Consider the following 61,499-nt stretch of genomic DNA (forward strand, 5'->3'; position numbering starts at 1 on the left):
AGCCATTGAGCACCCAAATAATAAATGGTTGATGCTCTCAGATAACGGAACATACACTTTATGTTCCCTTTTCATTTCCTTCTAATAAGATTGTCTTCGGTAAGGATGACATTTTGATATACCAACCACATGAAGATTTTAATTTTCAAGGGGATTTTTGCTTTCTAGATTATGTTATGATGCAAAACAACTTGGGTTCTGCATAAGTGGTTATACATTGACTTCACTGAAAACTTTCCAGCATTTCCCTAATTCCAAATAGCCTTATCCTCCTCAGGGGACAAAGCACGAGTCATAAGAACATCCTTCATCCTTCTCATCTAGCTCTAAAACCCTTCATTAAGCCATCTTCTATATAACAAATTCCAATGTTTGCTTGCAGCAGCGGCAACAGACAAATTTTGTTCATTACAGATCTCAAAAAGCCCTCTAAATTTATCAATGAAAGGGACCTCACCATACCATGCATCTCTCCATAAATTATTTCTTTCACCATTCCTATTTTTCATTTTTCTGCCAGTCAAGTAGAAGTTCTTCACCTTTAGTAAGTCGTTTCACACAGAAGAACACTTATGATTTGGTTTAATTTGGGAGATGCTTTTATCTGTGATGTACTTATTTTTCATAATTCGTTGCCACATACCATTATCGTTCTCAAGTTTCCACCACCATTTGCATAGCAGACTGATATTAAGCTTTCTTAGATCTTGTATTTCGAGTCTCCTTTTTATTTTTGAGCTACACACTTTATTCTATTTCACCAGATGATATCTTTTTTTTAGCTCTATCTCCTTGCCAAAAGAACTTTTTTCTAGTTTTATTCATTTTCTCATGAATAGTTTTAAGAAGGAGGTACATGGATATGTGATAAATGGACACACTGCTTAAGCTAGAGTTAACCAGGGTGGTTCTGCCACCAAGCGACAGTGAACTGCCCTGCCAACCATCAAGTCTTTTAACTAATTTTTCATCCAATGGAAGTTAGTGTGATACAAGGAGTCTGCTACTAAGTAACTAGGACTCCCAGATATTTTATAGGTCATTCACCAGTGGCATAATTGAACATCTCAGCATAAAACTACTTTTTTCCTCCTCTAGATCTATCATGAACACTTCACTTTTTTAAAAGTTAATTTTAAGGCCAGATATAGCTTTATAATTGTAAAGGAGCAACTTCAAGTTGATTGCCATTTCTTCGTTATCTTTCAGGAGTATTATAGTGTCATCTGCATATTGTAGGATAGCAACCTCATCCTCAATGTAATCAGGAATCAAACCATGAATAAGTTGATTTTGTTTGGCCATAGCAATCATTTTAGTAAGGGTATCAGCAGCTATATTGAAAAGAAATGGGGATAAAGGATCTCCTTGCCTGAAACCTTTTTTGCTCTGAAAATAAGATCCCAAATTCCCATTAACTTTCACACTAAGGGTACCACGAGTTACAACCGCGCTCATCCATTTGCACCATTTCTCACAGAACCCCCTTTGCTCAAGACAACCGAAGAGGAACTCCCAATTGACCTTATCATATGCTTTTTCAAAGTCAAATTTCAGCACCAAGCCTTTTTTTTTGTTCTAGTGTCATGCAAAATCTCATGAAGACACATGATCCCCTCCATTATATCTCTATCTTTGATGAATGCATTCTGGCATCTATCAATCAGTTTGTGCATGTATTTCTCGAGCCTCAAAGTCAGCACCTTAGTGAAAATCTTGTAACTGACATTTAGGAGGCAAATGAGCCTATATTATTGAATTTTGTTAGCCTCTTTCAATTTTGGAAGAAGAGTAATGGTCTCATAATTTAACCTGCAAATGTCTGGTTCATGTTCATAAAAGGCATGGAATATATTCATGATATCAAGCTCAATGATGCCCTAGAATTGTTGGTAGAACTTAATAGGTAAGTGGTCGGGCCCTGAAGCTATGTTTTTCTCTATAGAGAAGACATCAGATTTAACTTCCTGCACTGTGAATGAATGGTTAAGGTGACATTGTCCTCAACAGATATCTTCTCATCATCACCCCAACAATTTGCATCAAACTAGAAGAGAGGTTTGTCTCTAGGGCCAAAGAGTTGTTTGTTATAGCTCGTGGCGTGAAGGAGCAAATTGTCATCGCCTTCTATGATACTATCTTCCTTTTTTTGCCATTAGCTATTCTATGAAAAAATTATGTGTTATTGTCCCCCTTCAGCAGCCACTTCGAGTTGGATTTTTTATTCCAATATATCTCTTCTTCTTCCAACATGTGCATCAATTCTAATTGGATATCACTTTTTCTTCTAAGCTGGGCCTCATTAAGCATATCATCTTCCTCAAGATTTTCAAGGATAAGTAGTTCATCATTGAGATTTTTCTTCTTTTTTCTGATCTGACCTTTAATATTGTCTCCCCACCCTTTAAAAAAATGACCCTCTTTTCTTTGATTAACCACACATCTAGGCTAGACTTAGCTATCACCGGTTTACCCCAAATTTCTACTACTTTTAGCCTTAAATCAGGGTGAGAGAGAGCCAAGGCAATTCAAAACAAAAAGATTTTGGTTGTCTGTTATGATCATCACTAGTGTTCAACATAAGGGGATTGTGGTCAGAATTATATCTGAGGATCTTTTTAAGAGTAGAAAGGGGAAACATCTGTTCCCATTTTGTATTCATCAGGACTCTGTCCAATTTTTCCATTGTTGGATTCACCCTATTATTGCTCTAAGTGTATCTGCCACAAGACATAAACATTTCTCTGAGCTCATATGAGTTTATAATGGCATTGAACATATCAGAGACTCTGTTATCTTGTAACTTATGTCTGCTAGCTCAACAGTAGAGTGAAGTTTCACTTCTGAAAGTTCATTCAGATCTGGTCAAAAATAGCTAGGATCTCTCGATGCTGGATTCATGATTGCAATAGATATTTGAACAAATTTGCAAGTAGCACATTCTAGGATAATACAACAGAAGTTAGAATGTGTTAAATGGGGATCATACAAATTGCAAACTTGTGTTTAAAGTTAGAATGTGTGAACAGATTTCAGACTCTAGCAACTTGAATGTTGGATGAATGTCTACTTTACTTTCGCTTGATTTGTAAGTACCATTATTGAGTGCTCCTATTTTTCTTTTTGTCATTTGGCTTCAGGTAAAGGGGAGAAAGGTTCTGAGCACTCTGCCACTGTTGCTTTGCAACCACCATTTGCAATATACAACTGTCGTTTTGAGCTGGGCCATGGTCAATAAATGGTATGACTATCCATCTTCTTTGTTTATGTGTATTAATGAAGATAACCTCTTTGTGATTAAAATTGTAGTGCATTTTTTCAACTTTACAATTCAAAATGCATCTTCACTCTGATGCTTGTTGATGACTGACTTCTGGCGTGTCAGGTTTCCTCTAATAATCCTTATGCTGACCAGCACTACGGCCTCCTTTCTCCCTATGCAATGGGAGCAACGGTATGTTCTATTTGTTTTCAACCAGTCATCTATAGGGTTTCTCTGACTTGTTTCTTAGTTGTGGCAACATATCATAAACCTGGTTAAGATGATCGTCTATTATGACTCACATTGTGATGGTAAATTATTAGGATGCACAAAATGAAGATGACCCAGGAAACAAAATCAGCAGAAAGACCTCTGGTCACACCAAAAAGCCTAAACAAATATAAGGTACTATAACTCCATAACATTTTTTTTTAGTTAGATCATAATTATACAATGCAATATGCATACAAAACCATGTTTCTCTATGTTACTAAAATGACGAGTGAAATCACATTTTGCACCTATCTTTTCGGATCTTTTAATAAGAAAAATTAGGTGAATATCATTGTAAAAATATCTATATTGAAAAATACCATCAGGTGTAAGGATGACATACGAACTCTAAAATCACATGCACCGATGGTACTTTTCAACTTATACTATCTTTGCGATGATATTTTTTAAATCCACCCTAATTAATAATAACATGTAGGCCACTGTCAACTCACCAACGACTTTACTTCATGTAGTTTTCTTTAGTTTGTCATCAACCTTGATGACATCACATGATGTGTCTTGATGTGTGTATACGAAATCAAGGTTTGTTTACTTTTAGTTCGTTGCACAAAATAACTTTGCTTATTCACATTGTTCTCTCTGCCTTTTAGATTACACTGAAGCTAACCCTTCTTCCATTACATTCTCAAGAACTTCATAACGCACGTTTGGTACCAGCGGCAGTTACTATCTCCATGACAGAATCCTAATTTTGCTACTTGGTGAGATGAATGAAGCAAAGACTAGAAGAACCCTGTTAAATTAATATGTACAAACCACTACTATATAATTACTCCCCTCAATCCAAAATAAATATCATTTTAATCACATACAATCAATATTTTAAACTTTAGCTACAAATTACTTTTTTATATATTGAGTTTGGATACTTGAAAATGATACTGATAGATTTGTCTCGAAAAGTATTTTCATAATAATATACTTTTGCTATGTTTTACCAATATATTATAACAAAAAGTAATAGTCAAAGTTATAGTTTAGGACAATGTTGATATGACGATTTCCAAAATGATATTTATTTTGGATTAGATATGTTTTGTGTTAAGTACCGTTTATCCATCTGTCTTTTAAAACAATGCTATATAACATAAGTTTTCTCTATACCTTTTGTAATAATTGATCAAGAATGCTGGTAAAATGATATATACAGATGACTGCTATGTAATTATATACTTTCTATAAATTATCGTTTGTTAGTACATATTTTCTAGACTAGGTTATCATGAAACAATTAGTTGCTGAGATTCAAATCTAATATGTATTGCACATAGAGGAAGTAGAATACACATCAGGAGGACGATCACATGAGCAAAATTTATGTTACAGCTACAATCAAATGTGAATGAGTCTTTAGATTGGTGGTGCCGTCTTTAGCTGCGATCAGTACCAGTGGGGTTTCGAGCCCCTGCTCACGTACGACCGAGCACGTGCTCGGTGGTGGGGCGATTGTGGCGTTGCTCCACCCGCTCACATTCAAGTTTTAGTTGAATGCGGGTGTGCTCGGGGTTTAAGGTTAGCGTATGCGTGGGTGTGTTGGTATTAAAAAAACTACAATCAAATTAAGTTTATTTAACAAGGCGTGTTATTTTTTATATTATGGATAGTTGCGTTTTTGGAGCAACCACAACCTACGTAGCCGTACACCAATTCCGAGCTACCACAGCACGCAGAGGGGCAAATCGCAGCTGGATCCGCCGAAAACCAGCGGCAGCAGCAGAACGGCAGCGACAGGCAGCCGAGAATACCACGGCCAGCCGATGTTGCAAGAGACGGGCCAGGCGAACACCAGGGGTTCAGGTCTTTTGCATATGCATCCCCTTAGAACTACACAATTGCATATATCTGAATTCATAGTGTGCACTCTTTTGCACTTTAAACCTATGATTTCACGTTTTTTAGTTTTGTCCCAGCAGAACAATTGCACACATGCACCTTCCCTCCATTGCCAAAAAAAAAAAAAAAAACAAGTTTAAAGCAGCGGATGAAACTTTTCTGAACAAAATTGAACCTTGTAGATACTTTATGATGACAGTAAATAAGTGCCAAAGGGAGGTTCGGCAAGTTGAAATCATGGCAATACAACTTGATCATCCATTAATGAATTCTTTGTAACATGTGTGAATGGATCTGCACTAAAGAATGCCAGTTTGTTGGACATTGGTTTCTCAAGTACTACACTCTTGTGATTTGGTTCATGTCTCGAACTTGAGCATCTCATGTCAGCTGCAATTTCATCAATGGACTATTTTTGCCTCGTCTTTCTTGGTTGTAGCTTGAACACTTTGTTACGTCAACCAACAGTACAATAACCAATGTTGATTTAGGCCACCCTACCTGATTGGTCTTAGAAAGGGAATTTTTCCATGTCAGTAGTTTGCTTGAAATGGCTCAGAAGTCAGAACTCAATGCCATGTTATCCAAATCTATCTATCGCATACAAATTATAAACCAGTTCTCCATACAAAATCCGTAGGCATGAAAGGAGTACCAATTACACAACTTTTCAGGGGGCTCACCGTGAAACCACCAAAACAATTTCCAGTCTCCAGTCCCCACGTCCGCCGCCGCGGACCAGACCGGGAGCACGGGACAAACCCAGGGGCCCGCCCGCAAAACGAGCCGCCCGCCCGCCCACCTGATCGCCCTGACGCATCGCCCATAAAAGCCCCACGACGGCGACACCCGACTGAGGTCAGGTCACAGCATATTCCCCCAAACCAAACCCCCTTCTCCCCTCCCCTCTCGCGAATCTAGCAGCACCGGCCGGGACATGGCGGCAGCGGCGGTGACGTCCAACGGCGGCGCGGCGGCCGCGAACGGGCCGGCGCCCGGGCGGCTGGCGTCCGTGTACAGCGAGGTGCAGACGAGCCGGCTCCTGCACGCGCTGCCCCTCCCCTCCGTCCTCCGCTCCCACTTCTCGCTCGCCGACGGGCCCGCCAGCTCCTCCGCGGGCAACCCCGGTAAGTAAACAACGCGTCATCATTGGGTACTCGTCTGGATCTCGGCTACTGCATGTGGTCCGCGGTGGGTTTGAGCTTAGATTTGGGTGTTTCGATCTGCTGCAGATGAGATCGCGAAGCTGTTCCCCTACCTGTTCGGCCAGCCGTCGGCGTCTCTGGTGCCGTCGGCCGAGCCCTCTGCGACCAGGCCGCTCAAGGTCGGGGTCGTGCTCTCCGGTGGACAGGCGCCAGGCGGGCACAATGTGATCAGCGGCATCTTTGGTGAGCACCGAGTGTTCCTGAGCTGTTCTGTTAACAAGTCCCAGTTTTAGCGCCAATGGAAGGGTCCCAACTAAATTTGTTAGATCTGAAGATGACTATGGGTTTTGTGTGTCTGTTAGTATCTTCAGGCGAGCTTCGACAGTGAACTGCACACTTGTAGATCTTGGTATATTTCACCAGTTAGATGATGCTAAATTGACATAATTCACTTGTTTTGGTGTGTAACTTTTGATAAAACCGCATTAAATTGAATATATAATGAGGGTGTACGCAGTTCATTTTGAGGGGATTCGTGAAGCGCTCTTGTGATTGACTTGGCTTGGTTGGGTTGGAAATCAGATTATTTGCAGGAGCGTGCTAAAGGCAGCACCTTGTATGGATTCAAGGGAGGTCCAGCTGGGATCATGAAGTGCAAGTATGTCGAGCTCACTTCCGATTTCGTGTATCCCTACAGAAACCAGGTACAGCAACATAGCCTTTGTTAGGGAAGCATGCCAACTAAGTCACGTTTTAAGAGTGTTCAATTTTTGTAAACCATTTTGGTATTGCTTGTAGTATTGGATAGAATATATACGGATACATCATAATAAGTTCTTGTTTGGTGCAATCTTATAGAGGTTTCTGTTTTGTTTCCTATCTGATTAGGATTTATCATTTATGGTGATGTTAGGTATCAACTACTTTTGATGGTTAGCTCCATTCACGGCATATTTGCTGTTATTTTAATGGTGTATTTTACGTTTCTCTTTTTGACAGGGTGGATTTGATATGATCTGCAGTGGAAGGGACAAGATTGAAACACCAGAGCAGGTATGTCTCTGGGCATGTTTACGTGCAAACACTTACTTTTCTCTCCTGTTGTCAAGAACTTTGATACTGTGTTGTCTTAACACTACTCCACCTTCGTTTTCTATGTTTTAACTCTATTTATTGTTTATTGGTTGTACAGTTCAAGCAAGCTGAAGACACAGCCAACAAACTTGATTTGGATGGGCTTGTTGTCATTGGTGGTGATGATTCAAACACCAATGCATGCCTGCTTGCGGAATACTTCAGGTTGGCTGCTAAGAGTGCTACGCTTTCCCCCTTGTTCTCAACAGTTCTTACTTGCTTTTGAGGCCTCAATCATTGCACTGTTAGTTGTTTTGGTTATCAGAAGATATTGTGTTTGTCATGGAGTATTTTATTACATCTTTCAATATCATTGCCAGACTTGTGAATGTAGATAGAGAATATAGTCGATTGTTTTCTTGGCCATATAGCTATTTTTTCTGCTTCTTCACAAGCAAAATGAAGATTATGGTTTCTAAATAATGATCTTTGTTTTGTAGGGAAAGGAACTTGAAGACTCGTGTTATTGGCTGCCCAAAGACTATCGATGGAGATCTGAAATCCAAAGAGGTCCCAATAAGCTTTGGATTTGACACTGCTTGCAAGGTATCAGGTTCTTGATCTTTGTGCATAATGTCAAAATATTCTCAGATCTTGGCCTAGATTTTAGCTTTCACTTCTTTGGCAATGCCATGCTTGCTCAGCTATATACAAGCATTCTTTCAGTTTAAGGTGAATTTAGGGCATTCCGCACATACATGTGAAAGCCTCACATCATGATATGTATCATGACAATGATGCACCTTCTTTTCCAGATATACTCCGAAATGATTGGCAATGTCATGACTGATGCAAGATCCACAGGAAAATACTACCACTGTATGTCTATCTGTACTTTTGGCATGCTGAACCTAGATTTGTTTCTAGACTTGACATATTGATTCAGTGCTAATAAAATAGGTGAAGTTTGTAGAGCTCACGGCTATCAAGTGTCAGCAGTGAAATTCTATTACTACTGTTGATTGAAGCAGATAACTGTTGTATCAGATGTTTATCCAGTTCATCAATAATTAAGTACAGCATAATGGGTGGTCGTAAAATTTTAGTTTTTGGTAATTAAATATTGAGAAGACTAAAGACAGTCATTAAATACTCATCAGACTAATAACTTGATTGCTCCATTTTTTCTAGACTAAATCTGTAATGCCTACAGACATCTTCATAATGTTGTACAGTACTGCTAACACATAAAATCAATGAATGCTAAAGTATGGAACAGCATAACGAATGACCCATTTTTACATTTTTTTAGCATTATCTTTTTTATAAGATCTCTAATAAGTACATGCTATGTTTGCAGTTGTGAGGCTTATGGGACGTGCTGCTTCTCACATTACATTGGAGTGCGCTTTGCAAACACATCCTAATGTTGCACTCATTGGAGAAGAGGTCCTTATTTCTTACATACAAAGTTCTTTCTATATTGAATTAGCGTCATCTGAAGTTCCTACCTTTATCTAGCTAGATTACATAAACATACCGGTACACAAGGAAGATGAAATCATCGGTGCATCTGTATCCATATTTCATTTGGTTTCCATTTCCTCTTTCCCTACCTAATTCTTGTACATAATCTCACATTATAAAAAAAAAAACTCGACCAACCTAGGAGGAACTAGGTGGCATTGTAAATAAGAAATAGACATCCAGGTTCGTGTCGAAGAGGACTTGAACCTAGGTGGTCTAGGCATACATCCACACCCTCAACCAACTGAGCTAGACTCAGTTCCTATAATCTCACATTACATTAGGGAATCTAAAGAACAAGTGAGCGGGACTACAATTGCCATCCGGATTTGATGGGTTACAATTACACACTATTTTGCTGAATGCCTGCACTTTTTTGTTCCTTAGCCTTTCTATGCATTATTATTTGACAAATAAGACCCTTTTTTGTATCTCAAAAATAGAACATCTTTTTTGTTTTGTTGTAGGTTGCTGCAAAGAAGCTAACCCTTAAGAATGTCACGGACTACATTACTGATATCATCTGCAAGCGTGCAGAACTTGGTTACAACTATGGTGTTATCCTTATACCAGAGGGCCTGATTGATTTCATCCCTGAGGTTTGACTCTTGTTATGCCTTTCTGTGACTTCATATTGCCTTGGACTACATTGCGATATCGTTCTCTTTCTTTTTCGCAGGTTCAAAAACTCATTGCAGAATTGAATGAAATTTTGGCACGTGATGTTGTTGATGAGGCAGGGGCTTGGAAAAGCAAGCTTCAACCAGAATGCAGACTGCTGTTTGACTTTTTGCCCAAAACCATTCAAGAGCAACTTTTGCTTGAAAGAGACCCTCATGGCAATGTTCAGGTAAAGACAGGAAAAATTATTGAACCATCCTAACTTTCTTAGTCTGCTGAGTGCTGACATGACTCTTTCTACCAAGAAGGATATCGACTAGTTATCCATTCTGACTGGTGTCCAAATTGTTATTTTTCAGGTTGCAAAAATTGAAACTGAGAAAATGCTTATTGCCATGGTTGAAACTGAATTGGAGAAGAGAAAAGCTGAGGGAAAATACCCCACACATTTCAGAGGCCAATCTCACTTCTTTGGGTAAGTATGAATTACTGCATTTTCAATAAATCTACCCCCACTCTCCCTCATGCTGATGTTCTTTGTTATTTTGCAGATATGAAGGAAGATGTGGCCTTCCTACTAATTTTGATTCTAGCTACTGCTATGCATTAGGCTACGGCTCTGGTGCTCTTCTCCAAAGTGGGAAGACAGGACTTATTACATCGGTATGTCGGCTTATCATCTTGTGTAACATACTCACATGAGGTATATTTACATTGTGCATTGTAAATTCTGTGAAGATCACCCTGCCACAGAAAAGAGAGGCATCTATTTTCAATTATGTAAACACATACTAATATTTCATAGTTGCGTAGCAAATTTTGATTTTTGCTTTGACCTTGCAATGTAAGTTTCAAAGTGGATGCAAAGTCATGGCTTGTAGCGAAGCATGGGAAATTCATGAACCAAATGGAGACATAATATTATGATTATCTGGGAGCTATTATATGCACTTACATGATTTGATTGCTGTCTTTTTTTTTTCTTGACTCAGGTTGGCAACCTCGCTGCACCTGTAGAAGAATGGACTGTTGGTGGAACTGCATTGACAGCATTGATGGATGTCGAGAGGAGGCACGGTAATTTTCTTGTTTCTCCTTGTTTCAAATTGAGGGTTACCTTTTCTTTTCGCCGTTTATTCAAGGAACAACTCATATGTCAAAGTCTTTTGTTGATTTTTGGGTCGGTTAGCATCATATTTTTTCTCACTTAATATGTGCTGCATCATTTGTCATTCCTTGGTTAAAGTGTAAATCATTTAGCATTGTTCTCTGCAATCAGGCAAGTTCAAGCCAGTGATCAAGAAGGCTATGGTGGAACTTGATGGTATGGATAACTCAAGCACATTTACTTTCTTTACTAACAATTATGGGGTTTATGTCCTTTGCTCCTTTACCAAATTCTGATTTCCTATATCGTCAATTTTCAGGCGCACCTTTCAAGAAGTTTGCATCATTACGAGATGAGTGGGCCCTCAAGAACCGATACATCAGCCCTGGTACGAAGGAATGAAATTACCAAAAAATATCATACTAGCTGTTCAAATAAATTAACTCATTCTTTCTCATGACACAGGCCCCATCCAGTTCAGTGGCCCTGGGAGCGATGATTCGAACCACACTTTGATGTTGGAACTCGGCGCTCAGGTGTAGAGATGCGTTTGATATGGTTTGCGCCTTTTGTTCTTTGCACTTTTGGAAGTGGAGACGGGCTCTTAGAGCACCCTGCAGTCTCCTTGTTGTGAAATGTTTAATAAGAGACTATTGGAGTTTCTCTCGAGCAAACTGGATGGCTTAGCAATAAGAACATGTTTTAGTTTTCGTCTGATTCGGTTGCTCGACCTACACAAACTGACTCGTCTTATTGTAGCTCTGATTTTGTTCCCCTGGTTGCAATCTTGTAAACATAAATCATCTAAGTGGAGCCTTGAGACGTAATTTTTGTTAAAGCAAACTATTATACATCCAGGTTGCTTATGAAGCTACATTGTTTGTTCCTACCATCCAGATTTGATGCCTACTGTCTCTGTAATGCATTCTTGGCTTCACGGTAATGTCTACGCTCTTTATCGTGTCCCGTTTGGCATATGCATTATCATATTTGGGCGTATCAGCAGCATAGTCTTGGGCAAAAAGTTGTAGTTGTGCGTTTAGCTGCTGCGAAGAACCGGCCGGGGTGTTGAATTCTTTCTTTGGTCTGCTTAGTTACTGTTTTCTCTGGTTCCTGCCTTTAAAATTGAGTTTTTTTTTGTTTTTTCTACTCTACTATGGGCTCTCGAACGGAGAGAGATTCTCTTACCTATAATGACATTGTTACCGACATATAAGCTCACTGAGAGTGTCAACAGCGATGTCAGTGTAGTTACGTCGGATAAACCACATCCTTCCTGGACTTGATGTTCTCAACATTGGTTTTGTCAAATTACCACTTTCTTCGTTGCCAACTTGATTAATTGACATTCTTGCCTCTTTTATTCATTTTCGTTTTCTTTTCCCATTTACCAGTACGTGAAAAGACCGGACTGCCCCTCCGGGTCGCACACATAACGCCGGGTTTGACTAAACCTGGTTGGGTCCAAACCGGGTTCGAGCCAGCTCTCAAGTCTGGTGGAGGGAGGCGGCGCCGAGGTGGTCCATAAGGGCGGTGAAGACGGTGGGTCGAAGCGGGACGCGGCCGTCAACGCCGCAAACTGCGGGCTCTCCGTCTCCAGTGAAACCCATGTCGATTTCTGCCAGAAAGTTAGAGAATCTGGTATGCAACAGAGCTCAGCGACGAACGAAAGAGCCCAGACATGAGCAAACTTGTTGAAGCTACGACTGAGTGGCAGCCCGGTCAATTCATGTGCCTGTTAATGGGAAAAGAAAAGGAAAAGGAATAAAATAGGCAAGAATTTCAATTAAAACCATCTCCAACAGTTTTTCGTTAAGATCCAGAATCCCTTCACAAAAGGATTTTCGCTCCCTTCAGCGCTTTAACGGTTTCCCTTCACGGTTCCTGTCACGAAGAGATTCTCAAAATCATTCTTTTCAGGATGAGATTCTCCCTCTTTTCTATTCACGAATCTCTTCGAAGTGAAGTTATTGGAGATGAGAGAAAATAAAAAGAATAAGAACGAGGAGGAGAATCAGGAAGAGACCGAAATGAAGAGAATATGGTTGGAGATGGTCTAATCAAGGTGGCAAGAAAGAAAATGGTAATTTGATGAAATGAGTGTTAAATGTCAAGTTGGCGAATCCTATTGATAGAACGGCAAAAAAACAAAAAATATGAACCCGTGCATTATCTCCTCCCATGAACCACTCCCACCATCGCCTTCCACTGATCCCTTGGTCCCTCCTTCAAGGGTTACCAACTCTTATGTTGGAAGATGAAAGATGAAAGCCTGAAACTATGAACTCTCTTCACCAGTCTTATGTTGAAACTGTTGGTTACACTCATCAAGCTATCCGTTATTTTCAACCATTTTACGATTTAGTTTAAATTTAACCAAAGTCCGAAGAATTCGGATCCAGATCGACCTATATGAAGACATCGGTGTTGGTGTGACAAGCCTAACCAGTCTATAAGTCTATTGTTGGGTTGCAGGGGAAAGTCTACAAAAATATATTCAGTAGGTTCACCATAAGCTTATTTCCACTTTTTACATTTGGCCACTTGGAACAAGAGCTTCTCTTTAGGACAGACAGAAGCCTGATGGGTCACCAGACTGCAACCCTTCTACTCTAGAATCTAAGTCACCTGTGGGATCTAGCTCAATCAACTTGAAATTTTGGTTGAGTGATTTTTTTTGCAATATAAGGTCACCCACCTACACATCACTATGCACCTCACACCCACGGATGCACACCTATCTTTTATAAATAAAACTGCTTTAAAGCATTTATGTGTGTAAATTATAAACACCGAGATTTAAATCTTGATAGGTGTAGTCGTACTCTCGTACCTCCACCATCACACTAACAGGTGGTTACCCAATTTTAGTTAAGTGTTAGTCGTGTTAGTCAAGTAAGGTCAAAAAATTGCACATGCCTAATTCAACAAATGACAACAAATTATTCAAAAATTTACTCAAAACTATAAAAAAACACTCATTCAATGGCTCCATGCTCTTGCTTTATATCTTACCACACTTGGAGGAACATGGTCGTATGTGGCGTCATATTTGATGAGAAATGGAGTAACTATTTGCAGCTGCAATGCGTGGAAATTGGAGATGTAAACGTTTTCATATATTGTTTTTGCTTCCGGTAGGCAAAGGATGTATGGATGGAGCATGTGCTGGCGTCTCATAGGCTGTTTGGTGTCGCTTTTTCTTGGATCATGGGTCTCGATTCCACACACATGAATGCAACATGACAACATATCTTTTCCCTGCTCCCTTTATTTCCCAACTTATATGGTTTTGAGTTGTGACCTAAAGATGGCCAAATAGGTCGTGCCTATTGGGCCGGCTCGAGGCACGGAACTGTAGGCACGGCCCAGGCACGGCCCGGCCCGAGCCGAGATGGGCCGGGCCGGCACGGCACGAGGCCACGGGCCGTGCTTGGGCCGAGCGCGCGGCACGGCCCGGCCGAGTCGGGCCGGCACGGCACGGCCCGGCCCACGGGCGGCACGGGCACGGCCCGGCTCAGGCACGGCTGGCCCAGGAGGCACGGCCGGGCCGGGCCGGCACGGCACGCGACGGCCCATCACGGCACGGCCGGCCCATCACGGCACGGCCCACCGTGCCGGCTCGGCACGCGGCGGCCCACGGCACGGTCGGGCCGGCACGGCACGGCACGGCCCACCGCGGGGGGCACGGCCCGGCCGGCACGTGGGGCACGATGGGCCGGCGGGGGCACGCGGGTTAACGGGTTAAACGGGCCAGGAACGGCCCGTTTAACCCGTTAACCCGATATTTTTGAATTTTATAGCCGTTTTGTGACCGTTTGAGCTCCAAAAAATTCGAAAAAAATTGCAAAAATTACCATTTTTCACCTATAAATAGAGGAGCACCTTGCCCTTCCATTCCACACCAGCAACACCATTTTCTCTCTTGTTTTCTCCTCTCATTCTTGTCTCAAAGTTCGTGAGAATTAGCGATAATTTGGCAAAATTAGTTTGAATTATTGCAAAAAAATCCGAGCAATTCCAAAATCGTCATCCTGCTGATTTGCTATCTTGAAGTTGAGGAAATCTTGGTGATTTTTTTGCATCGTTGTTGAGTCTTATTTTATTATTAGTTTTATTATTTGATTATTTCTAACTCTGAATATTTGCAATTTTTGTAGTGTCATTCGACATTGATCATGGATGCCGGTGATCATGATACATCCATAGATCATAATTTTTTTCTCCAAGGACTCACAGGGGACTATGGCCCCTTTGATACTAATGCTGCAGGTGATGATGGACCCGACGGTGAACCTCCGGTTGGTTCACATCCAGATCCAGGTGATGCAGCAGGAGTGCCATCGTCAGGCTCTACAAGTGCGCACACATTAGCAAGCAGCGGGTCTAAAAGATCAAGAGCCGGTACTTCCGAAGTTTGGCAAGACTTTGAAAGGATCTACAAAGAGGAAGATGGGGTAAGTGTCAGGTATGCTAAGTGTTATATTTGTAAAAATGAATTATCTGCAAAGCCCTCGGGTGGAACGGGGCACTTGAAGAGGCACGCTAATGTTCGTTCTAAGTTATTCGAAGTTTATAGTAAATATGAAACAAAGTATGGCGGAGTTCGCCTGCAACGACCTCCACTAGCACCCACAACAAGTAAGAAGACGACAACGTGGGGAAAAATATTTGGTGCAGGTTCTTCATCAAGAAGTTCAGACTCTTCGTCACGATCGTCTACGGGCACCGGAATTCCAACATCCGGAGGGGAGCTAACTACCTTCATCGACAGTGACGTTATCAGCCACGAACAAGAAAACTTCAACATACTGCAATGGTGGCATGAGCACAAGACGAATTATCCAGTCCTTTCACTGTTAGCGCGAGATTTGTTAACGGTTCCTGTATCTACAGTTTCTTCTGAGGCTGCCTTCAGTCTTACAGGAAGGATAATCGAAGAGAGAAGAACAAATCTGTCAAGTGAGATGGTTGAAATACTCACCATAGTAAAGGATTGGGAACAAGCTGAAGCACGAATGCAACACACTGCAGAAAATACTGAGCTTGAAGAATCATTCCAAAATTTGTATCTAGATGCTGATGAGAACGTGTAATTTTAAATTTTCTGAGCTAGGTTGTACTCTTTTTTCCTTTGCTAGAAAGGTTTTTAATGAGGCAACCTATCAATAAAGCTCATTTTTAGAATTAATCATGTGCCCCTATTATTTCTAAGTTTTTTTATTCATGTTTTTTGTTTATTTTTTTAAAATACCCCCCGCGGCCCCACCCCCACCTACCTCTCCTCTCATCCCTATAAATACCATCTACTCCATCTCAAACTCCACCCTGCCCACCCATCTCTCTTTTCCTATTTGCTAGCCAAGTAGCCAGTATTCACTTCACATCAAGAAACTAATTCCATATTTCAATTCATGGATCAAGGCCCCGAGAACTCAGGTGTATGGTCCCAAGTGTGGCAACATTTTGAAAAGGTCTTCAAAGAAATTAACGGGGAACAGGTAAGATTTGCTAAGTGTAATATATGCAGTATAGAAATAGGTGCCAGATCTTCACATGGAACGGGACACTTGAGGAAGCATATGAAAAATTGCAAGCAAAATTCTGGGGTTTCTAATGAAACCATGTAATTTTCGGAGCATAATCATTGGTTGTACTCTTTTTTCCTTCTAGTAGAAAGGTTTTTAACGAGGCAACCAATCAATAAAGATGTTATGTATTTATTTTCCATATTTTTTATTGTTTTTTTGATTTTTTAGCTATTATTTTTGATTTTTTCCTATTTTTTTGAGTGCTGACGGGCCCAACGTGCCTCCACCGTGCCGGCCGGGCCCGTCGTGCCTTCCCGTGCCGGCCGGGCCCGTCGTGCCTTCCCGTGCCGACCTGACCCGTCGTGCCTCCACCGTGCCGATCGGGCCCGTCGTGCCGAACGGGCCTATCGTGCCTCCACCGTGCCGAACGGGCCCATCGTGCCGAACGGGCCCATCGTGCCGGCCGGGCCCATCGTGCCGACCGTGCCGTGGGCCGGCCCGGCACGGCACGGTGACAGTTGGGCCGTGCCGTGGGCCGACGGCTCGGCACGCGGGCCGGCACGGCACGGCCCGTAACAGTAAATGGGCCAATCGGGCCGTGCCGAGATGGGCCCGTGCCGGGCCGGCCCGATTGGCCCATTTGGCCATCTTTATTGTGACCTATGAGGAGTGATGATGTGTTATCTTCTCCAAATTTGACGTCAGCTTCCACCGATATCTCACCGGATTGTATTTGCTCCATCAAATCATAAATAAATATTATTTTAAAAGAAGTTTGATCAAACTTTTAAGACTTTAATTAACAATAACCTTTAAAGTATTTAGTTTAAATTTTTTAAAATTATATATGCTGATTTGTCTTTAAAAATACTTTAATAGTATTATAAATCAAATTTTTTTTATAAATATATTCTAATAGAAAATAGTTATCAAAATTATGTATTAGATATCGTGTATTATCTAAAATGATATGTTAATAAGTGGGGTAGCATTCTAGCTTAGGAGTTAGGCGGATTCATCAGCTACCTTAGGAGACAAGCAAGCATTTGCATTTGCATTTCACTGCACCGCACACTCTCCTTTCCTTTCCTTTGCATGCAGTCTTCTTTGATCAGTTATCAAATCACTATTTTTACCTTCAACCTTCATATATATGTCGGAGCTTCCGCTGCTGGTGCTGGAGTGGTTTGAGAAGGATACCGTTAACCGGTGTATTTCAACCATCAGTATAATGTTAGCTGAAGTGCCAAAATTAAGTATCACAACAGTTCAAGATGATTTTAAGGAATGATCTACGGAAAAGTTTAGATGCGCCTAATTTTATATGGACCGTGGATCGTTGATCAATGGTCGATGGCTCGGGTTAAAGATGGTTGCCTGGTCCTCTTTACAAGATTAATGTACTTCGTTCTTGATCATTTGAATGCTCTATATATAATGAATAGTGCTATTTATCTGGTGATAGATTTTCCATAGTAAAATCTGTCAATTTTTTTTACACTCCAATGCGCTTTGATTTTTGTGCTGTGTTTTCATTGATCTTTGATGGATTCTTTTCATTATCGGGTTTTACCCGTTCTCATGAAGTTTTGAAGAGGATGAAACCCGTTGCTCCCTACTGCCTCTCTTTGCTGCCTCTCCTTCACCCCGGCCGGCTCCTCTATCTATGTAGGAATAAGATTGTTGAATAAAGAAAAGTGAATAGATACATCAATAAATTTCTTACGAAATCGATGAACTTCGTATATTTGGATCACCTAACGTACCTTAAAACTCAAGTAGAAGAAAAAATCGAGAGAAATTTTAACAAAAGAAAATTGAGATAACACGACTTCACGAATAATATATGAACCATATGTTCTATTTAAGATCAATTAATATATCTTAGCACTAGAAAGATCACAACTAGCAAAAAATAACAAGAAAATATGAACACTGAACAACAAAACTCTCTAAATTGATTATCTAGATGCAAGAGAATTTAAAGTCCTATCACATAAACGTGTGTATGCAAATTTTATATCTCTAACAACAAGAAGAATGATCTTATAAGGTGCTGAAATTTTAGCCAAAAACAAACACGAAAATCAAAACTGGAAAGAAAAAATTTGAACACAAGGCAAGAAAAACAAGAGAAAAAACTAGAAAGAGGGGAATTCAAGCATATGAAACAAAATAAACTTTATTACTTAAAGAGATTAACCCTATTTTAGACGAATTATAAAAAATTTTCTTTCAAAACTCTCACATATTACATAGGCTAATTACTCATCCTTATCTCCACTAAAATCCTAACACAATGCTCTCATATGTGTTGCACAAGGGGCTCAAATGGCTGATTCTCCCTCTCCTGTAGCTAAATTTGACCCCTAAGTTTTCTAGTTTTTTTCCAAAATACCTCTATCTTGTAGAACACTTTTACCTACTATCGAGGACATTTTAGTCTATTTTTTCTCTATTCATCGGACGGCTCTAACGCTTTTACGACTTAGCTTCGCCTCGACGCAAGCTTCGCGATGGTGCCACGTACTCCTCTAGTCCTTTTACGGTTTTAAGGCCAAACCATAAAACCTTAGCACGCTTCTCAAAGCGTGACTAACCGTCACTTGCTTCCACCTGAAGCAAGCGATCCGATGATGACGCGTGTCTTCCGTTTTGTGATCTTGACCGCTGGCAAGTCTCTCCCGCTCCCGATCCCTCGGGTCACCTTGTCACTTGTACTGGCATCCTCTTCGCTTGACTTTGTCAACATACTATCTTCATCCTCCGTTTCATGATTTGTTTGACCTTCATGTGTATAGCTAGGATTACTCTTGACTCTGCCCGACCCTCCTTGATCGTTCGACACCAAGCACCCGCTTAGTCCTGATCACCCGCCATCGACTGTCAAGTTGCATCCGTCACCTGCACATCTTGAAACAAGCAAACACATTTCTCCATACTCCAAAATATCTCTAGATCAACACAAAATCAAAAACTTCAACTCAGAGCACATCCTACAGAAAACGTGAACACCGAATATTCCGGTGTGTTCTATTCCTGAACACCAGACCATCCGACGAGTATAACACTATTTGTTCTAGAAAAACTTTGCTCTTTATAAGAAAAGGTCCGATGAAAGCTTCTGGTGATCTCATGTCTATCAACGGACAATTCGGTGTGTGCTAATCCACCGAACCGCCCTTATGTAATCTCTCTGCAACAAAAAGCTCGGTGCATTCTCCGGTGTTCACAATCTCAGCACTGAACTATCCAATATATATAATCAAACTTGTCACAAAAAATTTTCTCTCTGCAGAAAATACTCCGGCGCTCTTAAAGTCTATCATCGGACCATCTAGTGTTTGTTTTTATTTCTACTTCAATACTGAAAATGCTCCGGTGATACCTTCCGGTGTAGCCACCATATTCACCGGACCTTCCCCAGTGCATTGATATCTAATTTTGTCCAAAAAATTGCTTCCTGTAAGAAATAGTCCGGCGAGTACACTCTGCCCACACCGAAACTTTCGGTGTACACTAGAACATCCGATGTTCATACCGGAACTTGCGGTGTGTGTAATTTTCCTGCGTACAGAGAAGAATTTGCAAATTCCAAATACCGCCAACTCAAGTTAGACATGAACAAGAACACACATCCACAAATACATGCTAATCAAGTTCAACACACATCAACTGCTATTAATAACTATCACATATAAACTAAGACACTTCTCCACTCTGACTCCTCTCTCTCACTCTGGCTCCTCTCTCTCTCACACACCCTCTCTCTCTCATAACTCCCTCCCTCTCTACCTCATTTCTCCTTTTTTTTTCCTTTCTGATCTCGTTCATTTTTCTTCGATTGAAGGTAAGATCTATCCTTTTTGTGTTGTTTTTTCCCCGAGCTACACATTTTGCATTGAGATTCATTTATTTAGCTAAATATTTTTTTATGTTTCTCTCAGTTTTAGGGCTGATTTCGAGTGGGGATTGAAGCCCAGAGTGGGATCTAGTTTGCTTGTGCATTCTAGTGAGTTAAAATGCTTGATGTTGTGATTTATTGTTGACTCTTGCAATGTTATTTATTCATTTCGTTAATGTGTTTTTTTTTTGTGTTTCAGGGTTTGGTTGTGTTGGAGCAGTGAGTCGGTAGAGGATTCGAGAGGATCTGTTTTGTGCCCTGTTCAGTGCGGAGCTTGACCAGGTATCAAGTACTAGGCTGGGGCGCTGGAGTTCAGGCGGAAGGAGCCTGCTCGCCGGCGAGTCGGCTGGCAAGTGCCGCACACTGAGACGCGACGGATTTGGCGCGGGGCGCTCGGGCGGAGGACACCTGCTCGCCAGCGAGCGCCACTGGCGACACGCACGCGAAAGGGCGCCGCGCCTAAACGGAGGACGCGAGCTGGGTGAGGCTCTTGATGACCTGACTCCTGCTGCTGACTCCTCGTGTCAGTTTGGTCGTGCATGCAGTCTCGCTGGCCCCGTTGCTCTGGAGATTGATGGGCCATCAAGCCTTGTCTTTGTAGCTTGCAATAAGACGTAGCCTTTGCTAGTGACTATGCGCTGATGATTCACGGTGTTCTGTGCCCCGATGCTCAATGTCTCTTTATCTCTTTCAATGTCTTTGTCTGTGTATTTTTCTCTCATTGACTCGCTTAACTCTGTTTATCTCTGATTTTTCTCTCTGTGTAAATGTCTTTCTTTTCTGTGTCAATATCTTTCTTTCAGTTTGTCTTTCTCTCTCTATGTTTTTTGTTTATGTATTTTTCTCTCAATGACTCTCTCTCTATTTTTCCGTGTCTCCCTCTCCACGTGTCCCTCTCTGTATATTTGTCTCTATTTTCCTATATGTCTCCCTCTATGTGTCAATCTCTCTCTATTTATGTCTCTATTTTTCTATCTCCCCCTTTATATCAATCTCTATCTACTTATGTCTATTTTTCTCTATGTGTCTCTCTCGCTGTGCCAATCTCTCTCTATATTTGTCTCTGTTTTACATTAGTTGTTGGTTTTCTTAACGGGTATTTGTTTTATTTTTCTACATACCCATTTATAAGAAAATCTATCGATAGATTTTGTATGACTTTTGTCGATGCAACGTAGCAGGTTATGGTTGATTGAAAATATGACAGAACAGACAACTAGACATACTTAGATATAATTCTCATATTATATCTGATGACTAATATCCTTGTGAAACCATGTCAAAACTGTCAAACCCCATGGGGTTGATGTAGTGACCATCGGGTTTAACTTATTCTTTTATTTCTTTCTCTCTATATCTTTGTTTATGTAATTTTTTCTCTCTCAATGACTCTCTCTCTATTTTTCGTGTCTCCCTCTCTGCGTGTGTCCCTCTCTATATATTTGCTCTATTTTTCTATATATCTCCATCTCTGTATCAATCTCTCTCTATTTATATCTCTATTTTTCTGTCTCCCTCTTTATGTCAATCTCTCTCTACTTATGTCTATTTTTCTCTCGGTGTCTCCCTCTGTGCCAATCTCTCTCTATATTTGTCTCTGTTTTACATTAGTTGTTGGTTTTCTTAACGGGTATTTGTTTTGTTTTTCTACATACCCATTTATAAAAAAAATCTATCGATAGATTTTGTATGACTTTTGTCGATGCAACGTAGCAGGTTATGGTTGATTGAAAATATGATAGAACAGACAACTTGACATACCTAGATATAATTCTCATATTATATCCGATGACTAATATCCTTGTGAAACCATGTCAAAACTGTCAAACCCCATGGGGTTGATGTAGTGACTGACCATCGGGTTTAGCTTATTCTTTTTATTTTAATATAATGAACAGCTCTCTTGCTTGTTCTTTTAAAAAATGATTGTCAATTCAGTAACCACATTATACGTCTGGACATAATCCGCGTTCGAAGGCATCATCACTTTGCAGCACTCATTCAACCACTAAACGGTGGCACAAATCCTTAAGCCGCAATTGATTCCGTCCTTCTCTCTGCCCTTCCCGAATGAATTCTGCGACCAAACACGTCCTGCTCCGGCACGGCTGCTCCAAATCTCCAACAGAAACGGCATGCAGTTTCCGCAAGCGGCCAGGCATTTTTTTTTCGGGCCCAAATCTAGCGTCGGCCGGCCATCACGACCTGCCGCGGGAACAGAACGGAAGCTCTCCGGCCCGATCGGCAGCAGGCAGCGACGAGTTATTGCTACCGGCATGTGCGTGCGTGAGTACGCCTCGCTGCCGCCGCAGGTCTAAATCCGGTGGCCGCCGTTTGGTGGAGGCACCACGAAAAGTAAATCTTCTAACTATACTATACTATACTATGATATGATTGCTGATATATAAATCAATTTTTAACAGACTTTATGTACATTTATGTTAGAGGAACTGTTTCCAGCGTCGTGCCTCGGCTCATCAACGCTCATCAACGACGCCTAAATTTGATAGCTACCTGTTGAGAAACTGTTGTTATCGGATGTAGTTCAGTGATATCTCTAGAACAATTAAAAAAAAGATATAAGCGTAAGAGAAAAACTATCTATTTTTTATTTATCTGTATTTACAATGAGAAGTGATACCTATATATATATAGTGTTAAAAATCTCTAAAAAATATAATTGAATCTTTCAAAAAATCAAGGGAACCTACATTTAATTATGGAACTACAGTTTTCTAACACTAACCTACTCTCGGATGTGGCGGAAAGCTGGATGAGGCTATTACGACCCCTCCGTGTGGTCACGGATGGAACGCACGCCGCTACACGACCGTACGGCTCTTTCACTGAAGCACCACCGGATTGAACAACGATGGTTTCAGTCCCAACTGGGACGACAGGGAACTGTATTTCCTAATTCTACGGGAACTGGATTGCTTGGTGTGAAGTTTTTCTTCTAAAGTTCTCGTGAAATTCCTACGGTCCAAATACGCCCTGAGATCATCGTATGAACAAAAACGCTACGGATGAAATCTTCATTCCTCGAATAGTATATATTCGATCAAGATCCAAGGCAGATCAGGATTTGATCAGAGCATGCCATGGATCACCACAAAAGAGCTTTGGATCCTCTCGGGAATAATGTGACACGGAAATGGTTTCCACCACCTGAAAATGATGGCGTCCTTCTGCAACATGCACCATCGGTTCCCCAATAATAATGGCCTTTTTATTTCCTTCTTGTCATGCAGGTGTTCTCCATGTGAAGGATATTGAATAGGGGGTAGTTGTTGCCCAGTGGCAGTGGGTGGAGGAGAGGAGTTCATCACACTTCTCTTCATGGGTATGACCATGAAAAGGCTAAGTGCCAAAGTGAGAGGAAGAAGAAAGAAGCAAGTGACAAAAGGATGCTGGCAAATGATTAGTTGGAATGCAGTAGCAAGAGTGCACTTGCCTTGCAGCTTCAATTCTCTAGCTGGTCATTAGTTGGTTGCTTACCTTTCTTGATTTGTTTGTGCAAAGCGAGTAAGCTTTGACATATAACAACTGGTCACATTCTTTATGTGCAAAGTGAGTACTATCTAGCCTTCTCAGTTTGTTGCTTCTAGTCTCAAACTGTGAGCCTGTTCTCTAACTTCTCACTAGGTGACCTAATTAATTAGTTATTCCTATTTTGATTGTAAGCAAACCATCTTTTCCTGAGTGAAGATTTGGGACATTTGCTGCATGTTCAAATAAAATGAATGTAAAAGCAGGCGGGAAATTGATGGCACAAGCATTTCAGGAGAAGCTTTGAAGTGCCCACTCACAAGCCTCTTGTGCGGTGGAGTATTGATTTCTGATCTAGAAACTGATAGAATTGAAATGGATGCAGAGAATATAACAGGGAATTGTTAGTAGTCAGAGGGACAACGTAAATCAGGAACAGTCTGGTTACAGATGGAATAAGCATGTTCCCTTCCCGGAACAGCACGTTCAAAGTCGGAAATTCATCTCCAATGCCTTCCTTTCAGGCTTCAACTCCATCAGCAATCTACATAGCATGAGCTGTTATTGTGGATTATGCCATTTCAGCACTTGTCCACCAAGCATTTGCCTTAAATTTCATCTTCACCTGATTGGCATATTTGAATGAGAATATTGAGAATTTCAAGAACCACTTCCAGGGAACTTTGAAGTTCCCCGGTCACAAGCCTCTTGTGTGGAGTATTGATTGGCGACCAAAAAGAAGACAGAACTGAAATGGCCGGATACAGAGAATATGCACGGAATTGTTACCAATCAGAGTGATAATGCACAACAGAAACAGAGGTTTCCAGAACAACTCATTCAAAATATTTCAAGCTCATCAATCCCCAATATACATGATATTTGGACGATGCAATTTCAGGACTTGGCTCTTTTGCATTCTGCCTTCACTTCAAATTCGACGAGAACATGCTCTTCACCTGATTGGCAAAATCGATAGAATAATTTGGGCATTTCAACCACTTCTGATGAAATCACAATTATAATTTCTGTGGACAACGATTTACTGTCTGCACATAGTCACACTTCATCGAGAATTCACATCACATACTAGGCATTCCACTTGACTCAAAACGCTCAATCAACAATTTTATACGAAATCAGGTCAAGAAGGCATGGCATACGAATGAAAGAATGATCAATAATAGAATAAAATTCCAAGTCTTTCCTAATTGTACACCTCCAATCGAGAGAATTGGGAACCCCGCGAATCACCGGCCGGCCCAAAAAGAATCAAACCCCCCAAATAACCAATCTGAATTCTACCCAAATAACTCTATCAACGTCACCCCTCTTCTCGTCGCTGTGCCGTGCGCCACCGTCCCTCCCTTCACCGCCCCGTACAGCCCACCATGGGGGGCAGCTAGCTCACCGCGGCGGGGGCAGCAGCAGCAGCAGCAATGCAATGGAGCACATTGCCATTGAAAAGAACCGCTCAACCAGCCAAAGAACTACTGTGCCTATGGAACTGCTACCAAGAAAACACGGATGCGGGCAATGCAGAGGACAATGCAGACCCGGATGCCGGCGAAGCAGCGGCGCCTTCATCCCCCGGGATGTAGAGGTCGTATGACTTCCACGTGTGGTCGAGCGGGCACGGCCTACCGGCATCGAGGCGGTCCCAGGGCTTGCCCTTGCCTGACCAGTGCATGAGGCTGACGGGCCCCTCGTGGAGCGGGCGACAGCTACCGTGCACGTTGTCGCCGCCGAGGCCGTGCTGGTTCCAGCGGTGGTCGACGGCCTCCACCTCGCCGGCGAAGACGAGCAAGAACGGGGGCAGGGAGCCCAGCTCGTAGATACGCTTCTCCTTCTGGATCTCCATCCAGCGCTCGATGCGTTGGCGGTAGTTGCCGGCGCGCCAGCGTCGGAGGTCGATGACCATAACTCCGGTGTTGAAGTAGCAGGGCGGGCGGCGGCGCCCGGAGAAGACGCGAGCGCCGAGCTCCGGGTCGGACCAGAAGGCCGGCGTGAAATATCGGGAGAAGTTGGCGTGGCAGTACTCGGGGGCGGCCACCACGGCGGCGGCGGGCAGGCGCGTCTCCCAGAGCCGCCGCACGTCGTCGGCGGCGAGCACGTCGGAGTCGAGGTATATCGCCCGCGGCACGCAGCGCGGGAGCAGGTCCGCCAGGTGGTTCCGCGCGTAGTTGAGCGGCGCCTCCAGCGCGGCGCGCACGGACGCCGAGATGAGCCCGGCCACGGCCTCGGCGCGGAACGGGTAGATCTCGAACCGCAGCGACGGGAACGACGCCGCCACCGCGCGCCGCAGCAGCTCCGGGTCCTCCCCCTCCGCCCCGCCGCCCGCCGCGGCCAAGAAATGGAAGAAGATTGACTCCGGGCAAGACGCGTGCTTGAGCAGCGAGTACACCGCTGCCATGGAGCCCCGCAGGTAGTGGGCGTCCAGCGTCATGGCGATGTGCACCAGCCCCGGGTCGCACACCCCCGCCGCAGCCGCGGGGCAACCCTCCCCGTTCCGGTACTCCGGTGCCTCCGCAAACCTCGGCAGCGCCCCCGCGCCCGAGACCGCGCCCAAGAAGAAGAAAAGCGCCACCACAACCCCGGCCCGCATCGCCTCGCCCGCGGCGCCGCCCATGGACGTCGTCCTCTTGGATTCTCGCGGGGCGGCAGCCTGTGCTGCGCTGTCTCGCAGTAGTGGGACTGGGGAGGTGGGAGAGGTCGGTAATAGGGGTATCCAAACAGGTGGCCTTAGCGATAAAAGGCGGAGGAGAGGAGGGCGTCCCGTGCGTGTTTGGGGAAGCGCGTTGATTTAGCGTGTCATGGATGGGTTCCAGTTGTGCTGTTTGTTTTCAGTTTCGGGTAATAGTTTCCTGGATAGCCGTTGCATGTATTCAACAACAATATTTGTATCGTTACAAATAAGACACATCTTTAATATATAATTTTAATTACTATTTTTATGAAATATATTTATAAAAATTATTATATTATAAAAATAGTTTTAGATAAATTTGTACATATTGTTTTAAAGTTTTAAAACTAAATATTTTTAAAGCTATTGTTAGTTAAGGTTTTAAAATTTTGATTGAACTTTTTTAAAATACGTATATTTATAATAGGAGGGAGTATTATCTTTTGTCACGATGTTTAGTCTATATTTAACCTGGATATTGGACCTCTACAATTGTTATATATAGTGCTACTCATTCGCAAAAAATAAAAATAAAAAATAGTGCAATCCTGAGCCTTGTCGTAACATCTAACTTTTTGGGTTAAAAAGAAGAGGATTGAATCCTTGGAATTGGAAATTTTGGTCGTATGTTCATGGTAAGTCGTAAACATTCGTTCAGTGATTTTATTTTCATGGTTAAAGCTATGCAATTGCAGTAATTATCAAAATATTATGTGATGCTCTTTTTTTTTTCACATACTACACGCTGAAGCTTAAGTTCTTTTACTTTCAATTCCAGTACAATCTAAGTTGTCAACATCTAGATGATTTTCCCCCTATGTACACCATCATTAATGTTGTTCGTGTGGTAAGATGTTATCTGAGTCTAGAAAATATTTATGTGGAAGTCAAAAAAAAGGAAGCATCGATTTGATGACTTGTTAGATTCGTGTAGCATGGGTCTAAATTTCTTTTTCGCCCTAAGACCACCCACAGTGGGAAGAAAACGATGCATCAACTGGAAAGAGAAGATCAAGCATCGATTTTCCCATCGCGGCACCGATTAAGTTGAAAAAAAGTGAGTTGCCAAGAGAGTAGTTGCACCCATGCCCAATCAATAAAAAATAATTTCACAACTGCCACCATGCCTAACATAGTAATAATTGTGTTCGCGCGCGGGGAGAAGAAAAATAGCCACATCTTTTTTTATTTACTTAGTGGGTCCCGCATCTGATTCTCACAAGTTGCAGCTTTCTTAGGCTATTTTCAATGGATACTTAAAATCTATCATCTACTTTTTAGATTGTAAATATAGGTCGTTTTAAATTTGTATATAATAATTAAGAAAGTAGATCAAATGATCTTGTTATCCTTTATTTATTTTGTATTAGAAAAAATAACTTATTTATTTATGAGAGTGATAGTATTTATTAAATAAGAGCAAAACGGGAATAAAAGAGAAACAAATGCATAGAAGTTCGAGAATAACTTATATTTAGAGAATAATTGAGGCGACTAAAACGACCTATATTTATAAACAGAGGGAGTATAATACTATTATAATATTTTCTAACACTATTATAATATCCTCTATTTTTTCATCTCTAACAGTTACCTATTTACTACTTCCTCTGATTACAAATGTAGGTCGTTTTAGCCTCCTCAACTATTCTCTAAATATAAATTATTCTCGAACTTCTATGCGTTTTCTTGTCTTTTGTTCCCTTTTTACTCTTGTTTAATAAATATTACCACTCTCACAAATAAATAAGTTATCCTTTTCAATACAGAATAAATAAAAGACAACAAGATCATTTGATCTATTTTTTTAATCTCTATACATAAATCTAAAACAACTTACATTTACAATCGGAGGGAGTAACTTCTAATATTTTATATCTGTCTTTAGACCTACAGTCATTCACTGGCTACAGTAATATACATCCATTTTCCGTCCGCAAATTTATCGTCGCTCCCACTCATTCGACTCCTGCCGCATCTGCTAGATGCCGGTTGCTGGCAGATATCGATTGGCAAATGACTGCAGCACCCGGAAAAAAAGGCACAACTGGAGATGCCCTTAGCTCGATGCCGATTTAGTAAGCATGAGTCTATTTTTCCTTTTCATCGATGTCCGCAATGTGGCTGCTCAACTTTAGCGTATAATCTTTTCATATGATGTTAAGAGAATCTTCAATCATATTCTCTTTTTTTTCTTTTTATTTTTTTTCTCATTTCTATTTTTTATTTTTTTCTTATCTTTAACAACTTTTCTTTAAATAGATTTGTAAAGGGAAAGAAAAGAGAATTTTGTTATACAGAGAATAGCATTGGAAATATCTTTGTGAAGAAAACCGTAGAGAGAAACTATAAAAATACTGAAAAGAACAAAAATCTCTTCATAAAAAAATTCTGGTTTGCAAAAGAATCCCTTAGGGATCTCTAAGCTGGACATCCATGAGGTGGTGTCTTAGCAAAAAATGTCTAACATTTGGTTTTCTGAGAATTATAAAGGTGGAACCTAGAAAAAATAAAATAGTCTTTCTATTAATTTTCTCACCTCACCTGTCACCTCTATCTCCTACCCCTAACTAACCGAGATAATCTAACTTTGCGATGGTTAAATCTCAGATGGATAAATAGAATTTGATGCTACAATATTTTTATGAACAATATATTTATTACAGTGTTTCTTGCACAGTACAATTGCAGCGTTAACCGACTGCATAATATTATGTCTTCTCTCACAAATTATTGTTCCCCTAAATCAGAGCATGTGGATTCAACCCTAACCTCCTCCTTCCCTTGAGCTAGCAACCAGGAAGTTTTTTTTTTTAATCTTGGAACCGGTTGCTCAACTTGGCTCCGAGAGCTAGCATTGCACTCTTGCCATCTCTCTCCTCCTAGCACCATCTAAAAACTAACACTGGAGCTGCCCTAAGACCCCCAAAATGCTAGGAACGGCCCTGGATTTGGTTTGCCTCTTGAATTCACGTGGATTTGATCGAACTGTTATGTGATTTTCAAACGTCAAGTTCGTGGGTAAATATTTTGTCTTCTCTAATATAGTGCATATGTTTGGCATCACCGTGTTGTCATAAACGGGCAGATCAATGATGTTTTTCCCCTCTCCTGGGAGCACCTCCTTATTGATCGACTGATTTCTTTTGAATCTTAGTCAACAACCTAATCCGTTGGATGCACATCAATCTAATACTCAATAGTGCTTCTTCTCCAAATAACTTTCCTCATCCAATATTACATCGCTCTCAAATCGTGACTACCGTGAGGGCAACGGTGCAGGCGAGCCCACCCACCCGACGACCTCCTCCCCACACCATCCACCGTGGATGCGACCTCAGCTGCTGTCGGTGTATCAGGAACCGGGGGTCCCCAAATTCCAAGGCCAGGCCAGCCGTCCGCCACATGGCGCCATCCCGCGGAGTCTCTCCCGCAAGGTGAGAAAAGGTCAAGCCCCGGGAGAGTGCGCTCGGGGCCGCAGTCGGTAGCCCCCGAGTACCCCAGTCCCCCGATGATCCACGAAATCTAAGTATCGGGAAGAAAGTGCTCGGGAAGATGTACAGTGGCCCCCGAGCACCCCAGTCCCCCGTCGACCAGGAGAGCTAAGTACCGGGAGAAACATGCCCGGGGCCGCCGGCGGTGGCCCCTGGGCACCGAAGTATCCCGAGGACTCATCGAAGGAAGTTCCGGGAGAGAGTGCTCGGGGCTGCGTGCAGCGGCCCCCAAGCACTCGGTTCCCCGAGGATCCGTACAAGCGTGCTCGGGGAGGTGAACAGTACCCCGAGGGCAAGAAAGGGCGTTCTCGGGGGAGAGTGCTCGGGGAGGTGAACAGTACCCCCGAGGACAAGAAAGGGCGTTCTCGGGAGAGAGTGCTCGGGGAGGTGAACAGTACCCCCGAGCACTCGGTACCCCGACGACCCAGAAAGCCCCCTGGTGGAGGCCCCCGAGAGGCCCACCGATGAGGTATCAGCCAGTCAAAGGCCCGAGGCCGCATTGAAAGAGCGTGCGTGGCCTGTCACCTCCAACTGCTCCCGCCGCGCTCAGCGTCAGTTCCTGCCACGTTCTGGCAGAGAGGCGTGTGGTTATTAATTGCACGGGTCCCATCCAGTGCCATCCGGCCCGTCTCAGGATAACATCGTAAGGACCAAGGCGTTCCGTCTGCCGCGCTGCTGTGGCAGGGGAACAAGACAGGGCGAGCACGCTGGGTCGCTCTGCGGTTGCCCGGTGGGCCCTCTCCACGGCGCCCGTTGCCAGGGCATTTATTGTGACGGATGACCGGGCATGCGACGTATTTTTCACCCCCGGTCACTTCACCCAGAGGAAATGATGACGCCCTTTCCATTTATGGTGTCTCGGAACTCGTGCCCCCCTCCCGTTCGAGGCATGTTGCGGCCGGCGGGTACTTAAAGCAGCCGGCGGCACAGAGAGGTGAGGCGGTATGCACCTAGAGAGAGAAGAGAGCGGAACACATAGCTGAATGCATCTGGAATAGATCCTTAAGCTCAGAAGAACATAGCGCAAGAGAGACACGGCTGAGAAGTGAGCAGCACGAGCCAGGCTGAAGAACAAAGAGCCTCAGGCTCTAAGATAGACAAATATTCTTGTAACCAGCAACATCCTTGAGGGACTTCCTCAGGACAGTTATAGTATCCATACAGAAGTAGGGTATTACGCCCCCGTGCGGTTCGAACCTGTCTAAATTCCGGTGCATTTACTTCTTCTTGCACTAGGTCACACCACCACTACCGGCCGTTGCATTCATTCCCATTTATTTCTCCGACGAACAGACTCAGGATCATCCCCCCGGCCGAATCTCTAAAAAAGGATCTCTCGGGATCCCTGCGACTGGAGTTAATCCTCCGACAGCTGCCATCTCTTCTTATGCCCGCCTCAAGCAATCTAGCACCAGTGCAATCCTTTCATCCTCTCTCACGCCCCTTGCCACCCTTCTACCTCGTCTCTCACTTGTTTGCAGCCGCCTCCTAAGGATGCTAGCTTTTGTCGCCCCCATCGCTGTCATCGCCCACCGCTTCCTCCCTGGGGCGAAGCCAAGAATCAAATATAGGAGCCAATGTTGACAACAATCAGAAAAGAAATATAAGATATATTTCTTTATACAGAGAGAGGCTCAATTGCAGAACTGTGGTTTGAACTAGCTGGCATATAAAAGTAAGCAATTGTCTTTTTTTCTCTTCATCTTGGTTGACCAATTAAAAAACGTTGAAGTTGGAAAAAATATGGGAAATTGAGTAATTAGATCATTCGCATGCCATCGTTATTTCTTCATCACATTAAAAAATGTCCTTTATATTCTAAAGCTCAGTTATATTTTATACTAATATACAACAATGAAGAATTAGAGATTTTAAGATTAGGGAGATCAGGGGAGACGTACATTTCTTCTAGTCAATTCGTGGCTTGATTAGCCACAACAGCGGCCAGCGCGAAGCAGCCAGCAAGGCGTGATCGGAGTTGGCGTGGTCGTGGCCTCGCATGGAGCGGCGGTGTACGCGACGCGAAGAAGTCGAAGACGAACATACTAGAAGGCGATCTGATTTTGATCGAGGCAACATCGTCACGCTGGCTGCCTCCTGTCGCCGATGGACACAAGCTTGGTTGGCTAATTTCCAATTGGGCGTCAGAAGTACTCGGTAGCAAATTCGATAGCGGGGCCAATCATCACTTAACACATGGTGATTAGCTGGCTCATTCCAAAGATCATGGGTAAATCCAAAGGCGGGTTTCTCCTCCGCTCATCATATAATACTTTTAGGTCACAATATACACAACGAGAAATAGCTACCAAGAAACACTTGCCAGAAGAAATAATATGTGTACCTACCACACCTTCATAACTTCAAATATTCGGGTTCATTATAATTCATCATGAAATACTCTAACCACCCTACAAATTAGTTATCCCTAAACGAGTCATAAAGGGGCCCTTCTCACCAACAAAATCGTTGAGGGGTGCCTCCTCTAGTCCCCTTGTCTTCATCGCTGCCTCCTCTGACCCATAGCCTGTGGCGCCACCGCCCCTCGTAATGTTGCTGGCACTTGCGAATCCCATTTTTTTTGCCACGTCGGCATGCACTGGACTTGTCTTTGGTGAGACACCGGGAACGCGATATGATGCCATGATCCTCATCCCGGGTTCGTCATCCCAAAATGTGAGATGGGGACGGTGTGGGTCGCCACCTGGGTTATGCCTGGGTCCTTACTAAGGAGCATGAGACAGGGAGATGGAGGAGGGTCAGGGCATGCAGCCATAGTCGAAGACGAGCTCAACCATGGTAGTGCATTCTACAGTCTTTGGCGAAATTTAAGGTATTGGAGAGGCAAGGGAGACACCAATGATCTTTTTTGCTAGCCAGGGATGTGAATGGATGGCCAGCGGCAAGGGATCTAATGGATGCGGACAACCTGAGTCGGGGAAGAATGGCAGCTGTGTGCGTGACTGAAGGTGGGGGGATAAGCTAACGGGTTGGATGGACTAGGGTTAACAAAAGCTAATGTAGGCTGGTTGGGGGGTTGGTGTTGCGGGCTGGTTTGGTGGACTGGACAGTATGACAGTCCACTTATTAATTATTTTTTCTTTCTATCTTATATTTTCTTTCATTTTCTCCTTTTTTTTATCTTGTGATGGATCTATATTAAGTCTGGGTATTTCAATATGTTTGTTGTTGTGGTTCTCATTAGCCACCTGCTTTGTGACAACAAATGTAAATTTCAATTTTAAAATTAAAAAATAATATATATTAGATGAATCATCGAATCTTTTTTTCTAAGTTTCTCAAATCAAACACCGACACTCATACTCATGTTCCGATAACACTACCCCTCGACATCCCGTAAGGGCGCCAGCTCCCAACCCTCCCTCCAAGACAAGGGGGGCAGCCATAAACCTATAACCTCAACCTACCAATTATAAACCTCGGTGGTGGCCGACAGTTGGCCGAGTTCTCCACAAACATAGGAGTATAACTGTTTTCAGTGGCCTAAGCAATAGCTACTTCGCTTTTCTTTGGCCAGGGATATTGGCGATGATACTAAATCATTGATCCCCCACCGCTCTCTCTCTCTGTTTCTTTTTTCTTTTTCTCTCCTTCGTGTATTGCGTTCCAAAACAGGGAAAGAGAAGTAGCGAGAGATTGGTTGGTATGTGTAGCATTTGGCTTTTACATGGGGATTCCATGCCGGTGAATGCATTGTAGGGCTTAAACAACACTTGTCATCGGTGATAGAGCACAGACGGTTGGGAACATCATTGGAATTTGGAAATCTTATAGTCCCTCGGATTCCTTAATCCCGGTGAATGCATTGTAGGGCTTAAACAACAGTTGTCATCGGTGATAGAGCACAGACAATCCCAGTAGGCCGTACGGGCTAACACGGACACGCCCCAATCCGATGCTGCCCGTGTAGCGTAGCACCTTTTGCAGGAGCCGCAGCGAAAAATAACTGTGGATGCTCGCGTTGCGGGTCCGGCGGAGCAGTGACTGACAGCGCTCGCCTGCGGGCCTTGGAGCAGGCAGGCAGCAGCAGGGTGGGGGTCCTGGGGACCTGAACGTGGCGTGTCCCTATTAGCCCGTACGGCCTACTGGGATTGGCAGGCTGGTTAATTAGTGGAGTTCTTTATGGTCGGGGCGGGAGTCGCAACGAGACAGCAGGGTAAGTGTGATAGATCTTCCTGATCATTATTTGGTAAAACTATCATTTGGTCGTTGTGAGTGATTCTTTATAGCAAATTTTATAAAAAAACTGATTTTATATAAGAAGTGAATTAGAAGAATCTTATTTTTTAGCTTTTAGTATCTAATTATTTTTGAAAAAAATCACTCTAACAGAATTATTCAACAACAAAAAAACTGTAAATTATCGTTTGATAGAGCTTCTACTAATTTTACTTTGAAAACGGACTTTGAGAGCCCTAGTTGTGGTGATGCTCCTAAAGATTTGTGTTGATTCCGCACTCCTATATTGTTTTCCCGTCAAGATGTCGAAATCAGTTTATGGTCGTAATTTCATAGCTACTGAATCGTGACTATCATCGCTAGCAACGCCCGAAGCGACAAAGAATACATCCCAACACTTAAGACAACTATAACACCGGTGTCGATGATATGGGATCCAAGGGTTCCTGAGTCCCGAGATCAGGACAACGCAGTACCACATGGCGCCTTCCCTCGGGGACCATCTCTCCGAGGGCCCGAGGGAAGAAAGATCCGAGAGTGAGTGCTCGGGGACAAGAACAGTTGGTCCCCGAGTACCCGGAGAGCCCCAAGGACTCGAGGGAAGCAAGGTCCGGGAGTGGGTGCTCGGGGCCAAGAACAGTTGGTCCCCGAGTACCCGGAGAGCCCCGAGGACCCGAGGGAAGCAAGGTCCGGGAGTGGGCGCTCGGAGCCAAGAACAGTTGGTCCCCGAGCACCCAGAGAGCCCTGAGCACCCAGCAAGCCCCATGCCGGTGGACCCCGCAGGGGCTCACGATGAGGTGTCGGTCGGTGGGAGGCCCGATGCCGTATTTAATGGAGAGCGTAGACGGTCACATCTAGCCACTTCCCCCAACGTCTGCCGTACTGAATACACCAGTCCCTGCCGCCGCCTGACAGGAAGGTGTAGACACAATTAATGCGGCGGGTCCCATCGCATTCCCCCTCACGGGGCCCATAAAGAAATGCGGTTTGAAGATATCTTTGATGGGCACGAGGCTTATCACCCTGTCACATATTACCGTGGCATACCTACTTTGCCCAAACGGGCATGAGAGGGTACTCAGAGGCTGGCTGGTGGGCACCCCTGCCCCTGTTAAAGCTGGAACGCGAAGACTAATGGGACCGTCCGAGGGATATTTTTTCAAACCTCTGTAACATCAACTGTAGACCGATGATGGTCACTTTCCATTTATTGTTTACGGGAACTTGTGCCCTCATTCTGGGTTCTTCTTGAAGGGCCTCCCCCCGGTAGATAAAAGGGGGGGGGGAGGGAGCACCTTGTAACAGAGACAAAAAGAAGATAGATAGGGAGATAGATCAGCTCGAGATAGAAAAAAGGAAGAGATCGAGAGAGATCTAGAGAAAGACAGACATTCAAAGAACATTGATAACATACTAGACATACAGGAGTAGGGTATTACGCCTCCGTACGGCCTCAACCTGTCTAAATCATTGGTGCATTTATTTCCACTAGCTGACAAAGATCCATCCGGCCTAAGTCCCACACGCATTAACCCTACGTACGAGGTAGTTTCAGGACCAGCCCCCCGGCCGAATCTCGAAGGGGATCCCTTAGGATCCCTGCTCGCGGTGTTCATCCACTGATAACTGGGTAGGGAAAAGGCTCCAGAATCTAGTAACTTGCCGACTTTGGTGTGTGTTTTTTCTTCTCAACTAGGTATAACTATAGTATCCGAACATGTGTACACTGCACACACCAACATGCATACACACTCACACTCATGCGTACAATTCAAATGTAAACATTATACAAAGTTTAGGGCCTATTTGGGATGGCTTCTGGCCAGTTTATGGTGAAAAAAAGCTACTAAAGGGTGTCAAACGGTGTGATTTTTGTCCCGCTTCCCTCATACGTGATTTCCTCTAACGCAAATGATAGCCTGGAACGTGGAAGTGACCACGGACTAGATTCTGACAAACGCGGAGGGAAACAATGAAAGAGCCCATGATGTTCAGGTGTAATTACCCGCAAATGCCACTGAGTTACTCCTTAGTGTCCGTCCCTTCCAAGACTCCCGTACAACCATTCGATGCCAGTGCGCTCGAGAGAAATCAGATGGGGGAGAGGGTGATTAGGGCTAGACCTCCGGCTGAACGCCTGCTCACCTGCGCCTTTGTTGACTCTTCTGGCGAGCCTGACCACTCTTCGCTCGGCCCCCCTCCTTCATCGCTGCTCGGCCCCTCCAGACGGCTCCTCGACGCACCTCCACTGCTAGATGCCGGCACAACTGCTACTTGATGCCAGACCTTGCCTGGACGCCATTGGCTACTCAGATGCCTCCTCAAACACCCTAGTACGATACACATCTTGCTAGACGTCGGGAAGCAGAGGTGACTCTCCATCCCCTTTTTCCCTTATCCGATTAAAAATGGATAGGCGTGGATTTGTGTGAGTGAATCGAAACTATATGTTGTGATTTGGATGGATCTAGTATAAGAGGATTGATTTGTGTGTTTGGAAAAACAAATCGAAACTAGATGTTATAAAAGCTTTGATTCAAGGACCAGAAAGCACCCGGTGCTCTATTTGTCTTGGAAGGACCAGTCTCATGTATATGTTCTCCAAAACCATGTATGCATTCATCATGACTGTAACTTTGTGATTCATCTTAAAGGGTCCTGCCGCAACTTGCTTTTATGTTGTTGTGGGTATTTCAGTTCTGTTTTACCTTACATTTTATTCTTGGGCGATGGTAGAAAACCATTGAGGAAAAAGAAATAGAGCTATTGTACGCAATTTGTTATTTGCAATTCCTTACCAGTTTGTATGTAAAAGGATCGAATGATCTAAGAGGGAAGATGAATTAAGCTTTAATTAAAAATATTTTTACCGAATAATAAAATAAGTAGTAACCTTATCCTAGATGAGATATAATGTAATTACGCGAACAAGTTAGAGCAAGACAACAAAACAATCAAATAAAGACACTAAGAAAATTACGAAATTAAAAGCTTGTAAGGATGTAAATGCTCAAAATAAATGCAGGAAAGTAGAAAGATAGACAAGATGACACCAATTTTTTTTTCTGAGATATTAAGGAGTTGGCACTCTCACTAGTCCTCATTGGAGCATCCATTAAGGATATCGCTCTCCCTTGAATCATAAAGACTCAAGTGTTCCCTCATGATTACCACTTCTCCATCTCCAGATTGGCGGGTATCAAACCAAATACATCGCACTTCTCGAGGCTCCCATAAGAACTCTAAGAGCTCACTGAGACAACTCGAATAACCTAATACCGGCTAGGTGTTGTCAACCAACAAGAGTAATAAATCAATAGCTTCACTTAACCAAGATCAAACCTAAACTACAGTTAGATGCACACTTGCTACTTTCTAAGCACTAATGATGTCCTTAACAGAGATGGCCAAATGGACCAGTCGGGCCGGCTCAGCACGAGCCCGGCTAGGCACGACCCGATAGGCCTGGCTAGTGTAACAGGCCGTGACATGCCGGCCCGCGTGCCATGTCGGGTCGGCCTAGGCATGATTACAGCCTAGTGGCACGGCAGGCCCAGTGGGCACGACGGGCACGGTGCCACGGGCAGCCTGAAAAAATAAAAATAAAAATAGCTACAAAATTTAAAATATATATAGAAAATAGATAAAAATAAATAAATAAAAATATAGAAAATACATAAAAAAATAGCTGCAAAATTAAAAATATATATAGAAAATACAAAATAGTCGGGTCCAAACGTGTTGGGCCGGGTCGTGCCCGTTCGTGCCGGCCCTCCATGCCACGCGCTCGGCCCCGGGCCAGCCCAGCCCAGCCCAGCTCGGCTCGGGTCATGCTGTGCCTGGGCCATGCCTACAGTGTCAGGCCTCGAGCCGGCCCAATAGGCATGGCCCATTTGGCCATCTCTGGTTCTTAATCTTCTAATTATGGACTTTGCAATTTACTTAAGTGCTCTCACTTGTTTCTTGATGACATACACAATGCATAGGCTCCTTTGGGTTATAAGAGAGCTAAGTGAGAACAAGTGAGGGGGTATTTATAGGTTAGATGTCATAATTTAGCCGTTGCCCAACCACCCACTATTTTCTGTGAACGTCGGAAGGTCCGGCGTGCATCGGCTCACATACGTTCGATCTGACCGTCAAGGCCTAAGACTCTCAGCACGCTCGCAGTCTGACCGTAACCCCAATGTCAGTCTGACTGTTAGTGGTTCACAGCTCTACCCACTTAGGTTACCTTATTTGAGGTTCAAACCTTTACCAACCCGAGTCTTTTGTCGATCTTTTACAAACTTTTTGAAACATGGCGTTGTATTGTTATCCAAGCATGCATCATTTGCACTTTTTTTTTCATCGTTCGTTTGTTTATGCAATGCATTCTTGATTCGTTTAGAGAGCATTGCGCTGACGGTCCAAACGAGTGAAGGCGACACGAATCTACCAGAGTTCTATAAGTGTTGTATCGGGAGTATCAGGCAACCGCCAGAGCAGTAAAGGAAGCATCTAAGCATACTCAACCTACTAGTTTGGATCTCGTATTGTATAACTTGATAAATTATGCTTTTATATATGTTTGTATGAGTAGTGAGTCCATTGTTAGGTTTAGATGGGTAAAACCAATATTGATAAATTGTATTACCTCCACCTTGAGTTGTTGATTATCTATATCTTTGTAGCCTTGATAATATTGTTAATGTCTAACTTATAAATTATTCAAAATATTTAGCAATGTATAGGTCCTCGGTAGAAGACGAGCAATAGTTCAACTATTGTTCGCGAGCTTAGAGCTTACTTATTGTTTACAAATGCAAATGACAATGATGAGAATAAGGCGAGATGTGGGCGGTGCTAGGGTTATCTTCTGTAACAGAGGAGTTCCTCAGTGTAATTCGGGAGAGGAGCTCGGACGCCATAGACCGCTTGCATCATTTTAAGCACCATTTGTTCGTGCAGTTGGCTTTAGCACTTTTTCGTGCTTACTGCATGTCGCATATGGGAATGATAAGATGAATACTTTTATAGTTGTGGCCTTTTGGCGTACGAGTTGATAATGTCGTAGACATAATAGGCTTATAGGGGTATTCAATTTGCTTCGAGAGTAGTTCTGGATGACCCCCGCACCTATCAACGTATGATCAAACGGTTGGAACTTATTGGAAAATGGCACGAGTACCCCTTATGTGGGCCTGTGTGGACACGTGAGCCATATGATCCTCGAGTCGTGTAGGTAAGGAGTACCCCTGCAGGGTGTAAAAATAATTCGAATTGCCACGCTCTCGATCATGAGCATACTTCTGTCTATTTGCATCAGTCGTAGAGTTTCCGAATTAGGGGATGTGTGAATGGAATGGGGTGTTTGGGATGGTTGAAAATGATTATTGATTATATGAGATGGTTCCAATTATATTATGTTCAAGTTGTTGGTTATAGGGTAGAAATATACTTTTTGTTAAGTATAGAAGCTCATATGTGTATGTCAAGTTGTATTTTGCTTATAAAATTTACTTAACAATGTGGTTGATTCCTTACTAATACCCTTAATGCATTCTTCTTGGAGTCGGAGTATTATATATACTCATTATGGATTAAGTCTTGTGAGTACTTTCATGCTCATACTGCTCTTTTAGGTTCAAACAGTGAGGAGAAGCTTGTATTTGGCTACTTCACGCTGGTCGATGTATGTGGTGGAAATGAGTAGTGCAAACTACTCATATGACCTGCTTTTGGTGAAGTCTAAGGGCATATAGCTTCACCTAACGTTTGGTGTTGATATGTGTTACTTTTTCATTACGTAGTTTCTCTAATCTTTTGCTGTAAATTATTGTAAATAGTTGAATACTGAAGAACTTATAATATAATTTAATTACTCGTTCTTTCTTAAGTTTTGTTGTGATATCATATGTTGTAAAGATATGTGTTCCGATCTTATGCACAAAACACGTGCCGTGACTACCAGGATGGTATTCTGATTAATCATCGTGATCGTGATTGATCGTCCTGATGATTAATTAAAATATTATTTAGACGATTCTTTACAATGTACCAAGAAATCTTTGATGATGGTAGTGTGAGACATGAAAGCGACATAGGCACATTAGGTGGTTCTATTGCAGTCCTTTTGCTACTATGAACATTAGAACTACAATTGAATACTATTTTGCTAGACTCAGTGGTAATTAACTTTGTTCTTGTTGTACTTTTAATTTTATATGAAATTATTCATATTACAATACGCTTTTGTTTAAACACAAAAATTTAATAAAAATAATATCATATATATGATTATTCATATGCCATACGTGTTCATACGATTCAGAGCATATAATCGTTAAGCACTCAGGATAAATAATCTCACTTAAAAAAATCAAGGTTGTTAAATGACTAACTTTTCTAGCCAGCTGATTCTCCGAGCATTGATTTATAAAAAAACTAACTTATCAGAAAAACTTGTTAGAAAAAAGCTATATCAAACAAAAACATTAAGCAACCACATCTCTAACGAAATTAGCGGAACCATCAAAAACTCAAAGTCAGGTTACATTTCCATCATAACTTCACGCGTGAGAGACAAGATTTAGCTTTTTATTTATGGGGACATGCCCTGGTAAGACACGAGCGGCTCGTGGCTAGGGAAGAACAATCCACCGTTCCTACCATCAGGCTATCAGCCCGTTCTCAACTTTGGTGTGTATTCTTGGTGACGCAAGAGTTACGGCCGAGGAAGGGGTCCCCCAAGGCGGCCCCGCCCATACCCAGAAGTGGAGAACAGGTTGTGATGAAACGGCAGGCTAGATTCCCCAAGAACTGATTTTTTTTCTTTTAAAAAAATCCGGAAACGGCAGTCCGGCCAGCTGGACGCGACCCTTTTGGGGTTCACTGACTCGGCACGGCAGCCGAGCGCGCAAACGGACACGATCCACTGGCTCCTCGTCCCGAGCTGGTGCGGATGCGTTAGGAGCACTCCATATTTGTCACGGAGTTGTTCGTCGCGGTGACTGATGAGTGGGCCAGACGAATAATACAAGCCTGGAATGGATGTAACGGATTTAATCTTTTTTAAAGGAAAGGATAAAAAGTTGTTGCACGATGCCTTTGTGCATTGTGATACGCAGCCAGTCGAGTTGTATTTTGCTATGTCATTATGGGTAGAACTTCAGTTTTAATTTTTTTTAAGGTAATCATCAACTTTAATTTTTTTTGAAACTGAAGCTATAGATAAATTGAAGATTCTTTATCTAAATATCTAATTCTTATTCTAGTTTGAAAATAGATATTTAAACTATTTTATTTTACCTTATAAGCTTTAAATCCTTCGTAAACCTAAATCGTGTCGTGATGGTTGGAGCCGATGTCCGTCCATTCTCAAAATGTCCCAACTCCCATCAAATTTCACGTATTCGTAATTAAAAAACAGTTTTTTTTTAGTGGAGCCACTCATGAATCAAGAGTTCAATCTTGGCATGCAAGCGTGGATTACGTTCGGTAAGTGTTCGAAAGTATCCAACCAAACAAAGCACCCAAGCTCACTTGTGCTGTACTGAACACAAGTGTGATTAGAGTATATAATAGCACTGTGATCCCTGCAAACTTTGGAAAAGGAGGGTGTTATCCCCAGGAACACGAATGGTATCACTTGCAATCCGAAGTTCTCCTGTCATCAGCTGTGGCAGAGGCTTGGTGCCCAAGTTTTACGTTTTGTCCATCGAGAAAAAAGTTTCTGCTGTTGACTAAGTTCATCGTAGCATGCACGACCCTTTTCGTAGTCGTAAGAGTATGTATGTACGTGTTTTGAAGGTGCGTATGTATTCTGAGACTCAAACTACATGATCTTGGACCAACAAATAGCATGTCAATTTGTAGAATTTGTGATACAAATTGGTACCATTGGATTCATATTTTGATGTACTTTATTATATTATTATCATGTGCAATATAATCTGAGAGAAACTCGGTCAAAGCGTATTCTTGGAGGCTGCACCGAACCAAATTACACCCTACATTTTAAAATGGAGGGAATACATTTTATACTTCAAATCGTAATTAGAGTCGCGTATGCTTGTGGGAAAACTGATTTGTGTAGAAATTGTTTGCATGACTTAATTGCTGTTTGGGACTCACAAATTTGCTTAAAGTCGTGGAAACCAGGGCAATATATTCATCCAGAACTCCAACAAGAATCAGGTTCCAGCGCGATGCAATTGGTGAAAGCCACTATCTTTTAGAGCATTTGTTTTTTTTTCCACTTTAAGATCATCTTCATCATATTCCTTTCATTTTGTTCTCTTTACTATTCTCTTTTCCATTTCTATTCACTTTATTTTCTCTTATCTTCAACAACCTATATTCGAGTAGAATCACGAAGTGAAAGAAGAGAGAATCCTATTTTTTTAAAAAAATAAACTTATAAATCTTTTCACGACAGAATTTTCATTTTCAAAAAAAAAATATTAAGAGTAGTCAGGAAGTCAGCTTCTAAAAAACGGCCCTCGAGCTAGCCAGCTTCTTCTAGAACGTCCATCCACATCCAGAAATGCAAAAGCAGCGAGCTGGTCGATGCGAAAGCGAGTGCAACCACCCCCTTCAACGCGTGGACCCGCGCACAGCGACGGCCGGAACGATGTCGCGTCGCAAGCACGTTCTCCTCCTACCTCCTCAGCCTTCTCCCGAACGAGACGAGACCAGAACAGACGCGAGCACAGCACACGTCTCACACTCTCGCTCGTGTGGCTGGCGATCCTCCCCCACGCCCTCTCGTCTGTCGGGTTTTCGTTGCACGTCGCCCGGGACTCGGCGGCTGGAAGCGGCCGCACGCGGGCGGGCGGCGCGCGTCGAGCGCGTCGACGTGTCTCGCGATTACGACCGACGCGCCACAGCGGCTTGCCCGGTTGTCCCCGAGCTGTACGTTCGCGGCAGGAAACCTCCAGCCTGGTCCAGGGTTTGAACGGGGCTGCACGGACGTCAAAGACGACTATCAGCAGTGGCGGATATAGGACTATCGAGAAGGTGGCTCTTCTTCCTCTCTTTTTTTTTTCTCTTCTTCCACTTGCATGTAAGCAATTGAACGGTGGCTTTTGGGATCTCCCAAGCAGAAAAAACTTTATCGATAAATAAAATTTATCGGAGGTCACCAGTAAATCCGATTTCTTACAGATATCGGATTTACCGGAGTTTTACCGAACAAATTCAAACAAATTTAAATAAAATTTAAACAAAATTTAAATAAACAAAATTCAAATATTACTGATAAGTGGATTTTTACTGTGATCTAATCTTTTAAAAATTTAAATAAACAAATTCAAATTTTTTAACCGGTTTTTTTTTTTTACGGTACTCACCGCTAGAACCGGTAAACCGGGTTTATCGTCGGTTTTCGACCGTAAAGTAAACCCTGCTCCCAAGTGCACCCCGGGATCGATCTAGGCGGCGGCGGGTGCTGCTCGCCAACGGCTAGTCGGCTACTTCCATGGCGTGTTTGTCCTACTCGTCGGGTTGCAGCGTGTCTCATGGCCACATGAAACCAAATTGCCATTAGTTTGTACCGCGGGTCCGCACGCTCCACTTGATCTGAAATTCCTGTCTTCTTCTGCGTTCCATGGAATGGAAATTCTAATGCATGGCGCAACGCATGGAACTAGTATAAAAAAGAAAAAAAGATAGGTCCCACATGTTGGGCCCAAATAATTAGGGGCCTTCGATATTTTTACGTGGATCAAGCCCAGCCGGGTCAAAATCACAGCCCAGTACCCACCGACAAAGCCCAGCCGGGTCAAAATCACAGCCCAGTACTCACCGACCATTCCAACCATATATCCTTCGTTTCGTTCCTTTTCTAATTCTCCTCCTTATTGTCATCCTCTTTATTTCTATCCTATTTTCAACGATTTGCTTTGTGAGAATTCGTGAAGGAAAATAAGATAATCTTAGGATGAAGAGAAAAGAGGTGGTAATCTCTTCGTGACAAAAACCGCGAAGAAAATCATTAAAGCGCTAAAAAGAATTAGAATCTTTTCACGAATAGAACAAGAACTACGAAGGGATTTGGTTGAAGATGACCTAATGGATACACAAGAGACAGAAGCCTACGAGACTGCACGTATAAAGCCTAGCACTGATCATCTTAGCACACTGTTAGGAGCATCGCCGACGGAGTTCATTCATCTTAGCACTGTTAGCAAACTGCACATATAAGCGATTTTCACAACACGATAGTTTTACCAGTTGACTTGAAACCAATTCAAACAGACAACTCTTGCTACTACGGATGTAGGACACAGTGACGTTAAGAGGCCGCTCGTGCTCACAGATAAGGTGAGCATCTCGCTAAAGAATTTGTTACTTCCCTCTCTTAACACAAAAGCAGGAGTGGTCGATTTTTTTTAATTCCAACGAACTGAGTACATAAGGGGACCTCTCTGTAAAAACTAAAAAGAATCTAAGAACACAATACAGAAGAGCAGAAGAGGGAACATCATGCATGCGCACCCAAGAAAACTTCAGCTTCGCAACTCACGGAGCGAGGAAATTACAAATTGGGATAACCATAAGAGGATATGACTGCAGTGTGATACAGAAACAGAACCCAGCAGTTGATGCGTTTATTTACAAAACTTATTCAGTGACAGAAAAGGAAATGCACGGCAACACTGAGGGTTCCTTTGCCTGTATTACTTCTCCTCGGTTGTCGGTATACACCATACAAGTACAACGCAGCTAAGCTTCTTGCTTGCCAGCAGTCTATGGGAGAACGGTTCTCACCTCCTTCCTGTCTACCCCAAAGGACTGCATCACGGAAAAGATGATCAATTAGCATCGAACATCCGCTCGTAATGTTACTGTAGATGCTGTTATGCCACCTGCAAACTAACCTACCGCAACCAGTTTTAGTGTATGGTTTGCAGCAAAAGATTTGGAAATCAAATTGTAGTTCATGGTTTTTTAGGAAAGTGTGGTGTATGTTAAGACACAAGCTCTCCATGAGTCTTTGGAAAACACAGTCTCCATGAATCATGAGAATTCGAAGACAAAGAAGTTACTGAAGCATCTCAAATTCTGAATGAGTTAACATCTACTTACCTCCAAGCCGCAGTCGTTGACATAAACGTTTTTGAAGAGCTCAGATGGATCAGGCATAGGACTCTCCTGCACATAAAAAATTCCATGAACTCATAAGCGCAATTCGAATGAAGGAATCACATATAGGACACATCTAGCTGCAACTCGGACCTTTGCTTTAGCGATGCCAGTCTCAACTTGCTTCCTTATTTCCTTCTCCATGTCCTGATAAGAAAGAATATATTGCATTAATGAATTACAATGCGCAATTCACTTTTTCTTCTATCTGTGAAGTAAGCATGTTCAAGCCTTCAAGGTCATGTGCTTCTGTGATACTTTTGTAGTCTTAACAATCCAAACAATACCTTTAGCTCTTGGGCTGTTGCTAAGTCATGGGCCAATATGAGCTTTCTGACCCTTTCAATTGGATCGCGCTCCTGTTGGTACCATATTAAAAATAAATCATTCAGAATGTCAATCTTAGGAGGAACTTATTTTCAAGTGGAGAGATCATTGCCATCCTAACCTGTCTTATGCCTGCAATCTCATCCCTAGTGCGGTAGGTGCTACCTGGATCTGACATAGAATGTCCATGGTATCTATAGGTGTCCATCTCAAGAATCTGAAACACCAAAAGAATAAAAATCATGGTAACTAGCAGCTACAGTACAAAATATATGTTCTAGAAAATAATTATTAATCTAGCCTGATAGCACAATCTAAACCAGAATGAATCAAGATTGGATCGTATTATTACAAACAAAGTATGTCCACTCAAGAGAGTGATTTCTACACCCACATGGTACTACAGAGAATCATGAATTTAGCACGAGGCAAAGAAAATATTTTCACTGAATTTGCACCATAAGTCCCTATATATTATAACCTTAGTACTTTTTCTTTAACAGTCAATCTCTCTACCTGAATCCTTGTGCTTATTAAGGTTTTAAGTTTGTGTTTTAGTACAACTTTTGTTAATGAACAGTTTGCAGACCCTCAATCAGATTGATGCCAATGGCACAATTATACAAGTCAAGAAAAGCAGAAATGCAGCGGATAGCCATGCAAAACCATAAGCTTACTTGATACTATAATATGTATTTAGGCCAGCTTAAAATAATAAAAAATGAAGTTGCATAAGTTACAGCACAAATAACTTCTATCTGCTTCTAGGTTTAAGTAGTCCGCACTCATCAGTGACTCATCATGTAACACAATGTTATGCATTCTAGACATATTTGTCGAATAGAACATGATGATGAATAGACGCGTAAAATAAGAGCAACTGAGCAAGCCTGTCTTGCAGTAAGATATGCCAGCTATGAAAATCCCATAGACAAAAATTGAACTCAAATAAAAACAGTAAAGTCCAAAACTGCAAACAACCACCCAACATTCAGTAGAAATATTGCAGAAGAAACACATAGGTTAAAATCAAGTACTCCCTCTGTTGGTCAAAGTTTTCAAACTTTGACCATCAATATATAAATGAGCATGCAGATTGAGAACGAAAAATTAATATTCCTAGATTCATCATTAAAAATACTTTCACAATATATAGTTCTTATCCGAAAGCAATATATTTTCATAGAAATCATTAGTCAAAGTGTCATATTGGAGATTGCGCCAATGTCCTAAACGACTTACGTTTAGAATCAGAGGGAGTAGTATTCTAGATTACTTCCAGTTGTATATCAGATCATAAGAAATGGATGCATGAGACAGAATAGGTAGGATTTGCATGAGCAACAATTTCACTAGTGAATGGATCAGGAAAAACTACTAAACAACAGCCAACAACGACAGACGGGACATGGTACCCTTATCAGATTTGCATGAGCAACAATTTACCAAATAAGACTCAGATATCTAATTGCTTAAAAGGCTTTCAACAATAACCTCTATCTGCTAGCCTGGATAGGTAGGATTTTACTGCAGACAAATAACCATATCTGTGTTGCAATCTGGAGAACAGAGAGGCAAACAGATCTTAAGCTAACAGGTAGAAAGATGTGTATCTGCCCGAAGCATAATTAAGGTTTCCAACATTGTTTCCTTCCTTTCAGTGTATGCAATGCATCAAGTAGCATGAAAAATAAAAGAAATACTGGCAATGCGTTCCAGCTAACCCTCATGCGTGATGGATTATGTACCCCCAAATTTACATGCATGTACATAATCTCCCAACTACAGAATTCAGCATTTTATCCAGAATACTTACAATCGGTCCATTTTCAAGGGCGTGTTCTTTGGCAAATTTGCAAGCTTGCTTGACAGCAAGAACATCCATTCCATCGACCTGCACCGAACAGAAGGTAACATATCATTGCCAAGCACTGACTATATCGCAGATATGAACACCAAAACCGGGGTATTCCAAAAAGAAACCAATCTCAACAGTACTGAGACGAATTAAATGATGAAGCCTTAAGACAAGGGAAATCAGAGTGTTCTTAGTCTTAAAACTACTCTGTGTTTCATCTATTATAATCCATCAGATGAAATCAAACCCAACAGTATCACAGCCAAGTAATCCAACACTGAACACCACACAACCAAATTTGCATGACAACACCAATCAACACTCTTCAGTCGGTTCACCTCCTATGCACATAACTCTGTAACAAACCAAACCGACAACAATCCATACTATTTACCTTTAACCCAGGAACATAGTCCCCGCGCTTGTAATAAGCCGGACTCTTGGAGGCCCTCCACTCCGCCGTCCCCATCCCATCTGCACAAATCATGTACTCCAAAATCACGCCAGTCACTTGCAATATGAAATTGCAGTGATGAATAGTATTATAACAGCATAACCACACACTTGATAAATGAACTCACAGTGGTTGTTCTCGCAGACCAATATGACGGGCAGCTTCCAGAGCGCGGCCATGTTGAGCGCCTCGAAGAGCTGGCCCTGGTTGGCTGCGCCGTCGCCGTAGAGGTCGAACGTGACGGTGCCCTCCTTCCTGTACCTCTGCGCGAAGGCGATGCCGCAGCCGAGCGGCACCTGGGCGCCGACGATGCCGTGGCCGCCGAAGAAGTTGGCGTCCTTCTTGTAGAAGTGCATGGACCCTCCCTTGCCCCTTGAACACCCGTCGCGGCGGCCCATGAGCTCGGCGAAGGCGGCGACGAGGTCCCCGCCGCGGGCGAGGTAGAAGCAGTGGTCGCGGTAGGCGGTGATGATAGCGTCGGCGCGCGTGATCGCGGCCTCCATACCGACGGCGACGGCCTCCTGGCCGTCGTAGAGGTGACAGAAGCCCAGGATGAGCTTGGCCTTGTAGAGGGAGTCCGCCGCGAGCTCGGCGCGGCGCATGACGGACATGTCGCGGAAGAAGGCGAGCAGCTCGCGCGCGGAGGTGGTGGTCTCGCGGGAGGGCGGGTCGAGGAGGTGCGACACGAAGGGGACCGAGGTCTCGACGGTGATCGGGTCGGTGGAGTCGGAGACAGCGCGCGCGGGGGCGCGGGCGAGCAGCGGCGCCACGCGCGCGGCGGCGGCGGCGGTGGGGTTGAGGCGGCGGAGAATGGCTGCGGCCATGGCGTGTTGGGGGCGACGCGCGCGGTGCGCGGAACGGCGGGTCCTTGACGGAGTTTCGGCTGTTTCTGCGATGGTTTGGAGGCGGCGGCCGCGGTTGGGTGGAGTGGCGGGGCACTGGGCACTGGGCAGACGACGGGCGGTGCCGCTCGCGGGAGGGGTGCGGACTCGCTCGGCGCGCGGGCGTCGTGGCGCTTTGCTTGTGAGATTTGTGATGACGCGTACGATGACACGAAACACGAGACTCCCGCCTGACCTTCCGCAGGTTTATCTCCACCGTTTATTTGTCCCATTTATAATTATTCATCTATTGATTTTTTTACTTATACTAATGATTTTTCTCATACCTCTTCAGCACGATTATGATAAATCATACATCGGCATATCTAATAGAATTTTCGTGTTTAAAAGCGCAACGATTTTCCGGAAAAATAAGCCTTGGCCTGTCGAACCTTGGCACTTTCTTTTTGAATGAAGTGGCAGCCGACAGAATAGAATAACACAATATTTCGGCCACTGCATCCGAGAACGCGTGGCAGAGCTTTTGGGTGTGGAAAAAAAGCAAACCTCCTCGTGCGTCGCGACTCGCGACTCTTTATCACCAAACAAAGCGGCCAGGCGCACAGGTGGCTCGCCGGTAAAGCGACGGGTAGCTTCTAGACATGGTCGAGTTACGTTGGGCACAGCCAACGGTCGTTCTCAACGTACAAACACCTGTCGCCAGCCGCGTACTCCCAGATCACGACCAAACGCGCGACGACAGGCATCGGCGATCTGCACACGGACCGCGGTTTGTTTTTCCATCGCTGCATCCTGTATACGAATTTTTTATTTTTATATATTTTAAATCCGTAAATTACAGATATATATATATATATATCCGTTTTAAAATTTTAATAATCCATACTTTTTAACTGTATCCGAAAATATATGGCCCTTCCAACGAAGAACAGATTCTTGTACACAATAGGACAGACTGGGCCAGGCCCTTATACTTTTGAGCGAGAGGCCTCGTTGCTCCGGCGGTCCGAGTTTGGGTTGGGCCTCATTGATCGAGCAGGCGAGGCCAACCCTTCGAACTAAGCTAAGGCTAGGTAGATGGGCCGGACTGCACTGGACTGGATGGAGCCGAGCAGCAAATACAACTTACAAAAGAGATGCAATCTTGTCTGGTTTTCTCCTGTTCGAAGGTGCTCACTGCTGATGTGGTTGCTGATCCGTTGCGGTGTATTAATGAGATTTTGTTAATCGAAGATGCGAATTTGTTATAACAACGAGATAAATAAACTAGGAGTAGTACCTTCTCACAACAAATGACGAAGGTGATGTCATTTGGCTGTTAGGTTTTGTCTTTTTTCCAGGAGCAGTTGGGACATATCTTCGGTTTGCCAAGCAGCCAAGGTGAGAGTTTTATACTTACCCAAATCAGCTAAGTCTTAGGGTCAAGTTCTAAGCATGGTTGGGAGGTCGTGGACGGTTCCGTTTCACGTTTGGTCTCTGGCGACTGGGCGATTCCAGGCGACTCAGAGTTTGGTCCTTATCGCCTTCCTTCTCTGTTCTTCGCTGCCTTTCTTGCTTCTCGATCCCTAAAGTCCTCCAAGCTCGATGCACAGCGTGAGTTCCTCTAGTTAAGCTCCGGCGGCCTCGGCGGCTTCCGCGGTGGTGCCCTTGCTTCTACGCCGGCTGTATAGCTAAAGTAAAAAAAAAAAAAAGAGGAAAGAAAGAAAAAAGATAAAAAAAAAGTTCAAATGAATGAGGTGTCAGACTTGCTTGGTCTGAATAGAAATATAAGTGACAGGGGCAGTGGTTTGGAGGAAGCGATGAAGAAATTGCAGCTTTCAGAGGTGGAGAGGAAGGGTATTAAGGTGGCAAAGACGCGGGAACTGATGCTTCGACCTGGTGAGTGGCATGCGGTGGGGTTGGCTTTGGCGGACAAACCTATTTTTGTCGAGGGAATTCATCAAACTCTAGGCAAAATCTGGTGTCCTGACAAGGGGATGATCATCAAAGAGATGGGAGATAATATATTTCTCTTTTACTTTAACCAACCGTGTGGGATGAAGAGGGCATTGGAGGATGGCCCTTGGACGGCAGGTCATAGCCTCTTGGTGATGGCAGCTTATGATGCCAGGAAAGACATTGATGCAATGGAATTTACTCATATCCCGATTTGGATTAGAGTGGCCAAACTACCGATGGGGATGATGAACAGGGCGATGGGGGAGATCATTGGTAATGAGGTAGGGAAATTCTTGGATGTGGATGTTGACGAAAGCGGCACAGCGGCCGGACGCTATCTCAGGATTAAAGTTTCTATGGATATTCGTGTGCCAATCATGAGGGGTGTCACTTTGGAGATTGAAGATGAAGGTGGGGATTTGAGATGGTGCCCTTTAGAGTATGAATTTCTACCAGAGCTTTGTTACTCGTGTGGCATCATTGGACACATTGATAAAAATTGTAAGAAAGGAGCACAGACATTGAAAACTGACCAGTATGGCAAATGGCTACGCGTTATGCCTGCTAAACGACGCTACTCTTATGAGATTACGGGTAGAGGAGGTGACTCTTGTCGATCAGGGGGATCCCGTTGGCAGAGGAAGAGCGTTGATTGTAACAAGCAAAAGGAGGATAAAAATCAGGGTGATTGGAGGAAACAGAAGGAAGAGAGGCTTCAACTACATGCTGTGCACAAGTCTCAGATAGAGGTTCATGCTGCTGATACTTCGTTTACGGCCTTGGAGAAGAGTATCCAGGATGATTTCGACATACAACATGACCTGGTTGCAAATAGGGAGAGTGTGGAAGTGATGGAAGAAGGAAGGAATTTTCAGGTTGATGAAAGGCAGGTGGGGGCTACTGAAGATAATAAGTATGAAGATTCAGTGCATGATTCCGTTACTTCTACTTTGGCAGCCACTACACAGATGGAAAAAGCTATGATCAAACCACCTACTTCTAGAGATAAGAAGGAAATTGGTACCTATAAGAAGCTGATCAGAAATAATATGGGCACTGCTGTCAGGATAGTCAACCAAGTAGGGCGAAAAAGGCGTGGGGAGGAAAGAGAGGATAATAACATTTTGAAGAAGTTTAAGGGGGACGTCATAGGGGTAGGGGAGGACTTGTTGATGGAAGATGGGGAGATGCAGGAAGACGGTATAAAAGAGGATGACAGCATGGTAGCGGGGCTGGTGAACCAGCCCTGCGAGGCCCAATGAAACTAGTAGCGTGGAACTGCCGGGGTCTGGGCAACCGCCCGGCAGTTAAGGGGCTTCTGGATCTCCAGAAGCGAGAAGATCCGGATATCCTTTTCTTGTCTGAGACGAAATTGGACAACAGAAGGATAGAGAAATTTAGGTGGATCCTGGGACTAACTAATATGGTATGTGTTCCATGCGTTGGTAGAAGTGGAGGTTTAGCTCTTTTTTGGCGCAAGGGGATTAATATAAATCTAAAGACTCTGTCCAAATGGTATATTGATGCTGAAGTTTGCAATCCGAATGGGGGTTCTTGGCGGCTCACTGGCATTTATGGTGAATCGCAAACAGATAAGAAGGAGCTCACGTGGCAAGTTCTCCGGTCTCTGAAAAATCAGATTATAGAACCTTGGGTGTGTATGGGGGATTTCAATGAAATCTTGTTCTCCTATGAAAAGCAGGGTGGTGCGGCTCGGCCCCAATCATGTATGGATAAATTTCGGGATGCTTTAGCTCATTGTGGCCTTGATGATCTTGGGTTCAGCGGAGATCAATTTACTTGGCGGAATCATAGTCATCGGAAGGAAAGTTATATACGTGAACGCCTAGATCGTGCTGTGGCAAGCATACAATGGAGGTGTTGTTTTCCAATGTATGAAGTTATTAATGGGGATCCTCGACACTCAGACCATCGACCAATTATTGTTAAACTACATGGCACGGATGAACGTGTGAGTAATGGGACATCATGTCCGAGTTTCAAATTTGAAGCACGATGGTTGCAGGAGGACAAGTGTGATGAATTGGTGCAAAAGGCTTGGCTCCAGGCCTTTCAGTGCGGTGCTGAAAATGTTAGAGAAGGGCTCAGGGATGTGGCTGGCGTGCTAACTAATTGGAATCGCAATGTTTTGGGCGACCTTGAGGGAAGGATAAAGAAAGTGAAGAAGGAATTAGCAACTTGTTTATGTGCAGAGGTTTCTGCCGAAACTGTGCGCCAGGAGCATGTCATTCGTTATAGGCTACATAAATTGGAAGAACAAAAGGACATGTACTGGAAACAAAGGGCCCATGTTGAGTGGCTAAAATATGGAGACCGAAATACAGGTTTTTATCATACATGTGCGTCACAGCGAAGAAAGATTAACACAATTAAACGTCTGCGTCGGGAAGATGGTTCATGGGTAGAAAAGGCGGACCTACGGGATTATATTGTTGCCCAATATTCTGAAATTTTTTCTTCTAATGGTGTCAATCGATTGGGGGAAATCATGGGTAAAGTTCAACCGCGTGTGAATTCAGCAATGAATGAATCATTGTCGTCACCTTATACTGAAGATGAAATTGTACAAGCTCTCAATGGTATAGGTGATTTAAAGGCTCCTGGCCCAGATGGTATGCCTGCTATTTTCTTCAAGAAGTTTTGGGATACAATTGGGAACCGGGTGAAACAAGAGGTGATGACTGTGCTAAATGGTGATGCAATCCCAGATGGTTGGAATGAAACGACAGTGGTGTTGATCCCAAAGGTAAAGGACCCTCAATGTTTAAAGGATTTCCGACCGATCAGTCTTTGTAATGTGTTGTATAAGATTATCTCTAAAGTTATAGCCAACCGGCTCAAGGTCTTTCTAGATGTCATAATCTCACCAAACCAAAGCGCCTTTGTCCCAGGAAGATTGATATCTGATAATGTTCTTGTAGCGTATGAATTGACACATTACTTGCAAAACAAGAGGAGAGGGAAGGAAGGATTTCTTGCTTTGAAACTTGACATGAGCAAGGCATATGATAGAGTAGAATGGGACTTTCTTGAGGCAATGTTATCACGGTTGGGCTTCAATCAACATCTAGTTGATCTGTTGATGAACTGTGTTCGCTCAGTCAAATATCGTATTAAAATTAATGGGGATTATTCTGAAGAGATTATTCCACATAGAGGCTTGCGTCAAGGTGATCCACTTTCCCCATACTTGTTCTTGATTTGTGCTGAGGGTTTTTCAAGCTTATTGCAACATGCAGAGGAGAATAATATGATTCAAGGGATACGTATTCGCCAAGGAGCACCAAGTGTATCCCATCTTTTATTTGCTGATGATTCACTAATCTTGATGAAAGCTACTGAGCAAAATGCCATGCACCTACAACAAATTTTAAGGCTGTATGAAGAGTGCTCGGGCCAAAAAATCAACAAAGAGAAATCAGCTATTATGTTTAGTAAAAACACTATGCCACCTCAACGTCAGGAAGTCAGACAAGCTCTAAACCTACAAGCTGAAACGGCGAATAAGAGGTATCTTGGTCTACCGGTCTATATTAGCCATTCAAAATGTAAAGCTTTTGAATATATTAGAGATCGGATATGGAATCGTATCCAAGGATGGAAGGAGAAATTACTATCAAAAGCTGGGAAGGAAATTCTCATCAAGGCTGTAGCTCAAGCCATACCCACCTATGCAATGGCATGTTTTGATCTCACAAAAAAAATTTGCGATCAAGTGAGTTCAATGATCTGCCAGTATTGGTGGAGCCAGCAGGACAAGGACAAGATGCACTGGTTGTCTTGGGATAAATTGTCACATTCGAAGAAAGATGGAGGACTGGGTTTTCGAGATCTATATGCTTTCAACCAGTCTATGTTGGCTAAACAGGGTTGGAGGTTAATTCAAGCCCCGGATTCTCTTTGTGCACAGGTGCTTAAGGCAAGGTACTATCCAAATGGGTCTGTTCTTACTGCGCAGAACATAACTGGAATGTCTTATACTTGGAGAAGTGTGTTGAAGGGAATAAATCTGCTGAAAAAAGGTATAATCTGGAGGATTGGAAATGGGGAATCAGTAGATATCTGGAATGATCCATGGCTTCCTCGTGGAACTACCCGGCGACCAAGTACAGTTCAAGAACAAACTATGTTGCGAAGGGTTAGTGAACTCATCAACCCAGCCACTACCCAATGGGATGAGGTACTGGTCCGGAATGTTTTTAATCATGAAGATGCAGAGGTAATTTTGTCGATCCCTTTAGGTAGCCGTTGTGATGATTTTGTTGCTTGGCATTTTGATCCTAAGGGAGTTTTCAGTGTGAAATCTGCGTACAAGGTTTTTGTTCATAGTTCATCAGCACAGTATGGCCCCAGCTCAGGTCATACTGTACATAATCCAGCATTGGGTACTGCTTTTCCATGGACAACAATCTGGGCAATGGGATGCCCAAATAAGATCAAATCTTTTGTATGGCGGCTTGCACACAACAGTTTGCCGACACTAAAAAAGATCAGGACCAGGGGAATGGACATTGATACTAGATGTCCATGTTGCTGTAGACTTGATGAAGATGGGGGTCATCTCTTCTTTAAATGTAAATCGGCAAAGTCTGTTTGGAGGGACCTGCTACTTGAAGAAGAACGCATTGTTCTCGCTGCTTTGCAGTCGCCAAAAGAAGTGCTTCTTCAGATTTGGAAATGGCCTGAGGAGAAGCAACTCAAAATCATTACTATCTTATGGGTATTATGGACAGAGAGGAATAGTGTCAATGCAGGAGACAAAGCCCAATCACCAAATCGTTTATCTTTTCAGGCTCAAAAACTATGCACTGAATTTTTGGAGTTCTTCAGTAAGCGAGCGGATCAACCACGATCTCTAAATTTGAAATGGCAGTACCCTAGTGAAGAGTTCCTGAAAATAAACATTGATGCAGCTTTTTTTGAACATGATCATTCTGGAGGATGAGGATTTGTTATAAGGGATCACTCTGGTTCAGTTGTAGGGTCGGGAGCAGGCAAATTGGAACATATAACTGATTCAATGCAGGCTGAAACCAATGCAGCTTTACAGGCCCTAAAGTATGCTTCAGAGGTAGGAATGTTAAGAGTGGTTCTGGAGACAGATGCGTTCAATCTAAAGTCTGCTCTGGTCTCTTCGAGTTTTGACTCAGCGCCATGTGGTGTCATCTTCAGAGAACTCAGGTATATGATGATCACTAGGTTTACTGATGTTCGGGTTTCGTACTGTCCTCGTTCTTGTAATAGGGTAGCTCATAAACTAGCCAGTTTGGGTGTTAGGCTCCAGGTAGGAGATGTTCTAGTCTGGCATGATACAACTCCAGCTGATGTAAGTGCTCTTGTGGCCGCTGATGTTGGCCTCTAGTTAATGAAATTACTTTCAAAAAAAAAAAATCAGCTAAGTCTTCCCGAACCGTCGCTACCCTGCTACAGTAGCACGAGACGAACGGTAAAGCCCTGCTTTATGACTAAAGCATAAATCAGCGAAAAATTCAATTTTTTTTGGCAAGTCTTCTCTTTAATTGAGATATAACTATCTATAACATCACAAGCAAAATATAATAAAATATAAACAATATATAAAGCTTCTCACGACGTAACCATACGGTACATCTCTTTGCAATATATACAACATTGGTTCTTCTTCAGACGAAAACTTAACGTAAGCACCGAACTATTAAAAACTGAGTTTTATGGTATGATTAGGGCTATTGACATTGTGATGAAGTGGTGTGTGCAGCTACAAAATCCCTAGCCCATCATGCACGTCAAACAGTCTAAGTGTACCTGTAAGAGAGTTAACAGGAGTGAGATAAGCTTAGTAAGTAACGACTATAAATATAAACATATCTCACATAGTTAAAAGAATAATTTAGAAACAATAATTTACTCATAAAGATAAATCAAGACATAGGAATTAAAATGTAGTATATGTCACCGCAATTTCCCATATATCATGATATCAATTTCTCCAAGATTATGTATTCTTCAAATATTCTATAAATGTATAATTGCTATGATGCAATTCTATTTGAGAGTTTTATGCTGCATCATACTAGCCTCTCATGCAAATTCATGTACCGCTACTAGTCACGACATAAAGGTGGTGGCCGGCCTTTAACTCCATATTAAATGCATAAATACATATACATGTATGTGAATTGACGTCAATTCTCAAAATTTTCTTTTGATAACTCCTTGTAATAAATAACACCACTACCAACCTATGATGCCAACGACATAATCGAAATTATTAAAATAACATAGATTCAAATTGTCAAATGCAATATCATCCATAATTTGAATAAATTAGAAAAAGACAAATATTCTAGTATGACAAATTTTTGGCACATTTATCAATTAACAACCATATCATAATTGAATATGAGGATAAACCAATAGTTATCTTTGATGCCATATACTTCATTTTATTCACAAAAGGAGTAGGACATAAATATAAATATAGTGCTAACCACACCTCCTAAGTTACTTGCCTTTTTACCGATGAGTCCCGATGACCAAGTATAATCACGATTGGGGCACTATCTCCTGTTAAAATAAAACATAGGGATACTCAATACAATAATTAGCTCATAAGAAAAGGTTTATGAGTTCTACACTCAAATTCTCTGAATTGGGAATAGGGGACTGTTGAATTCTATTCTCAAAAGCATAAAAGGAAGGTGACAATTTCAAGATATTGACAACAAAGATAATAAGCATTAATTTCCTCCAAGACCAAGATAATAGAAGTCGCTGAAATAATACTATGAATTGTTAAAATTTTCAGCCCTGCAAAGAACTACTTCAACGCTCAAATTATTGGTGCCTATATAAACATAAGTGCAGCTCTCCAGTGGATAGAGCTAAAAAAAGTATGATAACTTCCAAGAAACAATACTTTAGGCACTATAAAACTTGGTAATATGTTGATGCCCATATATTACAGAATTTAGTTCTTATCAAATGATTTACTAACTATGTCTAACTGCCAGTCACGTCCCGACCTTATCTAGATACAACAGTTGTGGTCTGTGATGTTTGTTAACCACTCACTGGAAAAGTTCTAGGTAAACACCAATACTCATTCGAGCGACTATCCAATCATGGGCAGATATAAGCTGGCGGGGAGTGGGGAGGGGGTGGGGAGCTATGGCTGGTGCTCGGTGATCGGGTGGCAGCACGTGGGCCACGACAGGGTGCGACGACCGGTGCACGGCGTGGAGGCGGCAGCCGATAGCGGTTCGGAGGTGATAGCCGATGGGCGGCAGCTATGGTTGTGGTGGCCAATGGGCAGGCAGTCGGATGAGGTCCTTTAAGCGGCGGCCAACCGACTCGGATGGTCGTTGTTTTTTCCCCCTCTTTTCTTTCTTTTTTTTAACATGGGATATTTCATGAAAACAAGATGATTTTCTGATCCTAACATTGATCCGGTCGATTCCCTTCCTCTAACGTGCTCTCAGCCCTCAGAGGGGGAGGGGAACTAGCATATCGACGTCCAGCGTAGTTAGTAGGGTAGTTTTAGAACTTGTATGGTGTAGATTTGGTATGGTTGGTATAGGTCTAGGGTCCCGGGTGACGTCATCGGAGATGACTCCTCTCCTGCTTTTGCTCCTCCTGCTGGTCTTCGGTGAGTTCGACTACCACTGCATCAACTCTGGCGACGGCCATGGCAGATGGCTAGTGAGGTATGACTCTATATGTGTGTGGCAATTGGGGGATGCTTTCGGTCCCTGTCTTGTGTGTCTGTCTTTATGCTTCTGAGTTGCTAGTGCTTAGGCCAGTGGACGCCGAGTTGAGTTTTGGACCTCCACCTTAGGCACCGCTGAGGGCAGTGGTGCTGAAAATTTGTGTTTCTTCTATTAACTTCGACGTGGACATTGCCGATGTTCTTTCAACGTGACATATGTGACTTGGAGGTGATTCTGAGTCGTTAGCTCTTGCGGCTTAACAATGGTTGGACTCCCTCACCGTGCTCGGTAGGAGGACTTGTCGATCTGCGATGCTCGGCATCGGCTTGACGGTGTAGCAATCGACGAATGACCCTGAAGCGGAAGAAGATTGCGAAGAAGTCCTCAATGTTTTTTTTTCTTTTGTTGTCAGGGTGTTGCTTGTAAGATGGAGATGTATTGTGCTGACAAATTAATTAAATCCCTCCCTTTTCGTAAAAAAAGAAAAACAGCCAAGGTGAGATAAGTTTGTGCACAAAATATTAAAATTGCTGTCCACGGAAGCAGCCATGGACTGGGGGGACGAACTGACACAAGACTTGCAAGTTGACATTAAGATAGGTGTGTGATCAAAACTTTAAAAAAAGATATCGCTCTTCCCAAACAAATCTGGGAAAATTTAACCATCCTTTTTCTTCGCATTCGACGACATTCCTCCCTGCCCATGGCTAGCAGCGACTTGTTTTTGTGCCAAGTGCCACTGGAATAGGCTTCCGGCGCTGGACGTAGTAGCAGGTCACGGGCTAAGCATGTCCAAATGACGAAAGTGCCCCCTAACCACCTCAGCGCCAACTATTTGTTGGTGGCTGGTGAGGGGTCGCCTGTTTCGTTTGTTGCACACGTAAGCCATACAAAAAAATTGGTAATACCAAAACATGGGCATTAACAAAACGTGAGCAAAGAGTGGTGTTTGGATTCTAGCATTACCAACCAATTCATGGAAAGAGGCGGATCCACCAAAAATTTAGGGGCAGAGGAGGCTGAAGCTCAAATACTTAACGAATAATTGTCTAGTTCAAATTTGAAAATAATGTCTTACACAAATATAGCAGTAAAAAAAATACAAAATACATCAAGAAAAGAGCATACTACTAATTTAGCTCAATATTTTTCAATCGTGGTAATAGCTCAATATTCTTCAATATTCATGAGGAGAGATTTGTACACAAAACGTACACAAATTGGCGATATAGGAATTTCTTTTAGTTTCAAATAATCATAAATATTAGAAGAGAAGAGTGTATAGAGCATACCACTAATTTAGCTTGAGGCACTAATATCTGACTTTTTTCATTTTTCAAACCGTTTTATGATTTTATCATTGCTAATGCTTCTAAATATCATCTTCTCAGTATAGCATATCATCATCAAGTTATTAAACCACTCATCACCCATTAAGCCACACATAACAATACAAGCAATATGTTGTATCCTTTGAAACACTATACTCCAATCAATCATAATTCTCGAACCAATGTTGTTGCAAGGATCTCCAGTCACATTGTTGCCATTTGTGCGAAAATATTTAATCCCTTGGTTGAGTTGGACCTTGCAAAATATATACCTTCTTTATTTGATCTCTAATTTTAAATGGATATTGATCGATTGGTTTGTGATCCTCTGGATCCCAAGGATATCTGAGAATCTAAATTCCACATTAGGCTTCTTTGGTTGATTTGCGCTCTCACTAGTGTGTGGAGTGCTACTAGTATTGGTACTGTTTAAAAAATACGTTAGCAATATCCTTCTATTCATGTTGAAAAAAATTCAAGATCTTGCTCTAGCTGCATGAGAAATGGACATATTTGTTTAGTTAGAATTTTTTAAAAAATTATAAGCATGCTAATTAATTTGTCTAGAGGATTCAATAGCAGCAAATTTATAAGCATGACAATTAATTTGCCATTTTCTATGCATACAACTATTAGAAAAGAAATATTTATGTGGGTACTACTTTTATTCAGAAAAGATTCTAAGTAAACATAACTTGTAAAAAATCAGTAAATCACGACTACAGTCATAGTCTGTCTTTTATTTATATCCAACATTCAAGCAAAGACGCAATGTGGCAAAAAAGTTTACTCGGCCTCGTGCGCTAGCAGGGCCTGTGCGCTCGCCCCTCTGACCCTCGTCGCCTTGTGCCTCCTGCTCGCATCTCGCTGGCAGGGTTTGAAAATTCATCGAAAACCGTTTGGTATTCGTGATATTCGGCCAATTCGGTCCACATCGCATTCTGAATTCGATTGGTTTTCAAATTTAAATTCAAAAAATTCGAATAAAAATCACAAAAAAAATTCTAAAAATACTAGAGAAAATTGTAAGACCTTATGTGAATTTTTTTCTCAAAAATAATGTTGCTTGCATCATATTTCATTGAGGGGAAGTTTGAAAAAAAAAATGCTAAAATCGGTTGTATGAGCAAGATGATTTGACCCGTCATGTTAAGGAAAATCTTAACATGCAAACACATATTTTGTGTAAATATCTTAAGATGATCTTTAAAATTGGTTTCACTTCATTTAGAATTTTATTAATTTTTCCAAATTTCACAAGCATAAAGTGAACATGTTAAAAAAACAACACTGTAATTAACATTTTCATGTTTACCATTATTTTTCCTACATAAAGCATAGTATAAGTAAACTAATAAAAGTGATTTCACTAATTTTGAAGGTGTGATGGGTGAGTTATGAATTAATCTAGTTGCAACACATTTACACAATTATGCATGTTACAATAACTATTTCATGAGTTCATATATTTTTAAAAGACATAGGATCAGAAGACTAACAAAATTGGTTTCATGATTTTTAGATTAGCAAAGAATTAACTATGCATTTAACTAGGTTTCGCAAATACATTTTCTCATAAAAAATATTCAACTTTTTATGAGTATAAATACTTTTATCATGTAGATTATGTTATAAGGAAACCAACAAAATTTGTTTCACTTGATTTGAAGCTTAGATGAATTAGTTATTGATTTTATAAGGTTGAGCATTTTTTAGGTTTTTTTTGTTGGACTTCGCTGCAA

General features: G+C 42.6%; 3 protein-coding genes and 2 long non-coding RNA genes across 5 annotated transcripts; 3 read left to right on the forward strand and 2 right to left on the reverse strand.

The window, feature by feature from the left end:
- Positions 1-6,248: 6,248 nt before the first annotated feature.
- LOC133930530 (pyrophosphate--fructose 6-phosphate 1-phosphotransferase subunit beta-like) lies at positions 6,249-11,737 on the forward strand. The gene is made up of 16 exons (XM_062377189.1): positions 6,249-6,519; positions 6,625-6,780; positions 7,120-7,241; positions 7,537-7,590; positions 7,730-7,836; positions 8,112-8,217; positions 8,427-8,490; positions 8,972-9,060; positions 9,606-9,737; positions 9,818-9,988; positions 10,119-10,234; positions 10,311-10,422; positions 10,752-10,836; positions 11,039-11,083; positions 11,187-11,255; positions 11,333-11,737. The coding sequence occupies exons 1-16, from the start codon at positions 6,330-6,332 to the stop codon at positions 11,407-11,409; spliced, it is 1,695 nt and encodes a 564-aa protein (XP_062233173.1). The 5' UTR covers positions 6,249-6,329; the 3' UTR covers positions 11,410-11,737.
- Positions 11,738-15,417: 3,680 nt separating this feature from the next.
- Positions 15,418-16,094, forward strand: LOC133930640 (uncharacterized). The gene is made up of 2 exons (XR_009911791.1): positions 15,418-15,686; positions 15,764-16,094. It is a non-coding gene; the product is annotated as an uncharacterized LOC133930640 (long non-coding RNA).
- A 4,030-nt stretch (positions 16,095-20,124) lies between these two features.
- On the forward strand, positions 20,125-20,956 carry LOC133930312 (uncharacterized). The gene is made up of 3 exons (XR_009911734.1): positions 20,125-20,248; positions 20,346-20,410; positions 20,502-20,956. It is a non-coding gene; the product is annotated as an uncharacterized LOC133930312 (long non-coding RNA).
- A 3,995-nt stretch (positions 20,957-24,951) lies between these two features.
- Positions 24,952-26,519, reverse strand: LOC133930531 (probable galacturonosyltransferase-like 9). The gene has a single exon (XM_062377190.1). The coding sequence runs from the start codon at positions 26,418-26,420 to the stop codon at positions 25,302-25,304; it is 1,119 nt and encodes a 372-aa protein (XP_062233174.1). The 5' UTR covers positions 26,421-26,519; the 3' UTR covers positions 24,952-25,301.
- An 18,124-nt stretch (positions 26,520-44,643) lies between these two features.
- Positions 44,644-48,894, reverse strand: LOC133930532 (pyruvate dehydrogenase E1 component subunit alpha-2, mitochondrial). The gene is made up of 8 exons (XM_062377191.1): positions 48,065-48,894; positions 47,878-47,957; positions 47,442-47,519; positions 45,747-45,842; positions 45,586-45,657; positions 45,392-45,445; positions 45,242-45,307; positions 44,644-44,947 (listed from the first exon to the last, which is right to left on the reverse strand). The coding sequence occupies exons 1-8, from the start codon at positions 48,759-48,761 to the stop codon at positions 44,903-44,905; spliced, it is 1,188 nt and encodes a 395-aa protein (XP_062233175.1). The 5' UTR covers positions 48,762-48,894; the 3' UTR covers positions 44,644-44,902.
- Positions 48,895-61,499: the final 12,605 nt, after the last annotated feature.

The sequence above is a fragment of the Phragmites australis genome, chromosome 10, assembly GCF_958298935.1.
Source record: "Phragmites australis chromosome 10, lpPhrAust1.1, whole genome shotgun sequence".
NCBI classification, from domain to species: Eukaryota; Viridiplantae; Streptophyta; class Magnoliopsida; order Poales; family Poaceae; genus Phragmites; species Phragmites australis.

Bases quoted from the DNA above. Each gene is read 5' to 3' on its own strand.
- LOC133930530 (XM_062377189.1), top strand. From the start codon at position 6,330: ATGGCGGCAGCGGCGGTGACGTCCAACGGCGGCGCGGCGGCCGCGAAC. The intron at 7,837-8,111 runs GTTGGCTGCTAA...TTTGTTTTGTAG, and splicing joins CTGCTTGCGGAATACTTCAG to GGAAAGGAACTTGAAGACTC. The intron at 8,218-8,426 runs GTATCAGGTTCT...CTTCTTTTCCAG, and splicing joins GATTTGACACTGCTTGCAAG to ATATACTCCGAAATGATTGG.
- LOC133930532 (XM_062377191.1), bottom strand. From the start codon at position 48,761: ATGGCCGCAGCCATTCTCCGCCGCCTCAACCCCACCGCCGCCGCCGCC. The intron at 47,520-47,877 runs GTAAATAGTATG...TGTTCGGTGCAG, and splicing joins ACTATGTTCCTGGGTTAAAG to GTCGATGGAATGGATGTTCT. The intron at 45,308-45,391 runs GTCCGAGTTGCA...TTTTATGTGCAG, and splicing joins CTGGCATCGCTAAAGCAAAG to GAGAGTCCTATGCCTGATCC.
- LOC133930531 (XM_062377190.1), bottom strand. From the start codon at position 26,420: ATGGGCGGCGCCGCGGGCGAGGCGATGCGGGCCGGGGTTGTGGTGGCG.